General features: G+C 36.1%; 1 protein-coding gene and 2 long non-coding RNA genes across 9 annotated transcripts; 2 read left to right on the top strand and 1 right to left on the bottom strand.

Annotated features, from left to right (window-relative positions):
- Positions 1-14,187: 14,187 nt before the first annotated feature.
- On the top strand, positions 14,188-32,599 carry LOC138311317 (uncharacterized). Its single transcript, XM_069252747.1, has 4 exons — positions 14,188-14,218; positions 21,039-21,160; positions 30,911-31,003; positions 31,846-32,599. Exons 1-4 carry the CDS (start codon positions 14,203-14,205, stop codon positions 32,002-32,004), a joined length of 390 nt encoding a protein of 129 aa, XP_069108848.1. The 5' UTR covers positions 14,188-14,202; the 3' UTR covers positions 32,005-32,599.
- Positions 32,600-33,872: 1,273 nt separating this feature from the next.
- On the top strand, positions 33,873-41,601 carry LOC138311292 (uncharacterized). 7 transcript variants are annotated; one of them, XR_011206558.1, is made up of 8 exons: positions 33,875-34,663; positions 34,980-35,066; positions 35,486-35,686; positions 35,826-35,989; positions 36,974-37,052; positions 37,484-37,524; positions 38,021-38,126; positions 41,128-41,601. It is a non-coding gene; the product is annotated as an uncharacterized lncRNA (long non-coding RNA). The 7 variants fall into 7 exon arrangements; XR_011206556.1 differs by adding an exon at positions 36,239-36,317 and having other exon boundaries at positions 35,486-35,989; XR_011206554.1 differs by having other exon boundaries at positions 33,873-34,663; positions 35,486-36,317.
- A 5,679-nt stretch (positions 41,602-47,280) lies between these two features.
- LOC138311303 (uncharacterized) lies at positions 47,281-61,620 on the bottom strand. Its single transcript, XR_011206559.1, has 3 exons — positions 61,463-61,620; positions 60,356-60,597; positions 47,281-48,051 (listed from the first exon to the last, which is right to left on the bottom strand). It is a non-coding gene; the product is annotated as an uncharacterized lncRNA (long non-coding RNA).
- Positions 61,621-72,089: the final 10,469 nt, after the last annotated feature.

Genomic DNA, 72,089 nt, shown 5'->3' with positions numbered 1-72,089 from the left:
TTGGCTCTGGCCCCCGGGGGGCAGAACAGGTGGGGTCCAATAGGGGAAATAGAGGTAAATCCTTTAAATCGCTACTTGTCCTAGAGTTTTGCTTGGTTTGTGACCAAACTTGGCCATAAACATCCTTGGGGGAAGGGGAACAGAACTTGTATAAATTTTGGCTCTGACCCCCTGGGGGCAGGAGGGGTGGGGCCCAATAGGGGATTTAGAGGATAATATTATAATTCCTTCAGAAAAGAAACAATGAACCTGTATTCAGAACATTACTTGGCATTACAAACCAGGTGAGCGATACAGGCCCTCTGGGCCTCTTGTTAGGTCATCTGACCCTCTGACCTGAAGGGTAACTTGCATTTTTTGGATGACCTTTTGTCATCATGCATCATTGGCCGTCGTGCACGTCCACCATCCGTAAACTTTTCATTCAAACGACTTCTTCTCAATAACAAAAAGGCCCAATGTACTGATATTTGGTATAAAGGACTACAAAATTTGTTCAAATGAATTATCTTGACCTTCATTCACGGTCACATTGGTCAAACAGGCGAAAATCTGCAAACAACATATTGTGAATCACTATGAAGTCTGGCCCCGACTTCTCGCTCGAAACAAAAGTGCAAACTTAAGTATTGCTCCCTATGTAACTTAATGAGTTTTTAATTCAATTTTTTCCTGTAGCATGTCCAGTTTGTTCAAATAAATGGTTTTGACTGTGGTTGGCGGATAGCCTTTGTTAGGTCATCTGACCCGAAGGGTCAGGATGACCTATTGTCATCATGCACCGTCCGTCGTCGTGCGCCGTGCGCCGTGCGCCGTCCGCCGTGCGCCGTGCGTAAACTTTTTATTCAAACAACTTCTTCTCAATAACCGGAAGGCCCAGGGTACTCATATTTGGCCTGTAGGTTGCTGGGATGAAGGGCTACCAAGTTTGTTCAAATAAATGACCTTGACCTTCATTCAAGGTCACAGGGGTCAAAAAGGCTAAAATCTTTAAACAACTTCTTCTCAAGAACCAGAAGGCCCAGGGTACTGATATTTGGCCTGTAGGATGCTGGGATGAAGGGCTACCAAGTTTGTTCAAATAAATGACCTTGACCTTCATTCAAGGTCACAGGGGTCAAATAGGCTAAAATCCTTTAAAACAACTTCTTGTGAATAATTAAGAGGCCTAGAGACCTGATATTAGGCCTGTGGATGCTGGGATGAAGGGCTACCAAGTTTGTTCAAATAAATGACCTTGACCTTCATTCAAGGTCACGAGGGTCAAAAAGGGTAAAATCTTTAAACAACTTCTTCTCAAGAACCAGAAGGCCCAGGGTACTGATATTTGGCCTGTAGGATGCTGGGATGAAGGGCTGCCAAGTTTGTTCAAATAAATGACCTTGACCTTCATTCAAGGTCACAGGGGTCAAATAGGCTAAAATCCTTTAAACAACTTCTTGTGAATAACTAAGAGGCCTAGAGACCTGATATTAGGCCTGTGGCATGCTGGGATGAAGGGCTACCAAGTTTGTTCAAATAAATGACCTTGACCTTCATTCAAGGTCACGGGGTCAAAAAGGCTAAAATCTTTAAACAACTTCTTCTCAAGAACCAGAAGGCCCAGGGTACTGATATTTGGCCTGTAGGATGCTGGGATGAAGGGCTACCAAGTTTGTTCAAATAAATGACCTTGACCTTCATTCAAGGTCACGGGTCAAATAGGCTAAAATCCTTTAAACAACTTCTTGTGAATAACTAAGGGCCTAGAGACCTGATATTAGGCCTGTGGCATGCTGGGATGAAGGGCTACCAAGTTTGTTCAAATAAATGACCTTGACCTTCAAAGGTCACGAGGGTCAAAAAGGCTAAAATCTTTAAACGACTTCTTCTCAAGAACCAGAAGGCCCAGGCTACTGATATTTGGCCTGTGACATGCTTGGATGAAGGGCTACCAAGTTTGTTCAAATGAATGACCTTAACCTTCATTCAAGGTCACGGGGTCAAAAAGGCTGAAAATATTTAAATGACTTCTTCTCAAGAACCAGAAGGCCCAGGGTACTGATATTTGGCCTGTAGGATGCTGGGATGAAGGGCTACCAAGTTTGTTCAAATAAATGACCTTGACCTTCATGCAAGGTCACAGGGGTCAAATAGGCTAAATTTTAAATCCTTTAAACTAAAGGCCAGGTCTGATATTGGGCATGTAGCACTTGGATGAGGGCTATCAAGACAAATGGATACCTGATATTTAAGGTCACAGGGTCAAATAGGCCATTTTAACAACTTCTTGTGAATAACTAAGAGGCCTAGAGACCTGGCCTGTGGCATGCTGGGATGAAGGGCTACCAAGTTTGTTCAAATAAATGACCTTGACCTTCATTCAAGGTCACGAGGGTCAAAAAGGCTAAAATCTTTAAACAACTTCTTCTTAAGAACCAGAAGGCCCAGGGTACTGATATTTGGCCTGTAGGATGCTGGGATGAAGAGCTACCAAGTTTGTTCAAATAAATGACCTTGACCTTCATTCAAGGTCACAGGGGTCAAATAGGCTAAAATCCTTTAAACAACTTCTTGTGAATAACTAAGAGGCCTAGAGACCTGATATTAGGCCTGTGGCATGCTGGGATGAAGGGCTACCAAGTTTGTTCAAATAAATGACCTTGACCTTCATTCAAGGTCACGAGGGTCAAAAAGGCTAAAATCTTTAAACGACTTCTTCTCAAGAACCAGAAGGCCCAGGCTACTGATATTGGGCCTGTGACATGCTTGGATGAAGGGCTACCAAGTTTGTTCAAATGAATGACCTTAACCTTCATTCAAGGTCACGGGTGTCAAAAAGGCTGAAATATTTAAATGACTTCTTCTCAAGAACCAGAAGGCCCAGGGTACTGATATTTGGCCTGTAGGATGCTGGGATGAAGGGCTACCAAGTTTGTTCAAATAAATGACCTTGACCTTCATTCAAGGTCACAGGGGTCAAATAGGCTAAAATCTTTAAATGACTTCTTCTCAAGAACTAGAAGGCCAAGGGTACTGATATTGGGCATGTAGCATGCTTGGATGAAGGGCTATCAAGTTTATTTAAATGGATGACCTTGATCTTCATTTAAGGTCACAGGGGTCAAATAGGCTAAAATCATTTAAACAAATTCTTGTGAATAACGAAGAGGCCTAGAGACCTGATATTAGGCCTGTGGCATGCTGGGATAAAGGGCTACCAAGTTTGTTCAAATGAATGACCTTGATCTTCATTCAAGGTCACAGGGGTCAAATAGGCTAAAATCTTTAAATGACTTCTTCTTAAGAACCAGAAGGCCCAGGGTACTGATATTGGGCATGTAGCATGCTGGGATGAAGGGCTACCAAGTTTGTTCAAATAAATGACCTTGACCTTCATTCAAGGTCACAGGGGTCAAATAGGCTAAAATCTTTAAATGACTTCTTCTCAAGAACTAGAAGGCCAAGGGTACTGATATTGGGCATGTAGCATGCTTGGATGAAGGGCTATCAAGTTTATTCAAATGAATGACCTTGATCTTCATTTAAGGTCACGGGCGGCAAATAGACTAAAATCTTTAAATGACGTCTTCTCAAGAACCAGAAGGCCCAGGGTACTGATATTGAGCATGTGGCATGCTGGTAGCATGCTGGGATGAAGGGCTACCAAGTTTGTTCAAATGAATTACCTTGACCTTCAATCAAGGTCACAGAGGTCAAATAGGCTAAAATCTTTAAACGACTATGTTGTATTGTACTAATAGTCAGATGACCGTTAAGGCCCATGGGCCTCTTGTTCTTAACTACAGTTGATTTTTCGATTTGTAGGTATCGTCTTATGGAGTTAGTTCAAGAAATGACTTCTAAATGGTGGGATATACCGGTATGTAGGTTTGGGTACGAACTACATACTGGTGAGTAATTGACATGGAAATAATCCCTTGTTTTGGGAAATAGTTTTACATATACACACGTAACTACGGACAAATATACAATTTTGCTGACAATGCAATTTGCCTGTTATATACTGTTATGTATGACACTAAATACATGTTGTTATTAGATAACGGAGATAACTCCTATAGCTTTATTATCAATACATCCTATAAAGGTCATATTATTGATTTAGGTTATAGAACTTTCTAGAATATTATCATGTATAAACAAATATGTTTGTAAACATGTTGATTATAAGTAGAGATCTAGAATGATCTATTTCCAGAAAGTTCTGTGTGTTTATTTGTTTACTGTTTTTAGTTAGATATTTCTAGAAGTAGAAGGTTCTCCAATATTCTTGAATTAGGGTTTAGCTATATATATATACTCCAACTGTCCAAAGCTAATGAGAACTGTAATGAGACCTGTAAGGAGACATATCAAGAATTGTACAGTGCCATATTAGATTCTATTTGGAGAGCTATTGTGACTTTATCTGTGGATTATTACAACACTTGTGTGGATTTATTCATATTGCCTGGAACTTTACAAATAATCTGTGGACATTCAATTTCCTTGTGGATTTGTGATTATTGTTAATTTGAAACCTGGAAGGATCAAGGATTATACCAGGACTTTCGCATACAAATAAGTAACACTTTAAGTCATCGTATTACTCTTGTACCACCACCAGTTACTTTAGATATTGTAAACCATCTCTGTATAATATTGTATATATAATTAAATTGTGTTTTGAATTTAGCTGCTGGTTTCTCATTTCTGTTATTCTGGGTCATAACAGAATTGGGGGCTCGTGTCCGAGATCGATATTTTATTTGTGAAATCTACCTTTGAAAAATTGATTAAGAAATTTTAAAAATTTGTGTACAAACTGTGAGTTTACATTTGAAACCAACAGCTAGATAAACATGACTACTATGGAGGTAGAACAGTTTGTTAAAGCACCATCCCTGGAAGTTATTTTGCAAGTTAATAAGAAGGATTTACTGTTATTGAGTAAACATTTAGGCCTAGCTATCAAAACTAATTTGAGGAAAGCTGAAATTCGGAATGTAATTATAAGATATTTTGTTGACAATGGCAAATTTGACTCTAGTGCATTAGATAACATAGAGGAAACAGTCACTTCAGAAATCCAAATAAGACAAATGGAACTTGAACATGAAATGAAAATGAAACAAATAGAGAAAGAAATGAGAGAAAGAGAAATAGAAAAGGAGTTAAGAGAAAAAGAGATTGAGAGAGATAAGATGTTAGAGCTAGAGAAGCAGAAAATTAAACCTGAAACAGAACTTAGAATGAAAGAATTAGAGCTAGCTTCTCAGGACAGTTAAAGTAATCCAACTTTTAGGGGTTCACAAGGAAACAGAGGTTTTGATGTCAGTAGAAACATTAGGTTAGTTCCTCCTTTTCAAGAGAAAGAAGTTGACAAGTATTTTCTGCATTTTGAGAAAATAGCTGATAGTATGAAATGGCCTGAAGATAAGCTTACAATGCTTCTTCAAAGTGTCTTGATTGGTAAAGCTAGAGACATTTATTCTTTGTCTGTAGATGAGATTTCAAATTACCAAGTAGTCAAGAAAGCTATTTTGAAAGCTATTTTGAAAGCTATTTTGCTGAGACTATTCAACAGGAATTTCCTGGTATTTTCCCTTCTTGTGCTGTAACTCGTTCAATTAGTAAGAAGGTTTCTGATGTTGCAGTAGTTGAGGATCATAATAGTCCAGGGTTAGGTGACACTTTCTTGGCTCATGATATAGAGGATGTCGGGGGTAAGTGTGATCTTTTGAGCAATCCTGTAGACTTTGATAGTGATGGAGTTGTTCCTAACAAAGGTACTTCATTGGCTGACATGATGAGTAAATCATCTTTGTCTAGAGAGGAGCTTATAGTAGAACAGGAAAAAGATCCTGAAATCTCCTTATTGTGTAATCAGGCTTTGAGTGAAGAAGAGGCTGAGAAAGTCCCGGTTTGTTACTTCCGTCGGTCAGGTGTGTTGATGCGCAAGTGGCGTCCCCCTGATGTGTCTCCCGAGGAAGACTGGAAGGTCGTCAATCAAATAGTTGTCCCACCAAGGTATAGGCAAGATATTCTGAGTTTGTCTCATGATGTACCTATGGCAGGGCATTTAGGTGTGACCAAGACTTATAACAGGATCTTAGATCACTTCTTTTGGCCCAAGTTGAAACGGGATGTGGCTGATCTTTGTAGGTCTTGTCATACTTGTCAGGTGGTAGGAAAACCTAATCAGAAAATCCCTGTGGCACCTCTGCACCCCATTCCAGCATTTGAGGAACCATTTAGTAGAGTCATTATAGACTGTGTAGGTCCTCTACCCAAAACTAAGTCTGGGAAAGAGTATCTTTTAACTATTATGTGTGTTTCCACACGCTTTCCTGAAGCCATTCCACTCAGAAATATTAAGGCCTATAACATAGTCAAGGCTTTGGTTAAATTCTTTACACTGGTTGGTCTTCCAAAAGCTGTCCAATCGGACCAAGGTTCGAATTTCATGTCTGGTATTTTTCAACAAGTCGTGTACCAGATCCAGATCAAGCAGTATAAGTCTAGTGCTTATCATCCAGAGTCTCAGGGTGCTTTAGAACGTTTTCATCAGACATTGAAGAATATGATGAGATCTTATTGTTTTGAAAACAAAAGAGATTGGGACAGGGGATACACATGTTGTTGTTTGGCGTTAGAGAATCTGTACAAGAATCTCTTGGCTTCAGTCCCTTTGAACTTGTGTTTGGACGTTGTTGTTTGGCGTTAGAGAATCTGTACAAGAATCTCTTGGCTTCAGTCCCTTTGAACTTGTGTTTGGACAAACTGTACGTGGTCCTTTGAAAATTTTGAAAGGCAAAATTTTGGACGAAGATTCTAAAGTGAATCTCTAAGAGTATGTGTCTAACTTTAAGCAAAGATTTACAAGGGCATGTGAACTGGCAAAAGAAAATTTGGCCGTTACTCAAAACAAAATGAAAACATGGTATGATAAAGATGCCCATGCAAGAAGTTTTGATCCAGGTTACCAATACCGAGTCAGCCTTTGCAAGCTAGATATTTTGGACCCTATGTTGTTGAGAAAAAGGTCGATGATGTTAACTACATTGTACAAACTCCAGGGAGGCGCAAGAAAACTCAATTATGTCATGTTAATATGCTTAAGAAATATGTAATTAGAGAAGAGAGCAAGACCTCTCAACCTATTGCTACTTTGGCCTCTGTACCATCACAAAGTGAAAGTACAGCTGATATTTGTAAATTAGAATTAGATGGTGGTGTACAAGATGTAGGTTTAGAACTTGGACAAGAAACTATGTCATCTATCAGAAAAGGAACGCAATGAACTGAAAGATTTGATACTTGAGTATAAACATTTGTTTCCGGATACACCAGGCAAAACAGATGCTATCTATCATGACGTGGATGTAGGCAATGCGCCACCTGTCAAGCAACATCCTTACCGTGTCAATCCTTTGAAAGAAGAACATTTAAAGAAAGAAATTCAATACATGTTGGACAATGATATTATTGAACCAAGCAAAAGTGAATGGAGCTCTCCATGTGTTCTGGTACCAAAGCCAGACAAGACATACCGGTTCTGTACTGACTTCAGAAAAGTAAACTCTGTCAGTAAAACAGACTCTTATCCAATTCCAAGGATTGACTCGTGTATTGACAAAGTTGGCAAAGCCAAGTACCTAAGCAAGTTTGACCTGTTGAAAGAATATTGGCAGGTGCCATTAACAGAAAGAGCTAAAGAAGTGTCGGCATTTGTAACCTCACAAGGTTTGTACCAGTACAAAGTTATGGCGTTTGGTATGAAGAATGCCCCGGCAACATTTCAACGTCTTCTTAACAGCGTGATATCAGACCTGGAAGGCTGTGATGGATAAACGCAAGTTCAAAGCACTTTAAAATTTATCACAAAATTCTTTGTGATAACTTCCTTCCGCTCCGGGAAAGACGCGTCCCGCGTCTTAATTAAACTGTCCTCTGTTTTGATGGAGTCTATTCGCTCGGTTTTCATAGGAAATGTGTGGTCGCTGGCGTCGGGAATTATTTTGTGGTTGGTTTCGTGGTCCGGGAAAAGTATTCGGTCTGGTAGTATTTGGAGCGCTGTAGTAACTAAGTTGTTTTTGGAGGCTTGTGATTATGTTTTGTTTCTGTTTTAATTCCTCGTCCTTCTCCGAAATTTTGAACTTTAAATTCGCAATCTGTCGTTGTGTCTGTTCTTTTTGTTTCGCGGTTGTTTGTAAAAAAAAAAACAAAATGTACTGATTGTTTCGTCTTTGCTTTTCATAATTTTCTTTCTGTTGTCCAATGCTTTTTCTAGTTCCTTAATTTGAGACACATAATTGGTTATATTCACATTTTTGGCGCGTGCACATTCCTCTTCTAGAATTTCGTTTGATCTTTGTAATTTTGCACACTTTTCTGATATTTTGGAGATGGTAATTTTGGTACGAACAAGTTTTGACAGTAATGAAATTATCTGGTTGTTGTAGTTAGAGTCTTTCTGGAAATAGTTTTGAAGTTCACTATTTTCAATGTCACTGAATGAAAAAATACACAATACCTTTTTGGTTTCTCGGAATTTCCTGAGACGTTCAGAATCTCGCCGCCGTTTAGATGTTGACTTGGCCTTTTTCTTTGGCCAGATTTCAGATTTCTTTATTACTCTCTGACACACTTACGTGTGTAACAAGAGGTCAAATCAGTATATTACATTTTGACATGACGGAACACATAGCATTAGTATAATACAATCAACACAACATAAGTATAATACAGAATATAATGGACTTAATTGATCTAATTATTATAAATTAATTTCTCTAATTTCTCAATAAACCTGCTAAGTTGCGAAAGAATACGTACATTACACAGTGAGATTAGACCTTTCATTTTTGTTCGATTAGGGTTCGTAAAATAATATTTTGGTATATGCATTTGCCTAATTTGATGAACTGATAGGTGAGTACAATTAAATAAGTAATGAAATTCGTCACCAATACCGTTGGAACAAAGGGGACAAATTCTTTCATTGCGTGGTATATTAGCCCATCGTCCCGTTTCTATGGGCAAATGTAAATTAGAAGTACGAAATTTAACAATATTTTTTCTATCTTTTTCATTCAGTTTCAATAGATAATTCTCCATTTGAAAATCGTTTTTAAAAAACTGTATACATTTTACCTTTTGATGACAAATTCATATCATCAAATCACCTTTGAATAACTTGATCCTGAAGTATTTGTATAATGGTAGATTTTAAATATATTTTGTTCAATGGACACGATTCCTGTATATTCCATACAAAATTTAAGCCTGTCTCAAAAAAATATTTCGCACAAAATCGATCCATTTAAAACTTATGTTTCCATTTACATGCAATTGGTACATTAGTTTATATATTTTGCTTGACAATTTATCAGTGGAAATTAAATTATACCAAAACATGGCCATTCTACATTTCACTTCAATACTCAACGGATATCTACCCAATTCACCATAGACCATAAAGTTTGGTGTACTACGTCTCAAACCTAAGATACGTTTACAGAATTGCAAGTGATTTTTTTCAATAATAGTAATATTCTCAAAACCCCATACTTCAACAGAATATAAAAGAATAGGTTGTACCAGAATGTCAAAAATCTTCAGTTGTAAATCAACTGGCAGAGAAATATTTCTAATTTTTTTGTAAACAGCAAATAAAGCTTTTTTCGCCTGTTCCGCTAATTTACTTTTTGCTTTAGCAAATGTACCATTATAGTTAAATAAAATGCCTAAGTATGCAAAAGATTCCAATATTTCTAATTCTTCGTTGCAAAATAAAAAACGCAAACGTGTTTGACACTTCCGTTTTGAGAATACAACAACTTTAGTTTTTTGCGTATTAACCGTAAGTTTCCACTCATTACAGTATATTTCAAACATATTCAATAAATTCTGTAGCCCTTCTGCTGATTCGGAAATAATAACAGTGTCATCAGCATAAAGGATAAGAAACATCTTAATAAACAATCCAACATCATCACTCAAGCTTTTCATAGTTTGGAGGCAACTGACGTCATTTTCATCAAAAAAGTCTTCTAAATCATTTAGATAAATTGCAAATAAAAAGGTGACAAATTTTCCCCTTGTTTTAGACCAATATTACAATCAAATAATCCTGACAGTTCATTCCCTTTCTTGACACACGCTTTCGTGTTGGCATATAAGTTGATTATGACTTTTAAAATTTTCCCGGTTATGTTACTTTTTTGAACCTTTTTCCATAATCCTATTCTCCAAACAGAGTCGAAAGCTTTTTTGAAATCTACGAAAGAGCAGTATAATTTTTTCTTGAGTGATATATATATAGATATAAGGGTATGTAAAACAAAAATATTATCAACAGTAGAATGTTGCTTTCTAAAGCCAGCTTGAGCACCACTAATGATATGAAGTTCATCAGATAACTTATTAAGTCTGGTATTCAAAATAGATGTGAACACTTTTCCTAGACAAGATACCAGGCTAATCGCTCTATAATTATCTAAGTTCTTCGGATCTCCTTTGTTTTTATACAAAGGTTTTATTACACCTATTTTCCACGATTCTGGGATACATGCCGTATTTAAAACAATATTGAACATTTTATGATAGACATTTAAAAATAGGTCCAATGTGTTTTTTTATGTATTCATTTATAATACAGTCTATACCACCTGCCTTATTATTACTAAGATTTTTAACTGCATGCTTTATTTCATCCACAGTAATTACATCATTCAATATATCATCAAACAAACCATTATTTACATCATCGAAGTCAAAATGTTCGTCTGTATTATCTCCCTTGTTAAGATTTTTAAAATAATCATATAGTTCCTCAATTTTAATATCAACGTTTTGTTCGTTTGAATTACCTCCAATATCATTTAATAACCTCCAAAATACTTTGGGGTTAGATTTCGCAGTATGTCTTATTTCATTCTGTTTCTTCTCTTTATGCATCATGAAATGTTTATTTAATGTTTGTCTATACATTTTGCTCGCATGTTTTAACGTTGATTTATTGTCTAAATTTTTACAATGTTTATATTTATTTTTAGCTGCATGAAATTCTTTCCTCCTTTTATGACAATCATTCCCAAACCAAGGTTTATTATTGGTTTGGCTAATATACTTTGCACTATTTTTTGTACCAAATACCTTTTTAGCAGATGTCTTAAAAAGATCACTGATATTATTTACAACATTATCGATATCCTTAGATGTGATATTGTTATTCTCCTTCTTAGTTAAGGATTCTAACTGTTCATTTATAATATTTAATTGTTCACAGCAGTCTTTTCGTACATAATTATAAAGGACTGTTGTTTATCTGCTCTCCATTTAATGTAAGCATTATCTTTAGATAAGTTTAGATAATCCTCTCTTGGTGAAGTTTCAGTATTATTTTTACTACTTAAACGAAATACAATTCTACTATGTACATCAGAGAATAAAGGGTCAAAATCCATTACATCAAAATCAGTGATTGATTCAAAGAAATTAGATGATACAACTAAATAGTCTACAACACTTGTGTCATTACAAGTAGTTTTTCCAACAGATTTATCCCTTCCGACTCTTCCATTTGCAATGTACAATATTATTTTGTTTACACAATTGCAGTAACTTATAGCCAAAATTGTTAACATTACACTTGCATTGACTTGATCTCAATAAGGGTACATCCTGTTGGGTAAGTTTCTCGAAGTCATAAATATAACTAAACGAACATCTTCATTTTCTTCAATATCTAATATATTCATTAGAGAATTGTCTGGTTCTATGAAATCTTGTAGAGCTTTGGTTTTAGCATTAAAATCACCAAGTAAAGCTACCTTACATGTCGACTTTTGGAGTTCTTTCATTTCATCCTCTATTTCGTCGAATGCATTTATAGACGAATATTTAGAGTTTTCGGGGGGGGATATATGTACATCCTATTATAATATCATTTTCAACACAAAGAACATCTTTGGACAGTTTAACCCACTGTACATACTCAGAATCAGTTTTATAAAAATGTAGAAAAGGTTTCAATTCCTTTTTATACACAACAACTATACCGCCAGACTTTTTTTCGCTTTTGAGCGATTCTTATACTCAACATACTCATACTGTTTTACTTTCAACAAATACAAGAATATCATGTGATAAGTAGTCATGTGGAAAATTACGGGATAACATCTTTGACCTGTCCGAAGAGTTTATACCCACTGTACATATATATTTAATAACGTAAAAATTAAAATGTTCGTTTCCTTTATTAAAGGACAACAAAGTATCGACCAGAGTTTTGGTCGTTTTTGAGCATTCTTTGCAATGGACGGGAACAATGTCGCTGATGAGTAGTCTCACATCAATCGATCCGTCCCAGTGAGCTGATCAAAATGTCTCAAAACACGTGCGAATACCAAGTCTATGGTGGAGTTACATTTGTGACAGGACGGGATGATCTGATTTGATGTCGCTGATGTTGGTAGGGATAATATCCTGTTTACCAAATTTGTATGTAAATGTCCGTGGTTCGATTAGTACATTCTCGAAAAAGTGGCTACAATGTTTGAAACAGTAACATCCGGACGGGACAAGTTACATCGGATTGGAGGGGGGAAAGGTGGCCTACATCTATGATAATGGCATCCTGATGATGGACGGGAAAACGTTACCCTGGTAACCAAAGTATGGCGTCAGTTTGGTTAAAATGGTCCGTGTGATTCCGAATAGTTGGTCCTTTTTTGAGTCACTCGAGGAAATACTTTTTTGGCAAATGAGGTTTCGGGAAAGCGTACTAGGTAGAAGTAACCACCAGGATATTATTCTGATACCAACATTTGTAGTACAGTCCTACGTAAGAGAATGTGGATTCACGTTGGAAGTATCGAAAAGTGGCCAATGTTTGTACAAAGTCGGAAAAGTTTTATATTTTGTGGACTACATTTAGTTTACTTTGAAGTAATCAACTCCACATATGCATGGATCCTGATTAACAGTCAAAACCAGAATTAACTATGGTGGCTACAAGAATTGGATTAAAATCTTTAGTCCGTGTATTTCAATAGACAGTACTTCTTTGAGTTACAGAATTATGATTGACAGATAGGCTCATTGGCAGATTAATCAACGTGGTCAACGTAGAATATGTACCACCATGGATTATGGTTACGGAATGGAAGGAAACTTCCGTATTTCAGAAGTAGGTTATCAAAGATATAAGAGAATGGAAAGAATTTTAACTTTAGAATATAATACGATACGTTTGACTTGGACGGAGGGTTTTATTCTGGAATGTCACAAATGTAACATATGTGAAAATTGTGTCAAATTCGGGATACTTTAGTAAATGAAAATTGATGTTGGCTACAGTTATGTACATACAATAAAATTTTACAAATTATATTGACATGTATCGTGCATATGAGATAAATTTAACGTCGGTACTGTCCTTTAGGCAATTATAATGTCGTGACAATCGGTTGCGTAATGAATGGAAAACGTTTAATCTTTGTTAATGTGGTATCAATAAGTAAATTGGATATTTATGGGAATACCAATATAAGTTTTATCTATTGGTACATGATCAATAACATAACTTTTTAGAATGTCAAATTATAGTATCAAGTTATAGTGGCTGTGTTCAAAGTCAAAAACTTTGTTTTAAATGGTATGGACAAAAAAACGCTTATAGATTTTTGCTTTTACAACAGTTTGGTAGGTCAAAATTCATGAAAATATTTAAAGTCTTATTGGTCCCCCCAAAATACACACAACATATATGCATGAGAACTTATTTATGTTACTAAGCATTAAGGTACACATGTGAACATTTAAATCATATGAGATTTTTAAACGGTTGCATTAATATCACGGGCATATAACATATATGTTGAGAATATTATGGTATCGTGTCCATACTATTGCATTAAGGCGTCAACCTTCTTGAAACATTTAAATATTCATGAGATTTTTAAATAGTCTTTAATACATTAACTCCCGCTTCTACTTTCGATGTAACAAGCCCCTGTGGTCTCGGTCATGTACTATATGATATAGCTGTATGCACGGAATCGCGCACGCGCTCCAAACAGTTTAGTAACGCGTGCTCGTCGTGCCGTTGTAATGTGTAATTTCTTCAGTAACAAAAGGAGCTACGCTGTATACATACGATAATAGATTGTTACATGTAGCTTCATTTGGTAAAAAAGTGGTGGCTGGGATCAGATGTTCATGCACACAGGTATGTGGTTTTGGAGATATTATTCTTTACATATTTATGTACATTTAATTTGTTGGTAGAGTCAAACCGTTAGGCATATTGGTCACTGTTTCGATATCCATAAATGTACAATGTTACACATACTTCATTCTGGGTTATATGGATATATATACAGATATGCTGTATGACAAGGAGTTACGATATTGGTAGCTAAATAATCAGTATTAATTCTAAAATGAGCATTAAAATGATGTGGATACACGGGAGTACCAGAGTCTATGGTGGCTACATATGTGGATGGGCGGGAGTACCAGAGTCTTGGTGGCTATATATGTGGATGGACGGGAGTACCAGAGTCTATGGTGGCTACATATGTGGATGGACGGGAGTACCAGAGTCTATGGTGGCTACATATGTGGATGGACGGGAGTACCAGAGTCTATGGTGGCTACATATGTGGATGGACGGGAGTACCAGAGTCTATGGTAGCTACATATGTGGATGGACGGGAGTGCCAGAGTCTATGGTGGCTACATATGTGGATGGACGGGAGTACCAGGGTCTATGGTGCCAAATGTGGATACACGGGAGTACCAGAGTCTATGGTGGCTACATATGTGGATGGACGGGAGTACCAGAGTATATGGTAGCTACATATGTGGATGGACGGGAGTACCAGAGTCTATGGTGGCTACATTTGTGGATGGACGGGAGTACCAGAGTCTATGGTGGCTACATATGTGGATGGCGGGAGAACCAGAGTCTATGGTGGCTACATATGTGGATGGACGGGAGTACCAGAGTCTATGGTGGCTACATATGTGGATGGACGGGAGTATCAGAGTCTTTGGTGGCTACATATGTGGATGGACGGGAGTATCAGAGTCTTTGGTGGCTACATATGTGGATGGACGGGAGTACCAGAGTCTATGGTGGCTACATATGTGGATGGACGGGAGTACCAGAGTCTATGGTGGCTACATATGTGGATGGACGGGAGTACCAGAGTCTATGGTGGCTACATATGTGGATGGACGGGAGTACCAGAGTCTATGGTGGCTACATATGTGGATGGACGGGAGTACCAGAGTCTATGGTGGCTACATTTGTGGATGGACGGGAGTACCAGAGTCTATGGTGGCTACATATGCGGATGGACGGGAGTACCAGAGTCTATGGTGGCTACATTTGTGGATGGACGGGAGTACCAGAGACTATGGTGGCTACATATGTGGATGGACGGGAGTACCAGAGTCTTTGGTGGCTACATATGTGGATGGACGGGAGTACCAAAGTCTATGGTGGCTACATTTGTGGATGGACGGGAGTACCAGAGTCTATGGTGGCTACATTTGTGGATGGACGGGAGTACCAGAGTCTATGGTGGCTACATATGTGGATGGACGGGAGTACCAGAGTCTATGGTGGCTACATATGTGGATGGACGGGAGTACCAGAGTCTATGGTGGCTACATAATGGTGTATGGATTAAATTGCTCCTTACACATTAAACCTTACGTAGACACCAACGACGTATCTCACTTATAAATCCTTGGCAGACACAAATGTTTGAGTTTTTGTGTTTGCTGAATTTTTTAACTTAAATATTTACTAAAGCCGTCCTCGGTGTTTATATCTTGAAATGTTGACCAACCTTTTGCTATCAGTTAGCGGCATGGTAACTCATATTGCAAGATTCGATCAGAAATGATATAAACCTTCCTATTGGATCAAGTGGAACTTTCCGTTGCAATCAGTAATCGATCATTTCTTTCAAAGAATTCCTCAAAGATGATTTTTACACAACAAAATTGATCGAAGTTCTGTTTAAAAGGTTGAACAATTCGTCTTCCTTAGATATATGTCTATATACAAATACAATTATTTAAACGACTTTATCCATTTTCATTTCACAGAATCATGCATTTTTGTAACAAAGTTATCCCTCATATACAAGACTATCCCGCATATACGGGAGTGTCCCCAACCTGTCTAATACTCTATGTTTCTCTATACCATGTACATTATAAAGAGATAGAATTAACTTTGATTTTTGGAGGCACGCGTACATTATAAAGAGATAGAATTAACTTTGATGTTTGAAGGCACGCGTAAGAGAAAAATAAATTGAATTGAATCAAATCACTGTAAATTACAAGATTCATGAAACTTTATTTAGTGTCGCATACACATGTATGTACAATCACAGGCGTTTGGCTCTATAGACATTTAACGCCTGTGGTACAATTGTAAAATGCTAACTTTAGCGCTGTGTAGCACTATATATAGCTATTTCCATGGCATGCAGTTGTATGCATAATTCGTTGAGTAAACCTAGCCCAAGTCATATTCATTAAAACATAAGCACACTGTAAACTTTTAGTGTTAACTTAATCCATTTTTGGTGTTTTTAAAGTGTAACTTAACACCAATATCGGTGTAAAAAAAACGGTAACACCGTTCCTGGTGTAAAGTTAATCCAAACAATGAAAAGTGTATTGTTTACCCAAATTTGGTGTAACTTCAATCCAAAGTTGGTGTAAGTGTGCAACGTTACACCAAAATGGTGTTACTTTACACCAAATTCTCACTTGAAAGTGTAACGTTACACCCCAGTGGTGTTACTTTACACCAAATTCTCACTTGAAAGTGTAACGTTACACCCCAGTGGTGTTACTTTACACCAACTTTTCACCTAAAAGGGTAACCTTACACCACATCGGTGTTACTTTACACCAGATCTCCTTTTGAAGTGTTACCTTACACCACAGTGGTGTTACTTTACACCAAAGTCTAATTTGAAAGGGTAACCTTACACCACAGCGGTGTTACTTTACACCAGATCTTCGTTTGAAGTGTTACCTTACACCACAGTGGTGTTACTTTACACCAAATTCTTACTTGAAAGGGTAACCTTACACCACAGCGGTGTTACTTTACACCAGAACTTCGTTTGAAGTGTTACCTTACACCACAGTGGTGTAACTTTACACCAAAGCGCAATATGAAAGGGTAACCTTACACCACAGTGGTGTTACTTTACACCAAATCCTAACTTGAAAGTGTAATCTTACACCGCAGTGGTGTTACTTTACACCAAAGTCTAATTTGAAAGGGTAACCTTACACCACAGTGGTGCTACTTAACACCAAATCATAACTTGAAAGGGTAACCTTACACCACAGCGGTGTTACTTTACACCAGATCTTCGTTTGAAGTGTTACCTTACACCACAGTGGTGTTACTTTACACCAAATTCTTACTTGAAAGGGTAACCTTACACCACAGCGGTGTTACTTTACACCAGAACTTCGTTTGAAGTGTTACCTTACACCACAGTGGTGTAACTTTACACCAAAGCGCAATATGAAAGGGTAACCTTACACCACAGTGGTGTTATGGTACTTACACCGCGTGTTACTTTACACCAATTGAAGTACTTACACCGGTTAACCCATTACTGAAGGTATTACCCGTGTTACTTTACACAGATCTTGTTTGAAGTGTTACCTACACCACAGTGGTGTTACTTACACAATTTACTGAAGGTACCTTACACCACAGCGGTGTTACTTTACACCAACTCGTTGAAGTGTTACCTACACCCGTGGTGTAACTTTACACCAAAGCGCAATATGAAAGGGTAACTACACCACAGTGGTGTTAGGGTAACCTTACACCTCAGCGGTGTTACTTTACACCAGATCATCGTTTGAAGAGTTACCTTACATCACAATGGTGTTACTTTACACCAAACCATCGCATGAAGTGATAAACATTACATCAAAAGCCTATATAGCTAAGGGACTTTATTTAGGGCATGCTCTGTACAAAATGGCGGCCAGCTCAAAGATTATTTGACAGAGAGGGGAATAACAATATCTAACAAAACTAAAGGGGCACTTTTAGAATTAACCGAAGTTGCCGACCAGTTAAATTTATCGCCTCTCGAGACCGACGATTACGAAGAAACATTTCGAAATAGGAGGACGATGGTTGTTGATGCCGGATGTTTTTACGATATCAAGTTGCAATTAAGTCGCAGCTACCCGATATCGGGTTTGGATATATTTTTGTGGATCTCAGTAGTGATTGTGGTTGGGGTCAAGACCGGATCAGGCATTATAAAGATGACAATGCATCAGCAATGACGTGTACCAAGTGTATACCTGAGAGACGACAGAACGGGGAGCCATTGCTGGATACTTATGGGAACTAAAGGCTTTATCAACTCTGGTGGTTGTACATGTGTTGCGTAAGTAATTAGAACCCTTTTTTAATGGTATCTACATGTACAATTTATCTCCCCGCATATAATATTAATGTACATGTTACGTACAACGTACAGTCAGTGGCCATAATAATTTAATTAAGTACGCAAGTAAATATTTTTCTGTATATTATTAGTAATTTTACATATTTTTAATTGTTATTCCTAAAGTAATTTTACATTCAATCGTAACAAGATTTTATGTACTGACTAAGGACATTTTTGCACCCTATATATATTATCTAAAATATATCCCGTGCCATATTTATCGATAAATCGATCCTAAGTGTAGACATGTAATTTTTATGACGCCATTTTACTATAGACAAAGAAGGAAATGGCGGCGTCATTAAAAGTTATTTTGATGTAATCGTTCACAATTCACACATATTGCAACGGAAGAACATGTACGTTATTTCAAAATAAGCTTTAGATAAGTAGTTTTTATGTTGTCAACTTTGAAGTTTTTATGGTTGCATAGAGGAGTTTTAAAAAATGTAGAATTACTAATAAAATATAGTATTTAGAATCGCTTGCGTACTGTATTATGGGCACTGACAAAGACAATAATTTAGGTTTTGATTTTTAATACATATACAGCGATGAAATGTACAATCATGAAAACCGTTGACTGTATACTATACAAACCCATTCTCATCTGTACATGTATTAGAATGTATAAAAGTATACATGTACTGTACACGTAAATGTTTCCATAATGAACAAATTAATCAAATGCAGGTAGATTGTACTATGACTCTCTAATGAATTTACATTTTTTTTTAAATCTACACAATCAATAAATAACAAGAATTTCGGAACCATATACACTTGACAAACAGGAATATACAATGTATTTCATAGCTAAAAGTTTGCAACGACATAATGATATAAATAGATTTATCTCTTTGTTGTTTCATAGTTATACGTATACACTGAATGGGAATTTATAGACTCTTTAATTTTAACATATAAATTATATAAAGTTAGTCCCTTAAATTTGTTTCATTAAATTAGTGATAAATTTTCAGAAGAACAAGATGCTTTGTGGTTTGTTTTGTATTTTTTTTCAGGGTGTAGATGGTGCTATAAACACAAGTGTACAGGAACCACCAATTTGGGAAGACGGTTACACCGATCTTGGATGAAGGTTACTCCAATGTGGGAAGAAGGTATGCACCGATTTGGGATGAACGTTACACCAATCTTAGATGAAGGTAACACCAATTTGGGAGGAAGGTTACACCGATATTGGATGACGGTTACACCAATTTAGGATGAAGGTTACACCGATCCTGGATGAAGGTTACACCAATTTGGGATGAAGGTTACACCAATTTGGGATGAAGGTTACACCAATTTGGGATGAAGGTTACACCTATTTTGGATGAAGGTTACACCAATTTGGGATGAAGGTTAAACCAATTTTGGATGAAAGTTACACCAAGTCGGGATGAGGTTACACCGATCCTGGATGAAGGTTACACCAATTGAGGATGAAGGTTACACCTATATTGGATGAAGGTTACACCAATTTTGGATGAAGGTTACACCAATTTGGGATGAGGTTACACCGATCGTGGATGAGGTTACACCTTTTTTGGATGAAGGCTACACCAATTTAGGAAAAAGGTTACACCTATTTTGGATGAAGGTTACACCTATCCTGGATTAAGTTTACACCAAAAAAGGTGGCACCACAGCTGCCTCCTTTTTTGGTGTAACGTTACACCAAATTTTTAGGATTAAGGTTACACCAAAAAAGGTGGCACCACAGCTGCCTCCTTTTTTGGTGTAACTTAACACCACTGGTGTAACTTTACACCAGTGGTGTAACCTAAAAATTTGGTGTAACGTTGCACCAAAAAAGGAGGCAGCTGTGGTGCCACCTTTTTTGGTGTAACTTAACACTCAAAAGTTTACAGTGCAAAAGAATAGAAATCAGAAAGTAACTTATGTGGACTCCACGAGCCCCATGTTTAATGATAATCTAAATAATCGTTTGTTTGAGTGATAGTTATCGACCGTTTGAATATATTTAGATATAGCCTAGTGCCCTCCATCCTCGATACTTCAGGGGTTACTAGCTTTTATTTTCGCGAATACATATTAAAATGACTGTGATTGTAACCCATGGAATATCGAGGATGTGTGTCCTTAAACAATTTAATTAGTTAGATTTGGATACATGTACGTCCTACACGTAAATATAAATCACAGGAATCTGAGAATCAGTTACAGATTATATAATCATGGACCCACCAGAGTGCCCTAAGACCATTTTTAGACGTTTTAGAGGTCTAGATAAAAAAACGATAAAAATTATACTCTACATGGTACTACCTCTAAAACGTCTAAAATGGTCTTGGGGCATTCTGGTGGGTCCATGATTATAAGATCTGTAACTAATTCTCAGATCCCTGTGATATAAATGTAAGTAGACTCATACGAGCGTGAAGTGGTGGGGTGATCACTGTTCAGTAGTCGGTATGTGCCCTTACACTATTATGCTGGTCACGTGACAGACAGGAATATCATTGGTTTCAATTCAAATCTCTGCCCATTTCTCAGAGATACTCTTGACCATACGCACGCATTTTGCATCGATCCGAGATATGGAGTCTTTCACCGCCCTTTTCATCGCCATGGAATTGATTTTCCACTGCGTAAGCAAGGCTTTTGTTCGCGGAAAGGTATGTAGCCTAAGTTTTTATTGTCTGAACAAGAAAATCATGGGATTAGCCACAAGTTCTTACAACTGATAAAGTTTCCTCCAATAACATGACATAGTTATATTTTATAGTAAAGACGAGAGTCCTGAAACTATATTAAGACGTTCATTAGGGATACGGGGCCATTGTAGGGGTCTAAATCTAGATCCATTCTAAGTTCAAAGTTGTCTTGTTGCTCTCTGATATTCAGTTTGCACTGATATGGACACAATAACAATGCTTTCTAGTATTATCATTATCAGCGCATAATGATAGTACGGTAATAGTCGCTAGCGTAGCAACGTCGGGTCATCATCATGACCCCACTTTTGGCGGGAACATATGAATAACTCGATTCCAATCATTTGTTCAATCGAATTCGTTGACAATGACGAGAGAGAAGAAATATGGGTATTTTATTGAGATATATGCAACTGTCGCGAGAATAAATAATATTTATTTGCGTGAAAAACTGTAATTATGAGGGTATAATGATAATGGAACCCGTGTAAATTTTGCGTAACCCGGCTTCGCCGGGGTTACATAATTTACACGTGCTCCATTATCATTATACCCTCATAACATCAACAAAATAAAAATCTGCTCTTTAAATAAACACGCGGACAAAGATTGAAAAAAAATTTGGAGTTGATAAAAATATCTTTCTGGGGTTCAAAATCCCAGAATTTCAGGTTACTCTAATGAGATGAATTGGTAGCATGTTTGGATGAAGGGTTACATCAAGTTATCAAATGATTCGGAAGTCTCCAATGAAGGCTTATTGTAATAATTGCTTTTAATGCTTTAGTGCATATGCATAATGACACTTATAAGTGCATGTGTACTAAACATTGAGGACTTGTGTATTTTCTGAATTTTTAGGCTTTTTGTCACCATAGTATCAATAGTTTCATCACTTTAACCTAGTCCGCTAAACCTGCCTACATGTATATCATTATAGGCCTTTTAAAAAGATTTGCCTAATATATAAATTAGGCAATTTAAAAAAAAGGCCTAATAATATACTGTAGGCAGGTTTAGCGGACTAACCTTAACCTTCATCGAAGGTCAAAACAGACGAATCATCTTTAAGTAATTTCCCTGTCATAATATAAGTACTGTTGGCTAGTACCTCTATAGACGCCACATTTCCCGAAAACGACGTGCGGTGAAAATGGTATCGGGTCGTTTCGGTCACGTTCCGGTATATTGTACGGTCGTTTCAGTATCTTTATGTAAAGATTAATACACACGGTTGATTTCCTTTAGATTTACAAACTGTTTTTCATTAAAGAGCTCCTCCTGAAATTACTACATGTTACTATGGGTAGTAAACGAATCCCATTCATAAAATTACACTTTTCTTAGATCGGACTACAAATTAAGGGTGATAACTCGCACAGGATTTTTGTCTCTTCCATATATGGTAAAAAATATAATTCAGTCGACCAGCTGGTAATCCTCACTATATTGCCCCGAAACGTTATATTTAGCGTCACGGTACGTAAAACTTTTCACTCCCTCACTATAAAAATAAGGACAACTTTTGAATTCCAAATTTTCGACTTTCTACTACAATAAAATCCCCTTTCCTCAACTCAGATGATAATGTCAAACCACTACCGTTTTCTTCTTTTAAACGATATCTATTTAGTCTTTAATTTCCCAAGGCTATTTCTACAGTCTACCATGTTATAAATACAATGTAAAAATGTACTCAGTCATAAGACACCAGTGTAGTTCTCCCAGAGATGACATTTACGGTATAAATTTGTCACTAGACTGTACTTGTGTTTTGATTGTATAATTGTAGCAACATTTGTGAAAATGCTAACCATTTCTTTCTTGAATGTCAGAATGATACTACTGTCCATGCTGATATGGTCCAAGTGTTTAATGACCTAAACATAGAAGTAAATTATATTTGTTACTTTATGGAAATGAAAACTTGACTTTGGAAATAAATTGTTATTTATTTGAATTTTTGCAGTCATTTATAAAGCCCAGTAGAATTTTTTAACCATAATAATTGTATATCTTGTAATTATGTAAATAATATGTTAAATTCAACTTATTCAATGTACTTACAGTGTACATTGTATACATGTACATTTTTATGCCATCACTTGTATTTAATGCTGATTGAAGAAGGCTTCATAAGTTAAAATAACTTGTGCCTTAATCCATTTTTTTACTTATCTTAAGACAATAAACTACAGTGTATATGAATGTAAGCTAACATTTACCCTTAGTGCACTAGTAGTGCACAACATTTAAACTACAGGTAAACTAGTAGTGCACTAAACCTAGATAGGTGATTAACACACAAAAAACATACAGGTAATGGTCATCTACCTGTGATTCTCACCTTTGAATTTCTGGTAGTTACATGTAGTCTAGAGTCTAGATTGTATTTGGTTAATTGCTCAGGACAAAACCAGCGAGTGAGTTGATAATTACCTCTATTAAGAAGCTACCTACTGTTATCATAGATACTGCCGACTCTATCTGTGAAATGAATGATTATGTCTAGGGAAAGTTAACTAAAACCAATTTAATTAATTAAATATATAAATGAATAATTAAGTCGTATTTCAACAAAATGAAAACAAATTTAATTAATAAAATAAATAAATAAATGATTAAGTCGCATTTTCAAACTTTTCATTTTGTTTATATTGTGATAAAGTTTTATTATCAGTATTATTTCATTAATTTAGCTTTAATACATTTATTTAGCAAATGTTTGGTACATGCAACATGTACATCATTAAATACTTTCTAGGCCACATTGGTATCAATACTCTAAGTAACAACTTGAGAGTGATCTCCCTTTGCCTATAAAATCCACCATTACTATTCTGTCATTGCGTACTATCAATGATACTTGAGATATCTTTAATTGAATAAGAGATATAAATGTATTTGAATTAGAGATATTTCTATTTAAAAATCATGATGTGTCTAATTAAACACTTTAAAAATTATTAAAAAAACAGATACATTTTTTGTATCTCTAATTTCAATTAAAGATATCTCTAATTTTTGTAGCAATACAGATATTCTTATTTTAAATACAGGTATCTCTATTTGAATTCATGATATTTCTTTTTGACACGAAATAAAAAATTGTATTTAAACATCAAATTGGAAAAACTCTTGATTTTCCCTTTTGTGAACTTTATGTGACGGCACCCGTCACAATTAGATCTTTTTATTGTTATTCTTTTAAATTCTTCTTCTTATTTTTCTGGTTCTTCTTTTTTCGTCGCGACTTTTCTCAAAAACTATATGTCAGATCACTTACAAGGTTATTTCTAGTGACCTGCAGATGTGTCGACTGGTTTCATTTTTTCTGACCAGAATCCAAGATGGCCACCACAGCCTTTCATTGTTCAGATTTGAACTGCTTATAGATATTTAACCACTTGTCCAATTTGCCTGGAATCGGTTTCAATATGTAGTTTAAATCAGATTCTAAATTTAAAAGTGAAAAATACCATAATTACATAAAAAGAAATATTACTTCCTTGTTCTTGGAGTTCAGCTGGGAACCATTTTAGGTCCACTTTTATTTTTGTTGTATTTTTTCTGATATAAATGATATTGTTTTCCAACGATATAACACTATATCTATTTCTGCAAAATAAAATGTGTTTATCGGTAAAACAATTTCACATCATCATTCAGGGCACAGGGACCTGGCACGAAAATTTTTAACCAATAGTATACATATATATATATTATAGTATCAAGGGTATGAACTCGACGGTCGAGAAAAACGGACCTATTTTAATAAATGGGTTCTATACAACATTGACGGATATCCGACCTTAAAGAGAAATAATTTATCTTTCCATTGAGTGCTTGATGAACAAACTTGGCCAAGTATTGACGAAGCTATGGAGTGAAGAATCGGGAAATTTACGAAAAATATGCTAGGTAGACATTTCCCTGTCCGGTCGAAATGTCCTTTCGGCTCTAATGGGTACCTCAAAAACCAAGCCAAAATCACAAAATCTACGCTTGTGGTGGTAAACAATACCCATAACCGTGTTCATCCACAATCTCCTTTGGAGGTGTCATGACCCGTCCTTTGGAGAAACTCCATTTAAACATCGTGTAGCTCACTTACTTTAACCGTCACCGCCATGTTCATTTTTCTCTCGGAACGCTTCTCGACTTTACATATATTGACTACATTATGCAAATTATGTTATGTTGTGCTTGTCGGTAAACTCGAGAAGCGTTCCGAAGAACAAATGAACATGGCGGTGACGGTTAAAGTAAGTGAGCTACACGATGTTTAAATGGAGTTTCTACAAAGTACGGGTCATGACACCTCCAAAGGAGATTGTGGATGAACACGGTTATGGGTATTGTTTACCACCACAAGCGTAGATTTTGTGATTTTGGCTTGGTTTTTGAGGTACCCATTAGAGCCGAGACGACATTTCGACCGGACAGGGAAATGTCTACCTAGCATATTTTTCGTAAATTTCCCAATTCATCAAGCCATAGCTTCGTCAATACTTGGCCAATTTTGTTCATCAAGCACTCAATGGAAAGATAAATTATTTCTCTTTAAGGTAAGATATCCGTCAATGTTGTAAAGAACCCAGTTATTAAAATAATCACGGTTTTAGAAAAATAGGTCCGTTTTTCTCGACCGCCGAGTTCATACCCTTGATACTATAATATATATATGTATACTATTGGTTAAAAATTTTCGTGCCAGGTCCCTGTGATTCAGGGGAGGTCACTCTTACTTGTCAAATTAGGCTCTGTGGAGATTTGAGGAACTTTTTGTGACAGCACCCGTCACCATTAGATCTTGTTGTTTTGTGTTTCAATATTAATCTTCGCATTGATCATGTGAAAATGAGTCATTATCAAAAATGTTCCAAATCCATAATAAAGAAAACTGAAAAACTCGCCTTCATAAATGGATAATTTTAATTCAGAAACTTAGAGAAAGATCATGGAAGATATAAAAAACAACATTGGTAATTATTGATAAGCTCCCAATTATGACAGAAACATATATTATATTTAGATCACATGTCAAGGTCAAATGTCCATAGTGTTACCATACTTAAATACCATAATGTCCTGTTTTAAAGTCTATTAATGTAATTAATAACTGTTCAATTCATTTTAAACTAATTAGTCAAAGTAATAGCTCATGATAAATTATATTACTTTAATATGCATACTCCGTAATCAGTTGACAAATAATAAATCTCAGCAGTCAACATACTTGTACTTTTATAGCATACAGGTACCTATTATATAAAATGATTCTAAAACATAATTCTTTTGAGACAAAGATTTTATTTTGGTCTTTCAATAATTTGAATTTTTTTTTTTTACAAATTCCAAGATGGCCACCACAGTCACCATCTTGAAAACACATTTTGAACTTCTCAAGTTCTACCAGTGCAATTTAGCTGAAACTTGCATGAAGTGATCCTGACATAGTCCCAACCAAGTGTTCTTATTTTTCGGGTCAATCCAAATCCCAAGATGGCTGGCACAGCCACAGCCGCCATCTTGAGAACAGATTTTGAACTTTTTCAAGTTAAACCAGTGCAATTTGGCTGAAACTTGCCTGAATTGATCCTGATATGATCTTGACAAAGTGTTGTTAAATCTCTGGTTGATCCCAAATTGAAGATGGCACCATGACTTTTGCCAATTTGAAGTCAATTGACTGTTAAGGCCCTTGGGCCTCTTGTGTTTGTTATCATCTTGAACTTATTATTTTGCAATATTTTTGTCCTTGTAACACTATGGACATTGATTGTAAACCGCTGAGAAAGGTAACACAACAGACATTTGTCCATGGTGTTAACCGATTAAAAAGTTTTGAATGGTTCGCATTATCTTGATTATCATAATGACATTCATTAGAGATTAAAAATGGACTATGATTTCAAAGAGTTTGAAATATATCTAATGTTACAAAAGGAGTAAAAAATCAGTATTTCTTTGTCCTTGTCTGTGGTGTTACTATGTTTGTCCATACTGTTACCAAGACTAAATATGGTGGTACTGTTGCCGATTGTATTTGTGATTCGTTATTTTGAAATGTATTTTATCTATGAAGATATATACATCAAATATTATAACAATTAAATGAAAATGTGTGTTAAATTTCTTCTGTGTGACTCTTTTATTTCTGTGGTATTACCAAAATTTGTCAGTGGTGTTACTATTTTATCACTATTTGGTAACACCAAGGACAGTAACACCACAGAAGTTTTCTTCAATTTTAAAGATTTTCATTTCTACTCTTCATCATAGTACAAACTGTAACATCTCAATTTGAACTAACTAGTAGTTCCTTTAAATACAACATATCGTTGCATGTGTATCCGAGACAAGCTAATTATTTGGAATGACGCACATGTATCAAGTTCCGTGCTTTATATAGGTGGTTGGTCAATGAAGGTATCTAAGCAGAGCGAAAAGAAAAATGGCTGCCAATTCCTTGGATACGACACTGTCATAACTGGGGAATGTCTCAGAAGCAATTTTTGAAAAAAAAAAAGAATTCATTGTTTTTCTTAAATTTCAAATGCATGCTTTTTAATTTGCAATGTCAGGTTTAAGTATGAATTTGGGTAATTTCTCTGGTGATAAGCCCATTTCCTGTGATTGACCTACTTTGAATTAAAAAAAAAAACTTCAACATAATTGTTATTTTCAAAACAAAATGCATTAAAAGTTAGTTTCTTGGTAAAGTCAGTTTTAAGCCTCATACATAAACCTTTTCCTATTAAAATATTTCTAAAAAGACCATATAATAATATAGAGAAGACAGCAATTTGGAACTTTTCTGAGAATGACTCAAATACAGATGTCTTAAATTCAAATTGAGATACCTGTATTTCAAATATTCTCTAACTCAATTGAAGATATCTATATTTTGATTTTTATTTAAATTCTATTTTCAATTGGACAAGGATTTGAAAGAGATAACCCTTTATTAGCTCACCTGGTCCGAAGGACCGAGGTGAGCTTATGGGATACCGCAGCGTCCGGCGTCCGTCGTCTGTCGTCCGTCGTCCGTCGTCCGTCAACAATCAACTTCTTCTCCATAACTGCTGGTCGGATTTCAACAAAATTTGACTGGTAGCATCCTCATGGGCTACTAACTGAAAATTGTACAAATGATGGGGCTGACCCCCCAGGGGGCTGAGGGGCGGGGCCAAAAGGGGTCAATTTGGCTATTTCCATATAAACGACTTCTTCTCTGAAACCAAGCATGGGATAGCACCCATAATGCAATGGTAGCATCCTTATAGGGTGGGGATTCAAAATTGTACAAATGATGGGGCTGACCCCCCGGGGGCCTGAGGGGCGGGGTCAAAAGGGGTCAATTTGGCTATTTCCATATAAACGACTTCTTCTCTGAAACCAAGCATGGGATAGCATAAACGACTTCTTCTCTGAAACCAAGCATGGGATAGCACCCATAATGCAATGGTAGCATCCTTATAGGGTGGGAATTCAAAATTGTACAAATGATGGGGCTGACCTCCCGGGGGCCTGAGGGGTGGGGTCAAAAGGGGTCAATTTGGCTATTTCCATATAAACGACTTCTTCTCTGAAACCAAGCATGGGATAGCACCCATAATGCAATGGTAGCATCCTTATAGGGTGGGAATTCAAAATTGTACAAATGATGGGGCTGACCCCCCGGGGGCCTGAGGGGCGGGGTCAAAAGGGGTCAATTTGGCTATTTCCATATAAACGACTTCTTCTCTGAAACCAAGCATGAGATAGCACTCATAATGCAATGGTAGTATCGTTATAGGGTGGGGATTAAACATTGTACAAATGATAGGGCTGACCCCCCGGGGGCCTGAGGGGCGGGGTCAATTTGGCTATTTCCATATAAACGACTTCTTCTCTGAAACCAAGCATGAGACAGCATTCATAATGCAATTGTAGCATCGTTATAGGGTGGGGATTTAAAATTGTACAAATGATAGGGCTGACCCCCCGGGGGCCTGAGGGGCGGGGTCAATTTGGCTATTTCCATATAAACGACTTCTTCTCTGAAACCAAGCATGAGACAGCACTCATAATGCAATGGTAGCATCGTTATAGGGTGGGGATTTAAAATTGTACAAATGATGGGGCTGACCCCCGGGGGGCCTGAAGGGTGGGGTCAAAAGGGGTCAATTTGGCTATTTCCATATAAATGACTTCTTCTCTGCAGCTAAGCATGGGATAGCACCCATAATGCAATGGTAGCATCCTTATAGGGTGGGTATTCCAAATTGTGCAAATGATAGGACTGACCCCCGGGGCCTTAGACGGCAATAGATGCGGGGTCAAAAAGGTCAATTAGGCTACTATTTTCATATAAATTACTTTGTCTCTGAACCTATGTATTGGATAGCATATTTGTATGGTATCAATAGCATCATTGTATGGATGTGATTCAAAATTAAACTTTGGGAGTCAATTTTGCTAATTTTTCTAATTGTCAGAGTCTTTGTGATAATTACTATAAAAAAAACCAGGTGAGCGATACAGGCCCTCTGGGCCTCTTGTTTAAAATAGGGATATCTTTATTTAAATAGAGATTTCCTTAATTAAATAGAGATATTTAAATATTGATGCATATAATCGTATAACAAGGGTATCAGTCTATGTCATCAATCAGCTTTGTATGTGACGCAAAGTGTACCATTTTTTTATCACTTCGCCAGAGATTGTGCCATATTGATCATCTTTAGCGGTCATAAATGTCAGACCACAAGCGTTTGGCTCTCTAAAGTATATAGTTTTGTCATTTTATATATATGTATACTGTATTACATACCATATATACACACACATGGTTATCTTGGAGAAAAATGAAAATAACAAGTCGGTGTCTGTACTGTTGATCCAGGTATAAGAGAAAACTACCATTTCATATATGGAAAGGAAGAATTATATGACTCTTTCATCTGTGTATTAGCCTGAGATACTCTAGCCCTGACACCAGACTTAGCCTTTATGACACTGTTTGGTAACGGGCCAGGTCATCTCCGATTCAGACTGCTTACAAAATATTACCACCAAGAGCCGCCACTTACCTTGGTCTTTGAAATGAATAATTTATCTACTCATAGCCATCCATTTTATAACACATGCACATTCTTTTGTGTCAACACAGTCAAGTTTCTTGTTGTCGTCGCCATTTTTCTTAAAGTATGCAAATCGCCTTTAATCTTGACGAATTACTATATTTGGGTAGATATAAATTATTCGTTTGTTGAATAGACTAAGGTTATAGTGGTGCTTCTCGGTGGTCAGTCTGAATCGGAGATGACCTGGCCCGATACCAAACAGTGTCGGCTTATTCCATGTTTTGATATAGCAGTGCGCTCTGGCCCTAAACCAGACATCTATCTGTCATAATGTCTAAGTCTGGTGTCAGGGCCAGAGTATTTCGAGCTACTGTGTATAGTATGTGAATGATAGTGATATTCTACCCTCTGGATCACAAAATATAATTCATGATAATTAATGTAAACATTTAAAATATGACCCTAAGGTAGATTATCCCCAACTTCTCTATTCACTTAGTCTTATTTTACTGATATCAATTAATCTTATCCACATGACATACCTGATCAATTCGTTCGACCAGATTCTTACTTAAATAATTGCAGAATATTGTGTGTTGTTTATTTGTTTACTGAACTTCTGTTGCTCTTGTTCTTGTAGGCTGTGTCCTTCCGTGGCCTGAGCCTGGTGAGCCGAGCAGCAACGTCGCTTGCTGTTGCGGTTAGCCAACGTCTGTCTCTGTCGGAGGCCGTGGTAAGATGTTACATTTTAACGCTAAGTGTAGAATACGATATTCTCTACTGTGAAAAAAGTTCTCTGTTAACAGTAATATTTTAGCTCGTAAGACTTCTAGACAGATAATGGTGTCATCTTAAAGCATACATCATGTATCATGTGGTCAGGCTGGGTACACATACGTACATTAACATATATAGTTTTCTCTGTGCAATTAGAACTCCAATTTCAGACCAATACGATTAAAATACATATCCTTATTACATGTATCACTCCATTCGATAAGGATCTGACAACATCCCATTAGGGGTCACGTTCTGGTAACCATTCAAATTGTCCAGTCAAATTGCTGCTTCCAGAATCTGGGAAGTGAATTTTCTCTATTGCTATGTAACGGAGTGATTATAAGGATCTGTATTTTAATTAGATTTATTTGACACCAATCTGATATTACTGTAAAGTAGACAATCAGTTGGATTCATGTTTAAAACATAACAAAATTTTCATGTTTGGAGAATTTATTTTGAGTCGTGGTTTTCTTATATATAAAAAATATCACCAATCGAGGTACAATAGAAATGATACCTTTTCATATACAGTGTACTGTAGGGCTACATGAAGAATAGGGATATTCTAAACTCGGGATCACAAAATATCTGTATTGTTATACAATGGGATATGCAAATAAATAAAAATAATTTGTTTTGCCTTCCCTATCCTTCATGTCTACATATTCAAATAGTGATATCAGTAACCATGTGCACATAAACATATCTGATCATTGCTTAGGCCAGATTCTCACTTGAATATCTACCAAATATTGTGTATTATGCCACCTTTATTTGTTTACTGAAATGCAGGTTGTGTACTTCACCGCTTCGTTTGACTGCAGAGGAGAGGATAGCCCTAGCCTTGCAGACGATGAGCCAGCTACACCACCCACTCCAGCCCCTGTGTCCGTCCGTAGGTCTGGCCGTGTGAGGAGGGCACCAGCCTGGCACAAGGATTACGTAATGTGATGTACTGTAATATCCTTGTTAAGTCCATGGACTGATGTTGCTTGAGGATGTGGTAACCCCTCAATAATCGTCCCAACCCCAATCCCTCGCCCAAAAAAATGTACACTCTTTGACACATGCAGTGATACAACTATGAGGTTGTTTGAGGTAAACATTATCTGTAAGGGTTTGGAGTGATTATCCAGAAACTTGAAACTTGACATGCATACTCGTGGGAGTGTGCATAAAGGGTTTATGAGATAGGAATTCCAAGATGGCTGCCAGGGTCCACTTTCTGGTATAAATTGGTAAATGGGTTTTAAAGGGATGCCGAACAGCATGACCATATTTTCGGATAGATCGGCCGCCAATGTGATATACGGAGGCCTCTGATTGGTTGTAATTTATACATGTACGTTGCTGAAAAAAGACAAAAAATTGGTACTTAAGGTTTTGAGGGACAATGAACACATGCAGTAATACAACTGTGGTGTTATTTAAGGTACATACATTGTGTATGCAATGGTTCCCAGTACAACTTGTGTTCAATGCTAAAATTTTGACTCAACTGAAGTGTACAGAAAGTAGTCAATAGGTTTTTTTTTTTTTTTGTCCCTCTCCCTAACAATACTCACATTACCCTGCCCTAGCACAAACACAGCACATATTTATCTTCAACATTCTAACAACTACTTTGTGTACACTCACAGTTGACGTGTTCAAAAACAGTGTAAAGAATTGATTCGATTAGTTTTTTATGTCTTATTAACAGCCAGGGTCATTTATGTACATGCCAGGGTCAAAGGTGGAAAGAAATCGCTGACCAGAGGTCAGAACCTGGCAACTACCCCAAAATTGAATGGAACCTAATTAATGGTCATCGGCCAATCTCGGCACCAGTAACATGGGAAAGATATAAATAAAAAGTTTTTCAAAATGGTGACTTTTGCGCCCATCCTTGAAATTCAAAATGTGTTTTTAAGTACACTTGGTTGGGACCATGTCAGGATTATTTCAGACATATTTTAGCTTAATTGTATTGATAGAACTTGAGAAGAAGTTTCAAAGTTTGCTACTAAAATGGTGGTCATTTAAAATACAATGAATGTTTCATTTGCCCTTCCAACCCCCTGCCTCGCCCCACCCCCCCCCACCCCACTTAAGGTATTGTGATATCCTTAAATAATTATATACCCCACCCCGCCTCGCCCCGCCCCCCCCGACCCCGCCCCATTTAAGGAAATGTGATTTCCTTAAATATTATATTCCCCGCCCCACCCTGCCCCGCCCCATTTAAGGAAATGTGATATCCTTAGATAATTACCGGCATTCCCCGCCCCACCCTGCCCCGCCCCATTTAAGGAAATGTGATATCCTTAGATAATTACCGGCATTCCCCGCCCCACCCTGCCCCGCCCCATTTAAGGAAATGTGATATCCTTAGATAATTCCCCGCATTCCCCGCCCCACCCTGCTCCGCCCCATTTAAGGAAATGTGATATCCTTAAATAATTACCCGTCCCGCCCCGCCTCGCTCAGCCTCCCAATTCCACCACATGCCATCTAAATCCAGGACGACAGGAAGAGACGGAAGTTGTAGAATTAAATTGTATGTAAAAAAGGAGTGAAAGGAAGTATAAAAGTGCAGCATGTATTTAAATACATGATGAAAGAAAGAAAGAAAGAAAGTAAGAAAGAGAGAAAGTGAAAGAAAGAAGAAAGAAACAAGAAAGAAAATGAAAAGATAGAAAGAAAGAAAGAAAGAAAGAAAGAAATAAAAAGAAAGAAAGAAAGAAAGAAAGAAAGAAAGAAAGAAAGAAAGAAAGAAAGAAAAAGAAAGAAAGAAAGAAAGAAAGAAAGAAGAAAGAAAGAAAGAAAGAAAGAAAGAAAGAAAGAAAGAAAGAAAAGAAAGAAAGAAGAGAAAGAAAGAAAGAAAGAAAGAAAGTCTCTAATGTCAATGTGTGTTGAATGAAAGCCCCCCTGTGAGGGGACATCTGTTTATAGAAAGAAAGAGAAAGAAAGAAAGAAAGAAAGAGAGAAAGAAAGAAAGAGAGAAAGAAAGTAAGAAAGAGAGAAAGAAAGAAAGAAAGAAGAAAGAAAGAAAGAAAGACAGAAAGAGAGAATGTCTCTTATGTCAATGTGTGATGAATGAAAGCCCCCCTGCGAGGGGACATCTGTTTATAGAAAGAAAGAGAAAGAAAGAGAGAAAGAAAGAAAGAAAGAAAAAGAAAGAAAGAAAGAAAGAAAAAGAAAGAAAGAAAGAAGAAAGAAAGAAGAAAGAAAGAGAAAGAAAGACAGAAAGAGAGAAGTCTATAATGTCAATGTGTGATGAATGAAAGCCCCCCTGCGAGGGGACATCTGTTTATATTTAAAAAGGCTGACCCCAAGGCCCCAACCTTGGCAGTCTTCAAATGTTCTGGGGTATTAAAAAATTTTATGAAAAAAAGAAAAAAAAAAAAAAAAAAAAAAAAAAAAAAGAAAAAAACACAAAAAAAAAATAAAAAAAAAAAAAGAAAAAAAAAATTGTAAATAAAATGTAAATAAAAAAATCAGCATGTAATAATTGTTTCAAATATTTTCATATTTTCAGGATAGCGATACCATGAAGAAAGTGACAGTGAAACCCGATAGCAGACGTTCCATGATAGCGACCATTAGTAATTAGCAGAGCTTAATTAAGGTATATTCCTTATAAAACTACCATTACCAAAATTGTATAATTAATTTCAGTTCTATTGCAAATTTGTGCATGTTTTGCAAACTATCATCAGATAGTCGCTGTTATATTCGCTTTTCATCTGTGGTCAAGCGTTTGTCAGTCCTTTTGTCCATTAATTATTGTTAATGTTACTTAATCTCAAAAAGAAGACAAGGAATTTAATAGTAACTGCAAATTTGATAGGAACTATTACAATAAACAATGTAATCTCCGGTTTAGATCAGCATATATGTTTTCCACCATACTGATTGTTTTCACTATTTCTCCCCAATGGCAGCTCCAGGATTATGACAACAACCAGGAGACAAATGATGGCAGACGTTCCTTGATAGTGACCATTAATGACGAACAGAGCTCCATTCAGGTAAATTTACTATTAAAACTCAAAGGAAAAGTTATATTTGAATTGTGAAATTAAACTGCAGTGATATTGCAGTGTCTAATTGTCCCCCTCCCTAACCCTCTTCAATTCCAACCAAATCCATTCCACTCCACACTATGATGGTTGGAAGATAAGTGGTAAAATCGAATTCCTTTTACAAGAAAAAAATATTCATTTTCAAAATACATCAAATATTTAAGTTGGCATTTAGGTCTAGAACATTTGGAAAAGGAAAGATAGGTTAAAATGAAGTATTTAAGAAGAAAAATAAAACAAAAACTTCACATTTTTAATAGAACATTAACTATAAAAATAGACAACAATGCATTGACTGGTCTTATTTATTAAATCATATGTTTACAACCATACTAATGATATCACTATTTTGACCCAAATAACAGATCCAGCATCTGGGCCTTTTGATCCATCAGGATAGTGACAACCATCAGGATTTGATTGAAAAATGGTTCTATGACAATCGCAATCAATTTCATCGTTTTTGTCTCTAACAGCGGCGCTCGCTCCAAAAGGATAAACGTACAATACTAGAGTGTTCTGGTATAGGGCGGGATTACTTTTCTAGACGGAAAGACAGAAAATAGGTAATTTGTCCCCGTAATTATCGGCAACCTTTCCGACTTATAGTTAACGTAGACACTTTAAAGGGTAGTGCTGTGCTGTTGGGGACAACTGCATTGAATTGACTGTGCGATTGCTGTAGAACCTTTGTCCTTCAATCAGAAAATGGAACTGTCATCACCAAAAGCCCGCCTGGATTACCATTGGGGCACCTGTGACCAAAATCCACAAGTCCAGGCTTGAAAGTTGCCTTCCAGTGCCAAATGAAGCGGAAAATTCGAAGGAAGGAAAAATAACGAACAAGAATCCTTTGTTACCAAAATGAGGTAGGTCAGATCTTGCTAATGAGGAGAAATGGGTTAGGAAATGTGAAAATGACATTAACGAAGGAATGTCAATGAACAAAGCACAGGTGAAAATGGAGGGAAAATGAAACTTGTTAAAATGAACATGTTTGACACAAAGGTGTGGTCCAATTATCAAATACATTATTCAGTTAAAAATAATGTGACAGAAGTCATTGCTGTTAGAATCATTATAATGAATATCTGAATTAAGAATTGAAGATCTTTAAGTTTCAGTTGGCATTCAAAGCCAAGATGAATGACGACTGGACACAGACGAATTCCATGAAGAGCATACTTTACGTTTCATGTTGAATTGTCTTAGATTGTCTCCCCCTTAATTGATATCAATATTCTCTGTTTTTGGTTAAAATTCGTTTCTGATATGGGGAAATAATCAAGGTATGAAGTTAATGAAAATTTTGATCAATTTTTGGTGGGGAATTCTACACAAGTTGGCACCCCCTACCTAAAAGTTTAACAAGATGATAAATCTCAAAAAAAAAAAATAAAGAATTCACAGAGTGAGATAGTGAGATGACCTTAAAAATCAAAACCAGTGTTCAGGTTGTCATTGTCCTATATATGTACTGAGATCAGCAGGTAGGTGTGACAAATAACGGGTTTTGATGTGACGGTTACATAATACACTTTTCCTTAGACTTTATCTATGTTTTTCTTGAGATGCAAACACCTTTGTTTATTTGTAAACAAAAGGGCTATGGAGGTTCCCTCCATGCAACACTAAATATTTCTATATTTTCATTAAGGTTGAATCTGTTTCTGTCTGGAATTGTCTCCCCTTAATTAATATCAATATCCTCTGTTTCTTTCTGATCAGAGAGATTACCAAATATATACTCAATATAAAACAAAAACTGATCGATACCATTTCAGTAATTAATATATGATAATTGCTAAAAATCAATTTCATTGTCAATTCACTGTTCATCTCTGTTTTTTCAGTTTGTCCCGCGGCTTGATGTTTGAGGGTGATATTTGAGTTCAGAAGAATTTGGTAAACATATAAAGTTCATAATTACAGGTAGGATATATCTAATTAGTGTACTTTACTTCTGAGGTAAAAACTGAATTATCATTTTCTGCTAATTACAGTTAGATTAGGTGAACACATCCTTTCTGGTAAATTCTATATATTTTCGTAAGTCTCCTTGCTTCTAATCATCACTTGTAATGTGGTCATTTATAAGATGATTCTATTTCTTATTATGTAGAATGTTGTTATAATTACAAGCTTTATACTATTTATCTGTGGTCCAGGTTCGTCCGTCCTTTTGTCCATTAACAATAATTGTAATTATTGTTCATGTTATTTCTCAAAAAGAAGACAAGGAATTTAATAGTAACTATGAATTTTGATAGAAACTTCAACAATAAACAATGTATTCACTGGTTTAAATCAACATATATGTTTTCCACCATACTGTTGTTTTCACTACTTCTCCCCAATGGCAGCTCCAGCATAGTTTGGAGACTTTTGCTGGCAATCCAAAATGGTAAGTATCTCAAAAGGATATCTCCATCAGATTAGTGACAACCATCAGGATAATGAGTCCGTGACATCATCAGGATAGCAACAACCGATGGCAATCATTCCTCGATAGGGACCATTTGTTGTATATGAATTGTAAAGTTCTATTGGGAAAATACGATCGATATAGGTTATCCTGACCAAATAAAGTATCATGTTAAATAATTTTAAATATTTTTCATTTGCCCTTCCAACATCCCTACCCCCATTCCCAATCCCAACCAGTGCCATCTAAATCCAGGACGACAGAAGAGAGATGTTGTAGAATGAAAATGTCTTTTTATAAGAAAAATATCCACAATGATTTTGAATTGTAATTGTATAACTGGAACCTGAATTAAAATTAACAAGCATCCAGAGGCGAGCTTTTTTATGATATTGTTATGATAATGATTAAAATAATTTTATTTTTTAATTAATTTGTTTTATTTATTATACTATATTTTTTTCATCGTAATAAGCAGGATAGTGACAACCACCAGGATAGTGACAACCACCAGGATAGTGACAACCGATGGCAGACGTTCCTTGATTGTGGCCATTAGTGATGAACAGAGCTCCATTCAGGTAATAATAGTCTTTATTTCCTCCAAACTGAATATTACAACATCCCATTATAATAATGTGTATGTAAATAAAGGCATAATATGCTATATTAAAATTATGAGAAAAACATTTTGCAAAACAATTTTGTTATTAAACATATAGTAGTAAGTACATCTGTTTTATGTTACATTTAGTCAGATTATAGAGATATTGACAAATGAATATTCAAGTAATTGGTGAATAAATAACTTTGTTAATAATATACAACTACAATTTAATAGATTAGTTACTGTAGACAGAGAACATGTTGTAAATATTTATTACACAGACCAAATTTTCGGAGGCTGCAGTATGTTAAGCGTTGTACCATTTAGTAACTTTTTATAGTGCTATCTCACTGGAGCATCTCACTAAAGATACCAAACAAGCACACCCAACCTTTTACATTATACTGACAACGTCAAACCAGTCCTCCCACTCTCTTTACCACTTTATAGACTATGGTGTCTTGGCCAGGGGTAAAAAAAGGGTTTGTGTCAAAGGAGGCTCGGAAGAAGCATTGTAGCACATTTATTCATTCAAAAGAAGAAAACCTATTTTTTCATCAAAACAGAAACCTCCATAATTTTAAAATAATGTTTAGTGTTATAATATAATCATATTAATATTGCAGAAGATAAAATTCTAAATTCTTTTCTCTGCTTTTATTTTCCAATTATACAATTACATGTAGTAATATTTTCCAAATAATGAAGAATTTTAGATTATAACAATAAAGACACGTTTGTTAATGTGATGGTTTAGTCTATAAGAGCCAGTAGGATCATTTTTAGCTCTTGCATTAACCAGTATATTTTTGAAAATCATTCTTATAATGAATAATCTTCCAAATTTCCTGCAGATAGCCATTGTAGTAAACAAACTATCTGATATCATGTCTTGTTTTTTGAGTACCTGTAACTTGTTTTCCAAATTTTGTTTTATAGAATATAGAAAAGTACAGTTCTTTAATCCTTATACTAACTCTACAAGACATTGACGAAAAACCTCCCAACTGACAGGACACAAACGACTAGACTGGACCGACATGGGAGGCGCGTACGAACTGACCCTATCATTAAAACTACTAATTCACATTCTCACTTCTAAGGACTTCTTTCCTATATTCTATAGTTAATAATATAAACATAAATTTCAAAATTGTATATATTATTGTTTAGTGATTAATTTGTTAGTTTAATGAAATAAAGTAAGTTAATTGAAAACAAAAAAATAAATTGAAAAATTTGATTGGAAATAAGTGTTAATTTCAAATTTTATTCTTCTACAAATACTGGTTTGAGCTATTATGACCATCTGTCTTGTAGACCAGAACAGGAAAATCATGGTAATACAATAATCATTGAATTATCAACATGATGGGAATTTTGACAGAAGACCAAGATGTAGCAAGAATTATAACATTATGTCATTGATAACGATTTTCAATTAAGCAGTTATCTTCCTTTTAAATATCACCTAGATGTCAATATTTTCAATCCTAAATTTATAACAGCATTTAATCAATAAACAAAAAATCACAAACTTAGATTATGGAGGTTATAACTGTTATTTTGAAATAAGTACATTTAATTTATGAATAATTTCAAAAGATGCACCCTGTTCAGCATAATTACATGTGTCGTTTAAGAGTTTGCAGAGCCTGCATTGAGGCATCTGTCAATAATCAAGCGTCTACACAAAACAAACCATAAGTTGTCTCCCTTATCATGAAGTTAAGACATGAACCTGCCATCTTAAGGAATCAACTTTATTTGTTTTCAATATTCTTTATAGCGAGACCGTATCATTGTAGTTTAATGTGCAATGTGTGATCATTTTGAGGCAGGTTCCATACAGTACTAGAACAGTATCTGAAATAGGAATTTCAGTAGTACATATTCACTGGGTCTCTTGATAATTTAACTATTTTGTACAATTGGTACTGTCTCCACAATATTATTATTATAAAATTCTAAACGTTCTAAATTAGAAAATATTTTGTCGAAGTACTGTCCCACAATCTATAAAGCTTATTATTTTGTTTCAAAACTATCAGGTTTTCATTTTAACATTTTAATGAAGCTAAAAATAATTATAATTTTTAACAAAAGTAGCTGAAAAAAATAACAACTTTTTTATAGTCATAAAAAATCAAGCACACTGACCCTCTATTTTCATGATTGTTTTAGAAACAACAACTTGTTTTCTTTTGAACTGCACTTTTTTCTGTGAAGCGCTGAATCTGTGAAAATTGTAAAAAAAAAAACCCCAAAAAACAAAAAATATTTTCATCTTCAAAATTTAACAGGTATAGGAGCAATATATATACAAGTTCAAATTCTATATTCTTTTCCTGTTTTCGGATTGTATAAGTTCTGCAAAAATTTAACATGCTTAGTCTTTCATAATAATAATTCAGTATAGAATGACCTTTAATGCCACCGCCACAATTCGCATCAAATAAGTATCTGATTCATACTATGTAAAAGCTCAAAACCAAGCACACAATCTGACTATCATATTCTTTTTATTCCATTGTCAACTTTGATATGAACTCCTTTTTCCAAAAATCTATACTAGAAAAACAGTTAAGTCTTAAAAAAAAAAAAAAAAAATCACCAGAGCATCCTTAAAAGCTTTAAAATATTTCAATACAATATACCTAATTATCAGATCATGGTCGGATTAGAATGTCAGTGGTCTGAAGTCTGTGAGAAATATGGCTTGTTGATTGACATTCGGACAAATGGCAAATTTCTGGATTTCTATAAATTCCAGATGTATGGTGTGATATCTACTTCTATATATACAGTCATTATAATTTAATCATCAGAATGTTTGTTTTAAGTTGCAAGTGTTCTAGTTCAATTTCAAAGAATTTTATTGACAAATATCAGAGATTTAAATATCAAAGTGATTAGACAGCATGCAGGCATTGTCTATATTTGTGCAGGAACTAATGGTGTTTTCTCTGTTGTAGAATTTGGAATGATTTCTGTGTATATAAGTTGCAATGTTCTAGACTTGGTGTAGGATCCTAGAGGACCAGCATACATTGGACCTAACTTTACGGAGATGTCCTATTTTGGAGGTTACAGTGTTTATACAGTGTCTACAGATGTTTCTTGGATGTCCACTGGGTGTTTATTCGTTTTAAGACTGTTTAATAAAGACTATCTTATTCGTTAATATTTAATAAAAACTATCTTATTCGGTCATGTTAAATATAAGGACTATCTTATTTGGTCATATTTTTTGTTTTTCGCGGCCTTCTTAAATCCAGCATTTGAAATCTTAAGCATTGAGTGCTGGTGCACCTCCTGCTAACCTGCACTGCAGGATTTTTCAGGTTGGGTGGCTCGCTTGGTTTCATAAAAAGACTTGGGACTCAGACATGTACATTATACTCGTCCATTAATACCAATCCATCAGCCTAATACAGCGTTCAAAAGAATGTCAGTCTTGTGTTCTTATTTCAATTAAAATATTTAGAAATGACATAATTCATATTCGGATAAGGTACGAAGCAGAACATACATATCTTGTCTACACTGTCGGAGTAACTTCTTTGGCCAAACTTAATTTAGATCTTAAAGACATTTGTTTATAAGTATCCAGTGTAATCTTGATCTTTATAAACGAATGTCGTGTGTAATCCGTGTCTCTCTGTTTTACTATCTGATGCAGGGAGAGTAAACTCGCGCGCTAATTAGGACGACGGCGGGAAGCATAAGACGACCCGCGTTATGAAAATCAACATTTATTTTAACTTCGAAACAAAATTGCCAATTCAATTTTAAAGTAAATAGTCTGGCAAAGGAAAACTAAAGTCTGTAATATTAGTGCTAATAATATATCCAGTATAATTTCTTAAGAAATAGAAAAATAAAATTTCCATCAAAATTGATCTGCACACGAAGAAATTAATTTACATTATAGGAATCCTAAACCGTCCTATGTCTGTGTCACAGGGACCTGGCACAAATTTTTTTTACTAACAGTATACATATATATACAGTGCTTTTCCATAAATTCAATGGTCAACACTTAACAGATGTTTACTGTTATTTTGATATACTATACAAGGACTTTTGGAAGGCCAATGAGTGCTTTTAGACTGGTTTTCTTTGTCAGACTATTTCACTTTACATGTGCGGTTCTTTCAAATGTTGCAGTGTTAATAAAGGTCTAGGTATATTTCTCCTTGATGTGCAATTTCTATCTATTTCGCCTTTTTTAAAAAGGAAGAAAGGACCTAAAATGATAATTTCTAACAATATTCTGGGTTTGTGTCAAAGGGACTCCTTGTATCCACCATTTGAACGTATTTTTGATTTTTTAAACATTTTTGCTAATGAAAAAGAATTCATTCTTTATTATGCCCCGCGAAACGCGTTCAAATATTTTTTGGGACCAATTACAACTTTCTATAGACACTGCCTTCCAAGAAACTCCACACATCAGTGGTCTCACATCTGTATAGTTGGCGATATAAATGTTGACCTTTTAACTGTCGGAAATTCACACAAAATCTACGATATATTGTCCATACATTTCACCTCACCAATGTCATTGATAGACCGACAGTGTAGCGCTCACAAAGAAATTAATAGAAATAGGGACTGAATGTTAAGCTAGCAAATTAGATATAGGCGGAAAATTGCTAAATTGGTTGAAAAATTACATCAGTAATCGGAAACAGCATGTTTTTGTAGGAGATAGTAAATCTTCCGTCAAATCTACAAATTCTGGTGTCCCCCAAGGTTCAGTATTTGGTCCGTTCCTTTTTATATTGTATATTGATGATATTTCTGACAACCTCGAAAGTCTGTCTAAATTATTTGCTGATGATACTTCCTTGCTATGCTCTGGGCCATCAATTTTGGAAATAGAAACTAAAATTAACGATGACCTTATGAAAATTCAAATTTGGGCAAATAAATGGTTGGTAACTTTTAACCCCCAAAAGACGGAGGCTTTACTTATTTCTAATACGGAACATGATCACCTAATCGATATCAAATTCAATATTGTAAGTGTAGATTTTGTAGATAACCATAAGCACTAGGAGTGACTTTGGAGGCTAATTGTAAATGGAATCAAAGCAGAAAAATTAGAAAAAAGACATGTTTGTCCCCCAGTCCTGGGGAATAGGGGGGGGGGGGGGCAATTGTAATTTCATTACCATTATTTCCAATATTCAGATTTTCCTTGGATACTGGTATCTTACCAAAACAGTGGAAATTAGCTTTAGTCATGCCATCCTTTTAACAAGGGAGATAAGCATAATTCTACTTACTATAGGACTATATATAAAACTTTTAAGTACAATAAGAAAAGTTTTTGAAAGATTTGTAGTCAAATATCTAAACAATTACTTACTTCATACTTCACTCATATACAAATATCGGTCAGGTTTTCAACCTGGACATTCTTCATCTCACCAACTTATTGAAATCTACCATTCCCTATGTGAAAATATTGAAAAAATGCACTCAACATGTTTAGTTTTCTGTGATATTTCGAAAGCATTCGATCGTGTGTGGCACAAGGGACTGAATGTTAAACTAGCAAATTATTGTATAGGCGGAAAATTGCTAAATTGGTTAAAAAATTACATCAGTAATCGGAAACAGCATGTTTTTGTAGGAGATAGTAAATCTTCCGTCAAATCTACAAATTATGGTGTCCCCCAAGGTTCAGAATTAGGTCCGTTCCTTTTTATATTGTATATTAATGATATTTCTGACAACCTCGAAAGTCTGTCTAAATTATTTGCTGATGATACTTCCTTGCTATGCTCTTGGCCATCAATTTTGGAAATAGAAACTAAAATTAACGAAGAACTTATGAAAATTCAAAATTGGGCAAATAAATGGTTGGTAACTTTTAGTAACCCCCAAAAGACGGAATCTTTACTTATTTCTAATACGGAACATGATCACCTAATCGATATCAAATTCAATAATGTAAGTGTAGATTTTGTAGATAATCATAAACACTTTGATCCACATAATCCACATTGATAATATATGTAACAGGTAAGTGTTAGTCAAAAACTTAAATATACTCTTAATAAACAAACTTTAATAAAAATGTACAAGTCATATATTCGGCCACTGTTTGAATACTGATGCTAGGTTTGGGATGGGTGCTCTTTTAGTGACGCAGAGTAAATTAGAAAAACTTCAGCATCAATCTGCGTTGGTCTACCATCTGCTAGCCAATATCAAATTCACTATTTGGAAAAGCGGTCCTAGAACACTTACTTTCCGCCTAGAAGTAGATAATATTTTACAAACAAAATATCACCAACTACTCTAGTCCATTGTGGACCCCCACTAGTAAATCAGAAAAATTTCCTTTATTCTTCGAATTAACAACTGGAAAGCTCTCAAATATACTGTCGTAACGAACTTTAATACAAATGAAAGGTTAGGATGGGTGCTCTTTTAGTTTACTCAGAAAAGATTAGAAAAACTTTGGCTTAAATAACTATAAATATTACTGCGGTCTAGAAAGCGTGTCTTGCACCACTTACTTTCCGCCTAGGAAAACTATTTTACAAAACAAAATAACACCCCAAATACCTCTATTCATTGTTACCCCCACTTGTCTCAGAAAATTCTTCCTATAATCTTCGAAAATGCTAACAACTTTAACTTTACCTAAGCTTCTGTCTCCAGCTCTCAAACGTATCGTTTTTTCCATCCACAATCGACACTTTGGAACCTACTAGAAATTAATATGAGAAATAATATTTTGTATACTGTAACGTTTTTTAAAAAACTCTCTAAAATAATCTTACGAAAGTTGCCATATTTATTATTCTATTGGGAAAAGAAAAGCAAATATAATGCATGCCAGATTAAGAAATAGATGCAGTACCTAAAAATGATTTATTCCGCTCTAATTTAATAGATTACCAGCAATGCCAATGTAGGGCATCCCATTGAGGATGCCATCACTTCTTCTTTACATGTAATAATTACGCTGACCAGAAAATATAATTATTGCGAACATTAAAACAACTTCATTTCCTTTAGACCTGACAGCTTACTGACTAACATGGAACGTCAAGATAATTATCTATTGAAGGAAATGATAACATTACAATATGTTCAGAGCAACTGATCAAACAGTATATAACTGACTGTAAAAGGTTTTTTTTTACCCCCATCTTTACTTCTCTTTACATTTCCTATTTATTAATATGGGAATCTATTAAACACAAGAGGGCCCAGAGGGTCCTGTATTGCTCACCTGGTTTGTATTGACATAGTAATGTTTCGGAATACAGGTTTCATTGTTTCTTTTTCTGACGGAATTTTAATAATTAACCTCTTAAATCCACTATTGGGCACCAACCCCTCCTGCCTCCCCAGGGGTTGTCAGGAGCCAAAATTTATAAATATCACCTATGGTTGTTTGTGGCATGCAAAATATTGGTTACATTCCATTCAAGAAACACTATGACTAGTTGACGATTTTAAAGGATTTACCTCTATTTTCCACTATTTGGGTTCGCCGCCCCTCTTGTCCCCGGGGGGTCAGAGCCAAAATTTATACAAGTTCTGTTTCCCCCTCCCCCAAGAATGTTTGTGGCTAATTTGGTTACATTCCATTCACATCTCTATGGCTAGTAGCGATATAAAGGATTTACCTCTATTTCCCCTATTGGCCCCCGCCCCTCCTGCCCCCGGGGGGGACCAGAGCTAAAATTTATACAAGTTCTGTTCCCCTTCCCCCAAGGATGTTTTGTGGGCTAATTTTGGTTACAATCCATGCAGAACTCTAGGACAGAGTAGCGATTTATAGGTTTTACCTTTATTTCCCCCTATTGGGGCCCCGCCCCTCCTGCCCCGGGGGGTCCTGAGCCAAAATTTTTATACAGTTCTTGTTCCCCTTCCCCCAAGGATGTTTCTGGCTCAAATTTGGGTTTACAATCCATGCTGAACTCATTATGAATACGTAAGCTCGATTTAAAGGTAATGTTGGGGCAGGACGGCAACTCGGACAAACGACAGACGGACAAACGGAACGCCCGCATCGCCATGACATATGCTCCACCGGACCCGTCGCGGCTCTGGTGAGCTTAAAATAATTGTTTCTTAATATCCTTCCGATGCTGGCGACAAGAGAAATCCTAATTAAGAAAGCTACTAGATGGAAAGGAGATAAAAGGATACCAAGGAACTGGATGTGATGAACTTTAAGTATAAGCAGCAGAGACACATAGAAACAGAGGATTAGTTCATAACTTTCGGCGGTCCGCATCGGACGTGAGGAAAAACTATCACTAGGATGAGCGGGACGTGATCACAATACATATAAGTACATATATTACATAAATTAAGTAAGTTTATATACATATGTTAAAATAAACTCTCTCTCTCTCTCCAACGTGGTCAGCGATACCACTGTTCAATCTGCTCTTTACATCTGTATCAGCTTCACACACAGGGGATCTGAGAATTAGTTACAGGATTATAACATCATGGAACCACCAGACACAGGGATCTAGAGAATTAGTTACAGATTATAAACATCATGGACCCACCAGACACAGGGATCTGAGAATTAGTTACAGATTATAACATCATGGACCCACCAGACACAGGGAATCTGAGAATTAGTTACAGATTATAACATCATGGACCCACCAGACACAGGGATCTGGGAGAATTTAGTTACAGATTATAACATCATGGGACCCAACCAGACACGAGGGGATTATGAAACATTAGTTACAGATTATAACATCATGGACCCACCAGAGTGCTGTAAGACCATTTTTAGTCGTTTTAGAGGGTCTAGATCAAAAAACGATATAAAATCATTCTAACATGGTACTACATACGTGAACTAATAAAAAGTCAGCAATATTTTAAAATTTGCATTTGCACGACACTTTTGATTTTGATCTTGACATGGCAAGCTTCAGATGACTACATCCTAGTAAGGTCAGATAGGGCTGGGACATTAACATTAGCAATGTAATTTACAGTCAAGCCTTGGTAGAAAAGACCAACAAGGTGGTTAACGCACATTTTCTTTTTTGCTACCTTTAATAAAAGCCTCCACAAAAATAAAATTACCTTAGAAAAATAAATTTATAGTGAAACAAGGGAGCAGAAAACAGGTGATAGTGCATTTAGTCTTTAGTACCAAGTCCCTGTGATATAGCCATTACGCGGATCTAAATATTAGCGGTTTTAACTATAAAAATAAAAAAAATAACAAGAGGCCCATGGGCCTTAACGGTCACCTGAGTTCGTTTAGAATGAAACAAAGACATTTAAAAACTAATATACTGGCTCTTGAAGTCGATCAGTGATTTTATGAATTTGACTTTTTAATCTATGAAGAGTATTTGCTTCCATCAAACCTGTGAACTCAGAAGATTTTTTTGAAATTTTAAGTCATTTTGACTCCGGGGGTCAGCGAGGACTGATATGGATGTTGAAATACTATATCTCGGGCTAATAATTTGAATCAAGTTTGACTCATTTCCTAAGAAAATTGAGCAAATAATGTTTATATAGCATTTTACATATTTTTCAAAATTAACATTTTTGGAAAGCTACATGTCCATAAGGTCTGATTCCGAAATGGGAGTTTGCTCTCTGCATGGGTTGGTCTGGTAGTGCAAGCTATGTACTCGTATCGACTATCCATCTCAAAGAAATTAATAACACTGATAATTGAACCACAGAGGTATATAAGAGAAATATATAGAGAAAAAAGACAAATTATACTCACAAATAAATACTCAGGTCATTTATGGAAAGGTAACTCTGTCTAGTATTTTCGTGAAATGAGTTAACTCCTCTTGGCGCTGTCTTCAAGTCAGGAATAAGCTGTTAAACTTGTCGGCCTAAAAGGTACCATGTTCAAAGCTCGGCTGAAACAGAAGAAATGAATAAATAAATGATTAAATAACTAAAATGAATGAGTGAAAGTAGCTGATTAATGAACACAAAAACAGAAAGTGTTTTATATAGATTGATTAGGTTTCATGGCCATTTAAGGATGAGTCAATAGTACTTGGAGGAACCCAGAGTACCAAAATGAAAACCACCGACCTACAGCCTGAATATATTACCTATTCCTGACCAGTCTTAAACACTTCATATTAAAAAAGAAGACTATACTGTATATTTTACAGAACCAAACAACACTATATCCATATGATGAATAAATACATAAAATATTTGAGTTACATGTACAGATAAATAGATTAGTGATTATGATAAATAGATAAATACAGGGAAAGAGATAATGCCTAAAGCCTAATATTATGCTTGAATAGCTCCTTATCACAGTGTATCACGCCGATTCATAGAAGTTTACTAAATATCATTGAAATACACATCAGGGGGGAGTTATCGGACCTGACTACGGTATGGTTTGGTAATATGTGCTCCGACTAAATTATGTGTAACGAAGCTGCGGTGCGCTTCGTTGCTATATATTCCGGAAATTATATTAACCGAGACTTTGGCGGGAATTTGCTGTGCACGAGATCTCGGGACTGCGCCGAGGCTTTCAGTTTTCTGCCGGGCCTTGAGAGGTGAGGGTTGTGTTTTTGAAACCTATGTAATTTTTATATATTTGTCGCCCATCCTTTCCCTAATTTGCTGTTATCGTATAGTATGGAAATGCATCAACATTACTGTGTGTGTATTTTTCGCTGTCAGTCGATATTTTTGCTATATTTTTGAGGTTGAAATACTTGTGAAATTGTGCAATGTCGGACTTGGCATGTCTCGCTTTTAGACGGGTTTCGATAGTAAGTAAAAGTCTTCACTCTTGTGTTGAGAGCCGTTGGTAGGCTGGAAAAGAGTGGGAGCCTCCTGTGTTGAATTTCGGGGTTAACCGTTAAGGAGATATTTTGAGAATCTTCGCTGGAGAACGGTGTTTGTGAAATTGGAGGTTAAACTATCGATAATCGGCCCGGTGTGTAGCGCCACGTGCTCGGTCTTTCATTGATGGGTAGGAGTTAATTCTGGTAGCGAAAACGTGAGAATATTAGCAGCAAAATTGTCCATTTCACAGTACTTCCCACTGAGCCACGCGGGTATTTTCTTGTTGTCACCTTTACACATGTTAAATATTAATAAACTGTTAAATGAATTTGATGTCGTCCATTGTCCATACTCACTAGTACCTTTGAATATTGTAGCGAGACATAGGAATCTGCAAGCTAACGCGGCAGTCGAACCCAGAGCAAAACAAATTAATTGTATCATTCTTACTCTACGCTAATGACTGCGGTCGTAGCGAAACAAGTCGTTACAATTTGGCGCCCATGTAGGGACCCTAATTAATTAATTTGAATTTTTGATTGTTGACTTACTTGCTCGTTTATTTACTACGCGTTGTGACGAGTCCCTGTGTTTGTGAAATTTATACAGGTGAACTGTTTACGTTTCGGTTGAGTGGTTACGCTTGTGTGTATAATTTCTCAGGTGTGAGCTATTTATAGCTTGCACTGTGTTTCTCTATTGTATTCTAGATTTAGTCTGGTTAGCTTGATTAACGGAACTTGTGTAGGCGTTTCACGTTAGTACTGGTGGGAATGTGGACAGTGCGGATTTTGGAAATGAAATATAGGCTTTACAATCCTGTGTAAAACTTTCATTGCGAATGCTCATGGGAGGTGTTGTGTAAAACAGGGCGTGGGGGAAGGATGGGCGACAGTATTACTGGGGAGGCCGCTCATGGGTAAAGGGGACTAAGTAGGATTTATTGTAGTAACTGATATGGGGTTAGAGAGTTAAATTTCGAAACTGATAAGGCCAGTGCTGAAAATACAAACTTGTAATTTGGATATTTGAGGGGTTGTTGTTATTTAATAGTATTGATATTACAAGCTGATAGAGAGGACTAACATTTGTTGTTCAATTTTTTTTTTCATATCTGCTGTATACTGATGCCCCTGACCTGGGGGAAGGAACTAAGGAAGAGGACCCAGGCCCCTGTGTCGTTGCCGGATCTACAACGTCAAAGCGGTTTGGGGAAAACTGCGGGCCCTGCCTGGACCCAGACGTCCTTATTGTTATTCCGGAGAGTGTGATATAAAGTGCCCGGAGGAACTTTGAGGTGATAAGTATCGGGACATTGGGGTGTTGCTGCTGGCCAGGGTAACAAAAACCCCCAGTACTTGATTCCAGGGAATTTCAGTGGTACACAAGGAGAACATTATAGTTTGGGCCCGATCGGGCAGGGTAATAACCCCGAACCGCGCAGCACAGGGGTCTGGAGGACACCGTGTCGACCCCTGAATATCCCTTCCCCCAGGGGGCATCAGAACTATTGGATAATGTGCATAGTGAACATTCAAATTTCAATGTATTGATAAGTATTCCTGAAATGTTCATATCTGTTTTATATTTTTTTTTCATTTCGTTATTGGTAGGCTAAATATAGCTATAGTCATGTAGTGTTAGGTATAATTGGGGGTTGGGGGGCTGTTTATAATATTGTCTATATAATGGGGGTTGTAATGTAGGTGAACCGGGGGGGGGGGGGGGGGGTGAATGTGGGTATATAATGTTAGGTGTAATTGGTGGGGGCGACCAGGGGCATGTAGATAAGACTGTAGGTATAATTGTAGTTAGTTAGGGAGAAGGTCCAGGTGGTTGGGGGTGTCTCAGCGGGGGGTAAGAGTTAACATGACCAACACCTCGAGGTAACCCTAACAAGGGCTTCTCCTATTCAAAATTGTTGGGGTAGGTGTTTTTGGCTGTTAGGTATTCTGGCCACTGTGGGGACTATGGTTCTGGTGGTTAGAGTTGATACGACCAACACTGGGGTCTTGTACTCACGTGGTCAGACTTAATTAGTTTGGGAGGGAGCTATATAAGTAACGGGAAAAGTCTCTGGTCGACCCCAAATTTTCATTCGAGTTGGGTTAAGTAAAATCATAAGAGTGGCTTCCCCAGTCTTGTAGGATCGTTTAGGGCCCGGTGGAAAACTTTGTTTTGTTAATTGTATGTTTTTGTATTTGTGTACTTTTTTTTTTCCCCATAATGTCATATTTTTTTCCTTTTGTTCTAAAGTCGTGTAAAAAGGAGGTGGTGTCCAAGGCAGAAAGAAAAATTATCTATGAGTACTCTTCTGATTTTGGAATTGTCTAAAAGTATAAACGAAATTTAACTTGGTTAAAAGACTCATGGGACATTGTTCTGGTTTTTTTTATATAAATGCTGGAATCTTGTGAAACCCACAAGGTTAATGACAGCAAGGGATTATTACGTTTATCTATAATCTTAAAGTTTTCGTGTACAGAGTTCCGGGACATGGAGCTTAAACTTTTTCTGCCTTGGAAAATTATTCAACTCTCTAAGTTATGTTGGGTGATGTCTAACTTTGCACAGCGGAAAGTGTAACGCGTGCAAATATATATGTTAGGGGTAAAATCAATTGCTGATTGATGTCCATTTCACAATAACAATTATTATGGTCTCACCATTGTAATACTCGACAACATCTTCTAATATACATTTATTGCAAAAGTAAGCAAGGGTGCCTGTTACAATTCTTTTAGCACCCATTTCTGCGCTGAAATTATCCAGTCTGCTCCGAGGTCACTTGGCATTGTACATACGTCAGGTGGTAGTACAATATATATATACGAGGCATCTGTAGTTGATTGCTAGGACTGTAAAACAAGTATACAAAGAGAAAGAAATACAAAAGAAAAGAAATGAAAAACAACCATGCCCTAAGCTATATATATATATAATCGCTACTAAGCAGATGTGATTGATGTACTCGTAGAGAAAATAAGTGATATTACAGGTGAGCTGAGTATTGGAGTTTGCTAGCCACCAGCTACTACCTATACCAAGGGCACATAACTCATGTGACTCTCTGAGCTGTCTGGGGGTTTCATAGCTTGTCTCTGACAATACTACATTTAAAGTGGAGGTTTTCGGGTACGTACCAGTGGTGTTACGAAATAAAGATATGATAATTGAATATCTGGGAAAAAAACCCCTTAAAGATAAATAAAAGATAAGGAAATACTTGTGTAATTGGTTGAAAATGAAAATACGTAGATTTGTACAGGATTGCTTGATGAAATATAATACTTTCATTGTCTTAACCTCTGATGCGCTCGCATTGTGGTTACTTAGCAGGAATATCAATGTTGAACATCTTAGGGATAATTAATCGGTGATACTTGTACATGTTCTATACTTGTGATGTAATATAATTAATATTGTGTACTGGCATTGGGATGATTGTTATCTTTTTAAATCCCAATTCCACTTCAGGATAATTGTTATATAGAGAGTCCACCTCCTTTGTTTTTTTGGTACCTTGTTGTACAATTGTTTTGTTTTGTTTTTTTGTTGTTGTACATGTTATGATGGAGATTTTGGCCAGTGAGGAACAATTGAAGGATAATCATTAATGACATGTTCTATCTCCTGTTTAGAATGGCCGCGGTATGTTGATGCAGTTCACACATTATTTTTTTTTCGTGCAGTAAGTTGTTAGTGGCTGCGGGTCGCATCCTGTCTAGGTGGTTGGGGGGACAATATAGGTAGTTTTTTTTTTCTCTTTTTCTTTTTCCTTAGTTGACGTTTCCTTATTAAGGCATGTTTGTCTTTGTGCAAAATTTTGGAATTTTATTTTTATTTTTTTTTCTTGGATTACCTCCCTTTATTAAGAGATGTTTGATTTTGTGAACTTAAGGTTTTTCTTTCCTTAAATTACCTCCCCTTGATAGGTTCTTTAAAATTCAGTTTGGTTTTTTTTCCATCCTATTTTTTTTTATTCTGGTTCAAGTTCGTGAACTGGATAGATAGGTTCTTTAAAATTTAGTTTGGTTTTTTCCGTTCTATTTTTTATTCTAGTTCGAGTTCGTGAACTGGATACTTCCAAATTCGAAATTTGTGCATCTTGCTTTTGGCTTTAAATGTTTCAACTTTTGTTAGGAACTTTTTGGGTTTATTTTTTTTTCCAAATTATCTCCCTTGGATCAGTTTTACGGCTACGGGTCGCAGCCTGTCTAGGTGGTTGGGGGGTATGTAACGAAGCTGCGGTGCGCTTCGTTGCTATATATTCCGGAAATTATATTAACCGAGACTTTGGCGGGAATTTGCTGTGCACGAGATCTCGGGACTGCGCCGAGGCTTTCAGTTTTCTGCCGGGCCTTGAGAGGTGAGGGTTGTGTTTTTGAAACCTATGTAATTTTTATATATTTGTCGCCCATCCTTTCCCTAATTTGCTGTTATCGTATAGTATGGAAATGCATCAACATTACTGTGTGTGTATTTTTCGCTGTCAGTCGATATTTTTGCTATATTTTTGAGGTTGAAATACTTGTGAAATTGTGCAATGTCGGACTTGGCATGTCTCGCTTTTAGACGGGTTTCGATAGTAAGTAAAAGTCTTCACTCTTGTGTTGAGAGCCGTTGGTAGGCTGGAAAAGAGTGGGAGCCTCCTGTGTTGAATTTCGGGGTTAACCGTTAAGGAGATATTTTGAGAATCTTCGCTGGAGAACGGTGTTTGTGAAATTGGAGGTTAAACTATCGATAATCGGCCCGGTGTGTAGCGCCACGTGCTCGGTCTTTCATTGATGGGTAGGAGTTAATTCTGGTAGCGAAAACGTGAGAATATTAGCAGCAAAATTGTCCATTTCACGGTACTTCCCACTGAGCCACGCGGGTATTTTCTTGTTGTCACCTTTACACATGTTAAATATTAATAAACTGTTAAATGAATTTGATGTCGTCCATTGTCCATACTCACTAGTACCTTTGAATATTGTAGCGAGACATAGGAATCTGCAAGCTAACGCGGCAGTCGAACCCAGAGCAAAACAAATTAATTGTATCATTCTTACTCTACGCTAATGACTCCGGTCGTAGCGAAACAAGTCGTTACATAAGTGTCACAATGAACAGTGGTGAAACAGATATGCCGGAGTCCGTGCGGTTGTTCCTCGAGGCAGGTGAGTGGGAACTAACACCAAAACAGAAACCGACCTCCACAGAGATGGTGAGTAGCATAAACAATAAAAAAACTTTTGCTGAAACGGTATCTAATAATAACTCTAAGGAAAATATCGTATACCTCGCTGGTTACGGAAAAGCTAAGCCCGTGTTCCTCAGTGAGCAAGAGGTTTTTGGACATAGAGTTGTTGAAAAAAGTAGATGGTTAAAACATGATGAACTTTATATTGCTATTGGAAACGTGGTTTCACCTGATCATATCAGTGGTATACAACGCACAGGGAAGTTTTGGAGATTGTATGTTGACAACATCTCGGACAGAGTTAAGTTGTTGACGGAAGGTCTTGTCATTCGTGGGAGGGAGGTAACGTTGTTACCAGAAAAATCCAAATACGCCGAAGTATGATCCTGATACGACTACCAAATTACGAGTTTCGAGCGTGCCGTTGTCAGCTGAAGATGGTCAAATACGCCGGGCCCTGACTCTCAAAAACTGTACAATTCTTGACCTTTATCGCGAAAAACTTAGGATTAACAATCGTCTCACAAATTGCGATACCGGAGACAGAATTGTGATTGTTGAAAAATTGTCTGACCATCTTTCCAGATTTATCAAAGTTGGAAAGTACAATGCTGGACTGCGGTATTATGGTCAGCCTAAAGAATCCACAGCATTAAGTTCAGAAACAAAACAAACCACCTGTGTCAAATGTAAGGCAGAAGGACACTCTGCTTACGAGTGCACAACAGGGTGGGTATGCAACTATTGTCACGAGGTTGGACACAAACAAGCTGAATGTGAGTATAACCGTCAGAGCGACTCAACGGACAGCAATGATGGTGGAGAATCGTCTGAGGGGGAAGAAGAATCAAACAGGTCTAGAAAAAAGCCCAAAGACAAGAACAAAAAGAACAAAAAACAAACCAATGATAAGGATGGGAAAGTTACTTCTGGTCCTATTGAACGCTTCCTCAAGACGGCATCCCAACAAAAAGACCAAACACCAAATAGGCCAAGGGACAGAAGCAAATCAAAGCAAAGATCACCACCTACTCCGGAAGAAGTTGATAAGAAAAATCTAAAACATAAATCACTCTCTAATGGACTCTCTTCACTTAATAACATTAAATTGACAAGGCTTACGAGATAAAGAAAAAAAGATATAGGCTGTACGAATGGTTGAAAAATCAAAAATTTGGAATAGTGTTTCTACAAGAAACACACTTTTCAATAGATTTGTTTGACCAAATTGATAGAGAAATATGTAAATTTGCTACTGCTTATCATAGTGTTGGAAAAACAAATAGTAAAGGTGTGAGTATATTGATATCCAAAAAAACACAAGTAACTGTATTAGACAGTAAGTCTGATATTGAAGGTAGATTTATCATGTTAAATTTGGAAGTCGAGGATAGCATTTATACATTGTTAAACATATACGCTCCCAATGACGAAAAATCAAGAAATACATATTTTAAACATTTGGATACGGAACTGAATGCATTTAAACAGGGTGTAGTAATAGCAGGGGGAGACCTCAATGAAACTAATGATAAAGTTGATAGAATATCTAGGAACCAAAATAGAGTTTTCAGAAAATCGTATGGCTTAAAACAATTAATAAAAAATAACAACCTAATAGACATATGGAGGGTACGAAACGCTCTGAAAAGACAATTTACATGGAGAAGAAAATCAACGGGAGACGCGAGCAGGATAGATTATTTTTTAATAGAAAATTCTATACATGATATTAAAAGTTGTGATATAAGACCAGCACAGATACAATACACTGACCATATGGCGGTGTCTTTAAAAATTATGTGTAACAGTACAAAAAAGAAGGGTTGTGGATTGTGGAAAATGAACAATAGTTATCTTGAGGATACTGACTACAAAATTGTTATTAACAAAGTTATTGATGAAGTATTAAACAATGATATGAATTTAAATAAAATTGAATTATGGGATTACTGTAAAATAATGATTAAACATAAAACGATAGAATACTGTAAAGAAAAAAGCAAAATAAAAAAGTGCAATATCAGTTGCTTGGAAAAAGATTTGGTGGCGGAAAATGATAAATATGATGAAAGTCCAAATGTGGAAACACAAGAAAAGATTTCAGAGCTAGAAAATCAATTAAATATTCTTTACCAGGAACGGGCAAGGGGTGCCCAAATTAGAGCCCGTGTAGATTGGGTAGAGAAGGGAGAAAAGAATACGAAGTACTTCCTTGGTATGGAGAAGCAAAGACAGTTAAAAAATACAATCACTCAATTAAAAACAGACCAGGGGCTAATTGAAAACGAACCGGAAAAAATACTTAAAGAAATTGAAAACTTTTACTCTAATTTATATAAATCAAACAATCCTGATAAAAAGAAAGTGCATGAATATATAAACAGATGTGAAATAGACTATAGATTAAATGAAAGAGAGAGAAATAGTTGTGAAGGAGATTTGACATTGAAAGAATGTGAAGAAGCTTTATCTTGTATGAAAATGAATAAAAGTCCGGGCAGCGATGGTTTAACTGTCGAATTCTACAAGGCATTTTGGAATAAAATAGGTAATACTGTGCTAAGAGCATTAAACAGTTGTTATAGTAGAGGTGAATTAAGTACCTCTCAAAGAAAAGGAATAATTTCCCTTATTTACAAAAAGAATGACCCTTTAAATTTAAGAAATTGGAGACCAATTACCTTGCTTAACACTGATTATAAAATAGCAGCTCATGCCTTGGCGTCTAGAATTAAACCTTTAATGCCCAAGATAATTAGTACTGATCAAAATGGTTACATTAAAAATAGGTTCATTGGTTATAATATCAGACTAATTCAAGATGTCATTGACTTTTCTGAAAAAAATAATATAGATTCTTGTATTTTATTTTTAGATTTTTCTAAGGCTTTTGATACAATCGAGTGGGAATTTATGTTTAATAGTCTGGAAAAATTTGGGTTTGGGCGATCATTCATTAATTGGGTCAAAATATTGTATACAAATATTACAGGGTGTGTAAAAAACAATAACTGGCTAACAGCAAGTTATAAAATATCACGTGGTATCAGACAAGGCTGTCCTTTGTCGTGCTTACTATTTGTCATAGCAACTGAACTTCTTGCTGGAAAATTAAGAAAAGATGAAACGTTGCGTGGTGTAAAGATACATAAATCAACTGTAAAGGTATCCCAATTAGCAGATGACACAACTTTGTTTATGAAATATCATGATGTTAAAAAAAGCTTTGGATCTGGTAGACGAATTTGGCAATGTATCCGGTTTGAAATTGAACAAAGAAAAAACAGAGGGAATCTTTGCTGGCAGAAACAAGAATAGAGATACAAGCTACGCAGGTATTAAATGGGTCAAGATGGTAAAATCGCTTGGGGTTTATTTTGGCCATAATAGTAAGGTATGTTCTAATCTGTGCTGGAAAGAAAAAGTAACAAGTATAGACAGTCTTCTTAAAAACTGGAAGAAAAGAAAACTAACATTGCTTGGTAAGTCTGTAATTATTCAAAGTTTGGTGATACCAAAGATAACTTTTTTAGCAAATACTATTGGTATGGATAGCACAACAATAAAGATATTGGAAAAAATGATATATAACTTCATTTGGGAGGGTAAACCAGATAAAATCAAAAGAAATGTAATGATTGGGACTCTTGAACAGGGAGGATTAAATGTAAGAAACATAGAATGTCATATTGATGTCTTACGCATTGCATGGATCAAAAGGCTGTTAGACTCCAGTCATGCAAACTGGAAATTGGTGCCAACATTGTATTTTGAGCAGTTTGGTAAAGATAATTTATTATTTAAAATGAATATGGCATCTACAAAAAGTTTACCAAAAAATCATGGAATAACAGACTTCTATTTGGATCTTCTGGTGGCATGACTTAAAATTCAAGCTGATAAAAACATAAAGAACAATTTCAGAGAGATAAAACAACAGGTAATTTGGGGTAATAAACATATAAAATTCAATGGTAAATCATTGTTCTACAAAAATTGGAGCGATTCTGGTTTAATTTACATAAATGATCTAATTGGAAATGATGGAAAGATCGATGAGGACATCATACATCAAAAATTAATATGTAAAAGAAATTGGATAGCCGAATTAGTGTCCATCAAACAAGCTATACCAAGAAATTGGTTAGATATCTTAATTACAGAAAAATCGATGGCAAAAGTACACATTATAAAGAAAGACATTTGTCTGTATAACACAGTAAAAGGCGACATGATTCAGCTGAAGACGTTAAGAAATAAAGACATGTATAATATATTGAGACGAAAAAAATCTTGTACTACTTATAACTTTGATCATTGGAAAGAAAAATTTGACATAGAAAAAGAAAGCTTCACAAACTTGTTCAAATTTATTTTTAGTGTTTTAATAGAAAATGAGGAAAAAATGTTTCGATGGAAATTGTTTCATTGTATCATTCCAAATGGTCCTTTATTAAAAAGGTGGCGTATTGTTGAAAATGAAAATTGTAAAATATGTAATGTCAAGGATGACTACCATCATTATTTTATTGAATGTCAATGTGTCGATCCACTTTGGAATCACGTTAGACAATCATTGGATAAACTTGGCTATACTATTGTATTAAGACACTTAAAGTTTATAGTAATAGGAAACAAAATTGTATATAATGCTTATAATGACATTAACTGTGTTTTATCATTGATTGGTTTTGTCATATACAAATGGTATCATCTAAGTGAATTAAGAACAAAATATGTAGACATTGTTCAACTTTTCAAACATGAGCTGAAACGGAAATTTTGTTTTCAGTATTATACAAAAATGAAAAAACTGTATGCTTTTCTTTAGAAGTCGCACGAAGCAATGCTTCACTAGAAATTGAATTAAAAACATTACTAATGACAAAAACTACAAAAAAACAACAACAAAAAACAAAAAAAAGCCTGATCAATTGTACCGATTGTCAAATCGACGTGGCAAGAGTTGATACGACCAACACTGAAATTTGACTATCGGTAGGATTGATCAGACTGTTAGTGAAATTATTGTTTGTAATGTATAAAATACTTATAAGGAAACTACTTTTTAAAATTAGTGAAATAATTTGTACTATCCACAATATGTATAAAAATGGATGAAAATTAGAGATATTTTCGCAATATACTGAATACTGTATGAGAACGCAAAAAATTATATTTAAATGAAATGAAATGTAAAAATAAAAAATAAATATAAAACCACTATGATGAAATGAGAATATAAACAATGAGCAAATGCAAAATCATCAGATGGTAAGTATACAAGATGTAAAAAAAAAATATAAAAAAAAGAAAACGGTACTATTTGATATGATTGAATGAATTGTTGGATGATGTATGGATCTGTACGCACGCGTTTTGTACGTAGATATATATGTTAGTAGGTGTGTGTGTGTATGTATGTATGTGTATGTATGTATGTGTGAATGTATGTATGTATGTATGTATGTATGTATGTATGTATGTATGTATGTATGTATGTATGTATGTATGTATGTATGTATGTATGTATGTATGTATGTATGTATGTATGTATGTATGTATGTATGTATGTATGTATGTATGTATGTATGTATGTATGTATGTATGTATGTATGTATGTATGTATGTATGTATGTATGTATGTATGTATGTATGCATGTACGTATGTATGTATGTGTGTGTGTGTAGGTATGTGTGTGTGTGTGAGGGTGCGTATGTTTGTATGTGTATGTATGTATGTAAGGGTGTATGTATATGAGTGTATGTATCTGGTTGTGTGAGTATGTTTTGTGTTAGAATGAAGAGAGATATTGAGAAAACAACAGTAAGTTAAAAAAATAATTGAGAACGATAAGCAACTTGCTCTGCTCATAAAAGTGAATATTCTCTAACTGAGTGGAAAAAAAAAAAGAAATACACATCATATTCTAAGTCTGCTGACTTCTTACATGTACCCCCCCCCCCTCCCCCGGCCAGGACCCTAGCCCCTGTGTCATACTGCCCCAAACCCCTGTGTCATAATTGTGACATAAACATCTTCTGTATAATCACTTTCTAAGATATTGGTTCCAGTGCTAAGCTATATTAACAACATATGTGTAATGTGATTTTTTTAACAAAATCCTCCAATTTACAGTGTTGTTATCAAGACAGGTAGGCCTCCGTATTAAAAATAACTACCAAATATGTATAAAGTACAAGCAAAATACCTTCAACATTCGATTTCTAGTCAAAAACATGCAGATTGGGTTCAGTCAAATGGTGTCCAGGGACGCTGAATGATGAAAACGTCATATCCGGTTGTCATCCTATAGCATTTTACATATTTTTCAAAATTACCATTTTTGGAAAGCTACATGTCCATAAGGTCTGATTCCAAAATGGGAGTTTGCTCTCTGCATGGGTTGGTCTGGTAGTGCAAGCTATGTACTCGTATCGACGATGGGGATTCCTGTAAGAAAAATTATGAGAATTGAAACAGTTTAGAAATAAAAATTTAAATATTTCAATGAAATTTGAACCTAGACTTTTGACTTTTACTTATAACTATAGTATAGTTAGTGTACTACAGGATAATATGAACAACTGAATTAAACTTGAAGATCAGGGGGAGATAACTCATATTCTTTACCCCCACCCCCCATTTTTGCAATATCTAGCAAAAAATATCCAGAACTGAAAATTTAAGCAAAGCAAAGTTCCAGAACTGGCCCAATACTATAGATATATAACTTAGTAATCAAAAGAATATCATAAAGAAATGATTATAACATATTATGTCATAATATATCTGATATAACACAGAGAAAGTATGATGCAGCTTATAAAATATGGATACAAAACAGCCCCAAAAATTTCAAATTTGCCATGATTTTCTGAATGAGATGATTCTAAAATTACAAATGTATACCAATTGAAGTGAAAAAGGGAATTATCAACCTCTGAAAGATTCCAAGGACAGATAAAATCAAATCTAGAGCAACGTTTGAACCCGAAAAACTGGTCAGAACTTAAGAATCGTGGCTATTAGAAAGAAAATAATTTTGAAAAATAGAATAAAGCTTATCCTTCACTCACATCTTGATGTAAACTAGTCAATTACAAGATCTGGAAGTGAAAGAATTACACAATTCACCTCTAAAATTGCACCATCTCACTGTTAAATAACTCCGTTTACCAGAGACCTACAGACAATGGAAGGGAGATAACTCGAATTTCACTCGACTATCCATCTCAAAGAAATTAATAACACTGATAATTGAACCAAAGAGGTATATAAGAGAAATATATAGAGAAAAAAGACAAATTATACTCACAAATAAATACTCAGGTCATTTATGGAAAGGTAACTCTGTCTAGTATTTTCGTGAAATGAGTTAACTCCTCTTGGCGCTGTCTTCAAGTCAGGAATAAGCTGTTAAACTTGTCGGCCCAAAAGGTACCATGTTCAAAGCTCGGCTGAAACAGAAGAAATGAATAAATAAATGATTAAATAACTAAAATGAATGAGTGAACACTCGAGCGATGGTCCCAAACCACGGATGACCATATTTGTAAAAGTATTTAAATGAGTATTTGAGAGACTGTATCTCATTGGTGGACCAATAAAAAAACTACAGTACCGCTTCCGGTTTTGAATAACATCGATCGCCGCCATATTGCCTACGCTTCGTAGTATGCCTAGACTGAGGATAACATCAGAACGTCTTACGTAATGCCAGTAGCCATGCCCCTATCAACAGCTAACCAAGCGTTAAGTCGCTGAACAGAAGGTAAGCAAATGATACAGCATTTCGAAATCCCTGCGATGTACTGTACAGTTAAGGGACAAGTACAGTCTAGGCCTACTCTCCTCAAAACTATTGTTTTCCTCACAAAAATATAGGCCTATACTGGACAAAAAATTACCTATAAAAGATGTTGAATATCAATGTTTAATGACACTGCTACATACCAAGTAGGTCTTATGTCTATGTAAGCCCTAAAGCTGACAATGCAAGTTAAAAAGTATGCATTTGAAACTAAAAAAATATATAAGGTTAGGTCTACTGTAGGCCTAATGAAATTTCTTTTCTTTCGAAAATTGTTTCTGAGACCACAGGAACTTGGCGTTCTGTCTATAAGATAATATGAATTTAAGGCAAAGCCTCAGAAGAGCGCAGCTACATGTAAAAGATTATAACATCATAACTTTATATTGTCTATATTTTTCTACGAGATAAACAATAAAATATTTTACTGACATGCACATACTATCGATAGAATCGAGAGAATTCAAAATAATCCAAATGGAATAGTTCAATATACTTCAATCTTGTTTTTATCAGATGTAAATGCTATCAAAAATATGCGCGAATCTGTGCCGTCATCTTTGGCGTCAGGTTTTGTGAAGTCACTGCTGACGGTTCCGTGCGCTTGAGAACATACACAGTATATATATTGGACCAGTACATTTATTGCGTTGTTCTTGTATATGTGTAAATTAAAACTACGTACAGTAATTTTAAAACGTATACTGATAACACATTTCGTCTAGTACAGAAATTTCAAATCTCGTGCTGATAACGAGAATTAAAACATGGCTGCCTACATGGAGGCGCGAGACTTTTCCTGCGGGACACAATTTCAAAGTCCAAGGGGTACTGGAATGTATTTGAATCTATATGCTCACACACGTATTATGGTTAGTAGAGCTTCGCTCTACGCGGCCTTCGGCCAAGCGCAGAGAGCTGGGCTTTTATAAATCTACTTCGTCTAGTATAAATATATATATATAAAAAAAATACCCTATAGTATAAAAAAAACATATAGGGGTATTTTTTTATATATTTATACTAAATATTATTGACAGAATATCAAGCTCCTGTGATGAGATATACCTCAGTTATGTCAGTGTCGTATCCAAGGAAGTGTCAGCCATTTTTCTTTCTGCTCTGCTTAAATTAGTTACCTTCACTGGCCAACCCCCTATTTTAAGTAGCGAACTTCGTAATCTCCCCGCTGAAATGACGTTAGCATGCGTACACGATATTGTGTTTTGACGTCATTCCATTACCAATAGAAACAATAGTCCTGCACAAACAACATTAACGGGTATCCGTGGTATGTGAATAAGTGCCATTATGTCCAATACAAGCTAATATAAATTTTCAATATACATTTAGGTTTTATGCGCACATGTCACTCGTTCTGGACAGGTAGTCACGTGCACATGGCCAGTTGAGTGCATCGAGTATGATGATGTACATGGCAATATGTGGACGGATTATTATTTGGAATTCTATTCAGCTTTAGTTGACGTGTTTTTTAGGTCATCTGACCCGAAAGGTCAGGATGACCTATAGTCGTCATGTTTCGTCCGTCGTCGTCTGCCGTGCGCCATCCGCCGTTCGTTAACTTTTCACATTTTGAACTCAAGTTCTACCAGTGTGATTTGGCTGAAACTTGCCTGAAATGATCCTGACATGGTCCCGACAAAGTGTTCTTATTTTTCGGGTCGATCCGAAATCCAAGATGGCCGCCACAGCCGCCATCTTGAAAACACATTTTGAACTTCTTCTCAAGTTCTACTGGTGCGATTTGGCTGAAACTTGCATGAAATGATCCTGACAAGGTCCGGACAAAGTGTTGTTACATCTCTGGTTCACTCAGATCCCAAATCGAAGATGGCTACCATGACACTATATCTAATTAATTTCCTATATGATTATTGCCAAGGTAGTCAGATGACCGTTAAGGCCCTTGGGCCTCTTGTTTGCTAAAACAATTAAGCCCCATACAGCATTATTAACGACTTTGTTTAGGTAGGTGATGCACAGTGGACAAATGCTAGGAGTAAATGTACATGTGTAGACTGAGCGCAGGTGTGTCAATTAATTTCACACGCTTTATATAGGGGTCGGTAAGCGTGTCTGAATGTAAAACAAGAATGGCTGTCCTTGACAGGGGAATGTCTCATAACGATTCTTGAAATACAAGTACATGTATACTTTATTTTTAATCATTTGAATATTTTTTACCTTACATTGTCAGCTTTAATAACGTAACTAATAGTGGAGTTCCGATTAGTCGAGTTCGTCGAGTATCGTTGGTTCGAGGTGTTTGATCAATTAATCGAGTAAGAAATCTGTAATCGAGTTTCATCAGAATTTTAGGACACCAATGATAAAACAAAGTATAAAGTGAAGAAAATCAAGCGACATGAAAAAATGACAGCACCGAGAGGCCTCGCAATCGTAAGCCTTTGAAGGATTTTTTTTATATGAAATTTGTTTATACATCAAGGAATAAAGTAATCGATTTTAATCGATCATTGATTGGTTAAATAAAACTGATGATCGACCATGAAATTTCAACCTATTCCCAACATTACCAGGATTTTACAATAAATTTTAATATCTGCCTCTGCCAGGGATCGAACTCGGGACCTCAGCTCTGGATTACCAGTCTGACGCTCAACCGATTGAGCTAAAGAGAAGTTCTCTCTAGCCGAGCGCTAGTATTGACCAGGGTTACATACTGTACTCCCCCTCCAGGTATCAACTCGTCCTCGAGTTTCCAGGGGTCACAACAATTCCTTTGCAGGTATTGTGAAGTATCATTCCCGAGTCCCTACGTGGGAGCCAATGTAACAGGGTGCAGGATTTATAATAAATCTAATACCTGCCTCTGCCAGGGTTTGAACTCAGAACCTCATGATTACTAGTCTGACGCTCAACCGATTGAGCTAAAGAGAAGTTCTCTCTAGCCGAGCGCTAGTATTGACCAGGATTACATACTCCCCCTCCAGGTATCAACTCGTCCTCGAGTTTCTAGGGGTCACAACGATTCCTTCGCAGGTATTGTGAAGTATCATTCCCGAGTCCCTACATGGGAGCCAATGTAACAGGGTGCAGGATTTTACAATAAATTTAATACCTGCCTATGCCAGGGTTCGAACTCAGAACCTCATGATTACTAGTCTGACACTCAAACCGATGGATCTAAAGAAAAGTTCTCTCTAGCCCAAGCAATATATTGCTGCTGGTATTGACCAGGGTCTACACTAATTTATACTAGACTAAATTAAGTAGATTTATATATTTATAGACCAATTTCCTGTGGTCTCAGAAAAAAAATAGGTATAACACCATGTTTATGTAGTCACTATAAGTCTAGAACCAGGGGTATGTACACATTACAAGTCTAACACCAGGATATATAGACACTATAAACTTTTTAAGTGTTGTGATGTCATTGTAGGTAGGGCTGAACTTCCCAAATATTGGATTTCCAATGATCATTCACTGACTGTTGGTTTTTAATAATTGAGGAACTGGATTTCTCTCATGAACATTTTCGTTCATACTAATATTATTATATACAGATACACTTGTACAATTGTCTTGTAAATAAGTATATAGAATCATAAAGAATTATGAATTGCATTTATATATATGTTTAGAGATCTTAGGAACATATTGTTCGTATGCTTGCAATTTGTTGTCCATTAGATATGTGTATATTAATTAGCAATAGGGTTGTCATTGATATTTTTTTTTTATTTATTGTCAATATTGATTCCATTAGTTTAGTATTGAAACAAATTTAAAAAGATCTATATTTTTTGGAATCCATCTCAGAAACACATGTACATATTGTATAACTATTGCCTAAAATTATATATAAGTACCGGTATTGTCAACATCTGACTCATGGACACAATCATGTATGCCTTCACTAGTACTGTCAGGTCATTGATGTCATTTAACTCAATCAACATGTATTATAGAGGCAGGGAATATAACTGGATACACTGGTTGCATACATAAGATAATGTCAGGAACAATGCCTTCGGGTAAAACGAGGATTCACAGTCAGATCATTTTACATATTCTATATAAAGTATTATTGGTTTCAATGTGTTAAAACATTAATAGATTTGATTGAGTGCAAAATGTCTGCTTGCTGTTTTTAAATTATTAATAAGTTATTCATTTTAAATTGACATCAAAGTAACAGTCAAACCAAAGCAAAACTGATATCAGATATTAATTTTTTTTAGATAAATTAATATTTTAATAAATCTGTCATTAATACTTAAATCGACTTAGCCTCCTTATAATGCATATTTTTTTTATTGTAGATGTCACCACAGCATAGACCCTATTTTGTGACTTCTGCAGAGCACAATCTTCCCTACAATGCATATGTTGCTGATCATTTCACAAAGATCTACAAGAAAATGTTTCCCGATATCAAGCTTAAGATTTTCCTGTAAGTTTGCCTGTAGTCAAACAAAGGCCACCATGCTAGTGAAGAAAGCCCTGGCCCCAACGTTAGAGCAGGAAGTAGTTCCGCACCTGAGATCTAGCAGTAAATGGTTCATTTCTTAAACAGCAGGACTGTCTCACGGTCCCTGGCCATGCCTATTTGTAACGTCAGCAATTCTCAGAACATCTGCAAAATATACCTTCAACAATGTTCTTGTAAGGATATCTTTCATAAGGTAATAAGTTCTAAACGAAGTAAGCCATAGCCTGTATGTAAAAAACCCATCTTGTTGGAATTTGAATGTAAAAAGAAAATTACTGTAATTACCTGCATATAACCGCGCTGGGGTATAGCCCAGGGGGAAGCAAAATCAAGCATTCTCTATGATTTTGAAAAATAAATTACAGATAACCCACACAGTCAGATTGCCTTCAGGTTATACTTTGATGTAATCCTTGAAAATACAGTTGATTTTTGACAGGACATATGTAGTATATGATATACTAATAATGGTTCATGAGTCTATATATATATTACACATATATATATGCTTTATAGTCATTTCATTTCGAAAGGGCTATAGGTTTATTCAAAGATATGTAAAGCTATCAATAACATATTTTTTTCTTTGGAAATAGGTTTTAAATGCAAGGAATAATAGCTCATACAAAAATATTTTAGAATAGTGAGAGGGTTACCTGAACTATTTCCAACATACATGTATAGCCCGCATATTTTTAGCCCACCATCAGCAGATGCCAGATGGTGGGCTATTTCAAATCGCTTTTCGTCTAGTCCGTCCGTTAACAATTCTTGTTATCGCTATTTCTTAGAAAGTGATGAAGGGATCTTTCTCAAATTTCATATGTAGGTTCTCCAAGGGCCCTATAGCTAATTATGCATTTGCATTTTGGGATCAGTCGGTAATCAAGATGGCCACCAGGCAGCCATCTTGGATTTTGATAGTTAAAGTTTGTTATCACTATTTCTCATAAAGTACTGAAGGGATCAGGCAGCCATCTTGGATTTTGGTAGTAAAAAATTGTTTCCACTGTTTCTCAGAAAGGACTAAAGGGATAATTCTCAAATAACACACATGAAGGTTCCTCTTGGGCCCTAGTTGTGCATACTGACATTTGGGACCGATCGGTCAACAAGATGGCTGACCATGCCAGTCGCCATCTTGAATTTTGATTGTTGAAGTTTGTTACCACTATTTTTCAGAAAGTACTGCAAGAATCTGTCTCAAATTCCATATGTAGGTTCTCCTCGGGTCCTAGTTGTGCATTTTGGGACCGATCGGTCAGCAAGATGGCCGACAGGCCGCCATCTTTGATTTTGATAGTTGAAGTTTTGAAAGTAGAGAAAAGATCCATCTGACAATTGTCAGACATAGATCAATCTTTGGTGGGCACCAAGCTCCCTCTGGGATCTCTTGTTATAATTATCCCCCGCCCAACGAAGTTGGCGGGGGATATACAAATGGGTTCCGTTCGTCCGTCCGTCCGTCCGTCCGTCCGTCAGTCGTCTGTCCGTCCGTCCGTACGAATGGTTTCCGGAGCATAACTCTAAAACAAAACCAGTAAAGATATTTCCACAACACTATTTACTTTTTTCAACCATATTTAGCACAACTCTAAAACCAGCAGAGATATTTCCATGAAACTTCATAGACACATTGTTCTTATGGTCTAGTAGTGCCTTTTGCTATTTTTAGGTTTTCATTTTTTTGCACTTTTTCCGTAACCATGGAAACATTGCTGAAAAATATCATATTTTTTGTACCAGGTTCGTTTCCACAGCATTAACTGGAAAAACCGGTTGAGATATATGCACGGAACTCCATAGGCACATTAGTCTTATGGTGTAGTAGTGCCTTTTGCTATTTTAAAGTTTTTCACTTTTTGTACTTTTTTCTGTAACCATGGAAACATTGCTGAAAATGGCAGATTTTTTGTGTAAGAATTGTTTCCGGAGCACAACTCTAAAACCAGCAGAGATATTTCCATGAAACTTCATAGACACATTGTTCTTATGGTCTAGTAAGTGTCTTTTGCTATTTTTAGGTTTTCACTTTTTAGTGCTTTTTTCTGTAACCATAGAAACATTGCTGAAAATATCATATTTTTGTAGCAGGTTCATTTCCGGAGCTAACTCTAAAACCAGCGGAAGATATTTCCACATGAAACTTCATAGGGACACTTTCTTTTTATGGTCTAGTAGTACCTTTTGCTATTTTTAGGTTTTCATCTTTTGCACGTTTTTCCGTTACCAATGAAATTTAGTGCTGAAAAAATATCATTGGTAAATTGGTAAATGTTACTTTGTGCAAAACTCCACCCATCTTTGTGTATATAGTCTAATATAAATTAATGTCAAGGCTGTATACCGGATTCAACAATTGCAGCCCCGCTCTACTTGAATTATACTCCATCTTTCTTTAGCTCAACTTCCTTTTTCCTGTTTTTTTTCATACACATAAGTCTCTACAATCAAACTTACTTCAGCTTTGATATCTCCATTGGCGGGGGGATCTGAATGACTATGTCCTTGTTTGGTAATAGTTTTCACAGATAGCCCGCATCGGCAGATAGCCTGCATTAGGCATCTTCTGATATAAAAAATTGTATAGCCCGCTGGCAATACACAGAAAAAATTGTATAGCCCGCTGGCAATACGCAGAAAACTACCGTAAATGATTAAATATAAGAAATCGATATCCAGATATGTTATTTTTGATTTCAAATAATAAATTTCCTAGATTCAATAAATTTTGCTGTGCTTAACTGGCTAATAGATATTTAGTTAAGACTATTGTAATTTTGATTTGTAACTGATTCTTTTTTTTTTTTCCTTTTTTCTTTTTTTTTTTTTTACAGGAATCATGATAATCCTTTGCAGAATGTTATTTCCTTTGTCCCAGACAACTACTCTGTTATGAAAGGTAGTACACAACTCTGATGACCTACATTCAAATAGAGAAAACACCCTTATATTTTTGATATTGGATGTAGCTGCCATCTGAGCAACCTGTGCACTGTGGCAGCTGTCAAGACCCTGCCTATGCCCATCGAGGATCTATTGGTGGACACCTTCTTCCATTTCTATTACAGGTACATATAATTTGTATATATTGCTTGAGGTAATTGGTTCCCAAATTCTTTATAAGATTTAAACTTTTTAAGACAAAGATCTCATATGATGTACATGTGTGTTAATATCATATTCCCATATCTCTTGTACTTAACCGGATTGGGAATACGGACGTCTCCTAGTCTATTTGTTCCGGTGTTTTTTTTACAAGTGTTCTGTCTGGTTTTATAAGAAGGATAGAACCTTATCCAAATATGTTAACTTTCGGAAAATCATCAGATATGACTTTTTTATATTACTAAACATAAAAACATATTAGAATTGCTCACATCATGTTGGTGTATTTGCTAATTATTGTATTACGGATTTATACGTCGCTCATTCGGTATGAAATACTATTCACGCCCTAAAATGTAACTCATAACTATGGTGTAGGTAATAAAATCAGTTCTGCATGAAAAACGTAACAGACTCATGTTTTGTCTCTGCCAGGGCCCCGTGTGGTACAACTACAAATTGGGGCGAACGAGGACATTTGGAGAAATTACGATGTTACAAATGTCGGGGAAGAATATGGACCGTATCGAGTACCCATTCATCGATGGTCTGTGAAATGCTGGGAATCGGTACAGAGAGAGTCAAGGACTATATACGATCATTGGTATTGAAGTGTAGGCCGAGGAAATAAAAAAGTGCCCAGCCCTTATGAGCCTCGTGGGGCTGAAGCATCTTAAGCTTTATTGCTAGGCACTCAACGCACAGAAAAAGCCATAGTAGCGAAACCAATCGACCAGGGTATTAGTGGCCCTTGTAAAAAAAGGAATCATTACAATCCAAAGCCCCTGGGGTATTCTCGCGAAAGAATTAGATTCCACAAATTGGGAGCAGAGCGCGAAGGGAGAAACAAAAGTGGGGGGGGGGGGGGGGGGGGGGGGGTGGGGGGGGAAAGAAGTACATATACCCGCAGAAATCAGGAAAGTTGTCTGAATACTGTGAATTTGGAGCTACGCTGGCCGACGATGCCGTTACGTGACAGACTAGTAAGAATATGTGGTTTGAAAAATGAAAACCATACAAAGAATTAGCTTTTATCAGAGGCAGATCTCACATATGACAGAGCTGTGAAACTTTCGGTTGCCTATGGAGAAATGCTGCAAAGGATGCTATAGAGCTTCGAGGAATACACAGGTAAACGTGAACAAGAATTTACAAAGGTACAGACAGACCAAAGACCAGGAAAAACACGTTCAAGACTAACCACAAATCAGTTACTCATACAACAGGAAATCATGTTATCGATTGTACAGGAAATCATGAATCAGAAAGACTGTAAACTTAGAAATGAAACATGTTAATGTGTGGTGGTACGTGGACACATTAAGAAAGCTTGTTAGAAGTAAAGTGCAGAAGACACACTGCATTAGAAACTGAACATGAAGGTGAGGATGAGTATGATGACTATATTGCTCACATTGAGTTGGTGAAAGTAAACTCTACAAAAGCTGCTGGTCAAGATTCAATTTGGTCATGCCGAAAAATAAATGGACAAGAACTTAAGATGGAATTAGATACAGGTTCCCTCGGTGTTTCAGTTATTTACAGAGTATGTGCACAAGAAAAACCTAAATGGTATAAGACGACAGCAATTGTCAAATACAGACATACGGTTTTTGAAACATACTCCGAAGGTGAACAGCTTAACACACTGGGAGTAGCAAAGGTCAAGGTCGACTACAATGGACAGACCAAAATGTTGGACCCTGTATGTTGTTCGCAGATGGAGGAAGACCTCTATTGTGGACTGCGAATGGCTGCGGAACATCACGCTAGACTGGCCGAACATCCACAGTATATGTGCTGTAAAGAAAGATTCAAAGTCTGGGGTACATGTACAACAGAAAATTGAGGAAATTATGTGTGCCATTCCTCAGTATTTCAGGACGACTGGGGAACATTGAAAGACATTAAGGCCAGACTTAACATCAAAACCGGGGTTTCTCATCCGAAATTCTGCAAAGCTAGGCCTGTGCCCTATGCCATTAAGCCAAAGGTTGACGAGGAAATTAGATCGACTTGGTAAATGTCGGGGTCCTGTCTAAGGTCAACTATAGCGAGTGGGGAACACCAAATTGTCCCTGTCATCAAACGTGATGGTTCAGTACGGCTATGTGGTGACTTCAAGGTGACACTAAATACAGTATTAGAGGTTGATCAATACCCCTTCCCCGTACTGCTGACATTTTTGCTTCGCTAGAATGGTGGTCAAAGATTTTCAAAACTTGATCTACAACATGCATACCTTCAAATGGAGGTGGAGGAAGACTCCAGAGACTTGCTCACCATAAACACTGAGAAGGGTCTATATCGATTCAATCGACTCGTTTACGGGGTAGCCTCAGCCCCAGCAATTTGGCAGAGAGCCATGGATACAGTTCTCCAAGGATTAGAGGGAGTTCAATGCATTATTGACGATATGTTGATCACGGGAAAGACCGATGAAGAGCATCTCAAGAATTTAAAGGCAGTCTTGGAACGCTTAGACCAGTATAATTTGAGATTGCGAAAGGACAAATGTGAATTTTTCAAAACAAAAGTGTC

Source organism: Argopecten irradians, unplaced genomic scaffold, assembly GCF_041381155.1.
Source record: "Argopecten irradians isolate NY unplaced genomic scaffold, Ai_NY scaffold_0017, whole genome shotgun sequence".
Taxonomy (NCBI): Eukaryota; Metazoa; Mollusca; class Bivalvia; order Pectinida; family Pectinidae; genus Argopecten; species Argopecten irradians.
This window is presented reverse-complemented; position numbering and strand designations above follow the sequence as displayed.

Excerpts from the sequence above, each read along its gene's own strand:
- LOC138311317 (XM_069252747.1), top strand. Across the intron at positions 21,161-30,910 it reads AGGCTTTTGTTCGCGGAAAG|GCTGTGTCCTTCCGTGGCCT; the intron begins GTATGTAGCCTA and ends TTGTTCTTGTAG. Across the intron at positions 31,004-31,845 it reads TGTCTCTGTCGGAGGCCGTG|GTTGTGTACTTCACCGCTTC; the intron begins GTAAGATGTTAC and ends ACTGAAATGCAG.